Below are 70104 nucleotides of genomic sequence, written 5' to 3' on the forward strand. Positions count from 1 at the left end.
ATTCACACAAGCTTCTCTGAGCAAAATTCCATTCCTTCACTGTGAACTACCTGAGGGTGCTTTTCTTTCCTGGGGGACTGTTATGCATCCCTGAGGCTTCAGCTCTGGTTTGTGGTGGCTGAGTGTGCTGTGCAGAGCAGTGCCCTCTACCCATGGGCTCCTTAAGGGTCAGCCCTGCTTTACAGCAATGACACGTGGAGGTAGCAACACCCAGTGTGTTTGGAGGGAAGCTTCCTGGTGAGGGAAACCAGGTTCCCTCCCTCACCTGGCCGTGGTCTCCCTGTTTGTCAGCACTGGCATGGTTGCCCACCTGAAGTCCCCCTCCATCTCCTCCCCATAGCTGGACCTACTGCTCTCTTTTCTGTACTCGGTGGTGCCTCCAGCAGTGAACCCCCTCATCTACAGCATGAGGAACCAGGAGCTCAAGGATGCCTTATGGAAACCGGCCCAATGGACGCTATTTCACCAAGAATAACCTGCTTCCCCTTCTCTGCACATTTCCCAGAGTTTATCTGAGGCCATGAGTCTGCTTTTTTCTCCTGTGATAATCCTGCTTATATATTATTTTCTTGGTGTATACTTTTGTTTTGAGGCTTGGTCCTGTTGTGTCTGACTCATGCACAAGACTGTGTCACACAGCAGGTCTTCAATAAAATGGCATCTCCCAGGTGCAGTGCATGAAGGCTGGGCTCTTCTTCCAAAGTTGCTTCCAAGGAAATGTCCAAGGAATTGGTCTTTTACAGTGTCTCTTCTCATTGTTTTCTCAATATTTTGGGGTTAAGCTCATGATATGATTCGGTTCCACTGGACCACATGTTCTGGATTTAAAACTCTCTTCTTTGTGTCCTGTGGCAGGGGAGATGCTCCATGAGCCCCCCATTTTCTCCTCAGGTTGCTTCATGTATGACAGGAGTGATTGCCTATACCAGACTCTCTTGAAATGAACTTGGAGGGGTAATGAGAGGAGAGGATGGGGACTCACCATGTGCCCCGGGGTTGGAATGGAGACTCAGAAGGTGAAACACCCTCAAAGGTGATGTCCCCCAAAGCAGTAAATCAATTTACCCACTAACAAGGACTCTGCAGTGCCATGGGAGTGAGTGGGGACTCAGCAGGCAGAGGGAAGAGGAGACTGGAGAGATGCAGGAGCTGCCTGAGGAGGCCCATGGCCAGGACTGTCGTGATGTCCTGAGGAGTGGGGCTGGTGGGAGCAGAGGAGGGGGCATATTCAGTCAGGGTTGGGGATCACCAACAATATTAATTTAAGAGAGCCAGAGAGAGACTAGCCTCTGGTTCCTCATGCCCTTGAGACCAGCACCATCCCTGGGGCTGATGGGGAGGCTAAACCCCCCTCTCTGCCCCCCAGGAGCTGCTGTGCCCTTCAGAGGGGCTGGGGCTGTGGAGTGAGCCTGGGAGAGGAAAGCACATGGTGCAGAGCCAGGCATTGTGGTGAAGGAAGCAAGGCGCCAATGGTGCAATAGAGAGGGGCCTGGTCTCTGTCACGTTCCCTGGACATCCTGGGGTAGCTACCCCAGCAAAGTTGTCCCAGACCAGTCCCACACACCTGCCATTTCCATCTCTGGCCATGCACCCCAGCTCTGAGGGGGCACCTTTGCTGCATGGTTACCCCTGTTCTGCTCTGGGGCTCAGTGATAACCAACTCCACCGCCAATACTAATAAAAGTCAACCAATTTCCTACCGACACTCATTACACACCTCTGGAGGTATTTAAAAGACGAGTAGACGTGGCACTAAGGGACATGGTTAAGCGCTGGAGTTGGGAGTGTTAGGTTAATGGTTGGACTCAATGATGTTCAGGGTCTTTTCCAACCTAAATAATCCTATATTTCTATGATAGCTCTTGTACTGCTGGTCTCTCATGTAAGCCCTTTCTCAGACACCTCCAGCTACATCAGGTGCTCATGGCCTTGGCTCAACAAAGACTGAACATTTCCATTGACTGAAATCCCACCAACTGGCCTGTGTCCTTTCTCCAGTGTTTGACTCTGAGGGACTTCTCAAAAACCCAGCTCTCTCAGCCTCTCCTTGTCCATCATGTGCTCCAGGCCCAAACAATCCTTCTGGCCTCTGCAGGACTTGCTCCAGTCTGTCAGGGTCCTTCTTGTGCTGGGAAGCCCCATCCTGGATGCAGCAGTCATGATGTGGTGGTCCTGTGGTGGGTTAGCCTTGGCCAGCAGCCAGACAGCCACCCAGCTGATCATTCTCTGCTCTGACCCAACAGGACAAAGGGAGAAATAAGATGGAATAGCTCATGGGTGAAGATAAAGTAAAGGAGATCAGTGACCAATTACTGTCACAGGCAAAGACCCATTGACTTTGGGAAGATCAAATTAAATTGTTGCCAATTCTAAAAAGGTTTGGATTGTGAGAATCACAAAAATATTAAAGACCATGCTTCTCACACTTTCTCCCAGGCTCAAAGTATTCCATTGCTCCCAAGTCATCTACCCATCCCAGCCCCAAGAGGAGCAGGGGGGATGGTGAAGAGGGCGTTAACAGTCACTAAAGAACATCTCTGCTGATCCTTCCTCCTCACACTTCTCTCCTGCTCAGCATGGGTCCTCTGTATGGGATCCCACCATATTTGCACTCAAGGTGATGTCTTGTTCATTTCTTTCTGTCTTACTTTTCTCCTTTATGCTCACAGAATTACAGATATGTTGAGGTTTGAGAGACCTCTTATAATCATCTAGTGCAACCCCCCAGGCTGAAGCAGAGTCAGCTAGAGCAGCTTGCTCAGGACGTTGTCTAGGTGGGTTTGGAATATCTCCATGGCTGGAGACTCCACAACCTCTCTGGGCACCCTGTTCCAGTGTTTGACAACCCTCACAGTCAAAAAGTGTTTTCTTGATTTCAGATGGGATTTCATGTGTTTGTAGCTGTGTTCATTACTCCTTGTCTTGTCACTGGCAACTTCTAAGAGCTTGGCTCCCTGGTCTTCATGCTCTCCCACCAGGTATTTATACACATTAAACATTAAAAAGATCCCTCCAAGCTTGTTCTTCTCCAGTCTGAACAGTACCAGATCTCTCAACATTTCCTCCTATCAAAGTTGCTGCAGTCCCGTAAACCAGCGTTGTGGCCCTTGACTTGCTTTAGTAGGTCAACGACTTTGCTGTACTGGGGAGCCCAGCACTGGACGCAGCACTCCAGATGTAGCCTCACCAGTGCGGAGAGGAGGGGAAGGGTCACCTCCCTCCGTCTGCCAGCGGGGCTTTTCCTAATGCAGCCCAGGAGGCTGTTGGCCTTTGCTGCCAGGGTGCACTGCTGGCTCATGCTCAGCTGCTCGTCCTCTGGCATTCCAAGGTCCTTCTCTGCAGAGCTGCTATGTGACCAGTGGGCCCCCAGCATGATACCCACAGTGTGGCTGCATCACAGGCTGTCCTCCCCCAGGGACTTGCTCAGCAGCACCTTGTCCTTCTTGGAGATCAGCTCCACCTCTGGCACAGGCCCCAGAGTGCTGCAGGGTCACCAGGAACAGCAAACCCCTCTCCTGCCAGGGCTGCACACCCAGGCCTGTTTCTCTCTGGCCTTGGGGACTGCAGCTTTTGCTCTCTTTGTGGGAAACTCATCCACCATTCTGTTGCCACCTGACCTCCACTCCAGCATGGCTCTGCTGGGAAGCAAAGCCTTTCCACACAAGGGATCCCATCTCTGGGTACCAGGTTTCCATGTCACAAGTCTGCCCTTGGCCCTGGTGCCACATCTGAGGAGCTGTTGTGCTTTAGCCCCAGTTGGCAATTAAGCACCACACAGCCGCTCGCTCACCCGCCCCCCACCAGTGGGATGGGGGAGAGAATCGAAAGAGCAAAAGTAAGAAACCTTGTGGGTTGAGATAAGAACAGTTTAAGAATTGGAACAAAAAATAATAATAATAAAAAAATTTAATGGGAAGGAAAACAACAAGAGAGCAAGAGAGGAACAAAACTCAAGAAAAAAACTGTGATACAACCGCTCACCACCCGCCGACCAAAGCTCAGCCAATCCCCGAGCAGTGACCGCTAACCCCCGGCCAAGTCCCCCCAGTTTCTATACTGAGCATGATGTCATATGGTATGGAACAGCCCTTTGGCCTGTTTGGATCAACTATCCTGGCTGTGCCCACTCCCAGTTCCTTGTGCACCTGGCAGAGCACGGGAAGCTGAAAAGTCCTTGACCAGTGTAAACACCACTTAGCAACAGCCAAACCATCAGCGTGTTATCAATATTATTCTCATACTAAAATCCAAACCACAGCACTATACCAGCTACTAGGAAGAAAATTAACTCTGTCCCAGCCAAAACCAGGACAGGAGCTGTACTGTAAATGGGGACCAAAGCCCCCAGCCTGGGGCACAGACAGGAAGAGCTCCTTGTGCCATCACAGAGCTGTGAGTTCATTGGAGTAAGAGCTGAGGTGGGGAAGGACAGCTTCCACAGCTTTGGTGGTGGATGGGGATACGACATCTTTAGGAGAGGCTGACAGGGAAGATGGGAAGTGGGGGATTCCTTGTGTGATGTCAGGGCAGCTCAGATATATGGGGGGTCTCTATGGGACACGTAACAGGTTAGATGGCGGCTTGTGTGTGGGTCAGCTTCTAAATGGGCCACCCAGTCTTCGGCTCACCTGGATCTGGTAGTCCCAAAGGAGGAAGAGCTGGTCAGGGATGGGAAGACCAGTGTCAGCCTTGGCCTTAATGACCATGAAATTGTGGACTCCCAGATCCCCAGGGATGTGGGGAAGGAGAGTAGCAGAGAGCAGACCCTGGACACCAGGGAATGAGAATTTGGCCTATTGAGGGCACTGGCAGGTGGGGTCTCATCTGGCAGTGTGAGGGCCCTGAGAGCATCCATAGGCCTTCATGGCCCTGAGCAGCATCACCTGGGGCCTCCACCTGCATCTCTGTCCATGGGCCCAGGAGACCATTGAAGCCCAGGCCTTAGCTTAAGATCCAGCTTGATCTACGTTGTAGGTGTACGGGTCTCCAGACAGAGCCATAGACACAGCCTTGCCTGTCCATGGACCTTGTTGATTTACACTTGCAGAGTCACTCCCCAGCTTGATTTTTTATGGGGTGTATCACGGAATGACTCTGTGACCCTCCAAGTGCCACACCCCAGCTGATTCACAGAGGCCTAGGGCCTTTCTGCTGCCTTTCTTCCCATCACTTGGTCAGGTTTAGGGAGGAGAGGAAGGAAAAGCAGGTGAGGTTTTTGGGTGCCAGTGATTGCCAAGGGGGAGCAGAGCCCTCACATATGAAATGATCTAAAGGCACTTCACATATGAAATGATCTAATGATCTCATCTTGTAGGATGAGATTCCTTGTACCTTGAACTATAAAAAACTCCACCTCCTTCTTCCTCTGCCCCAGCTTTTATTGCTCAGCATGACATCATACGGTGTGGAATGTCCCTCTGGTCACTTGGGGTCAGCTTGTCGTGGCTATGTCTCCCCTACCAAAATTATGCCCACCCCAGCCTACTCACTGGGAGGGAGCAGAGTGAGAACCTGAGAAGGCCTTGACGCTGTGCAAACACTGCTCAGCAACAGCCAAACACGGGTGCGTGTTTGCAAAACATGGCACCATGGAAAAACATGGCACCATGCAAAACATGGCACCATGGGGGTTGCTATGACGGAAGTTAACCCCTTCCCAGCCAGACCCAGTACACTTGAACTGGGGGTGCAGAAATGGACACAGTCGTGTACTGGTGGTCTAAGAAGTGATGAGCAGAGGGAGACAATCACTTCCCTCACTCCTTTGGCAAGGGTCCTCTTTATACACTCCAGGACACTGCTGGCCTTCTTTGCCACCAGGTGGCACTGGATCATGTGGATCACTGCTGGAACATGTTCTGCCTTCCCCAACACCACCAGGGCCTCTTCTGCAGAGCTGCTCCCCAGTAAGGCAGTGCTCAGACCCTGCCACTGCAGAGTCTTAGTCTATCCCAGGCGCAGGATCTGGCCATTGTCCTTCTTCTATTTCATGAATGTCCTGACAGGACAGTGCTTCTGCCTGTCAGGTTTCTCCTGAAGGCAATCCCAAGGCACAGGAATCTTCCTCCCAGTTTAGTGCCATCGACAAACATGGTCAGAGTTCCATCCTCCAGGTAATGGATACAGGCGTTAAACTGCAAAGGGCCCAGGAGAGTCCTCTGTGCTGCCCCAAAATGACCCAGTATGTCCCTTTGGCCTCCAGGTAGGGTATGACCCCTTCACCACTGCTCTCTCAGCCTCATCATCCAACTGGTGTGTTGCTCAACTGCTTGTCTATCCCTCCTGAATCTAATGGCCTAAGATGGGTACAAGAATATTGAGGGAGACCATGCCAAAAGCCTTGCTGAAGCAGAGGTAAATGCCATCCACTGTTCTCCCGTCGTACACAAATGGAGTTACTTCAGCATGAAACCAATCAGGTTGGCGAGGCATGATTTACCCTTGCAAAGTCCATGCTGATGCTCTTCTCTTTCCTGTGCCCAGGAATGTCACCCACGAGGAGTCATTCAATGGATCACCAAAGCGAGGCTGTACAGCCTGTGGTTCCCTCGCTTGCACATTTGGTCGTATTCAAAGATGGGTGCAACAGTGGTTTGTCCTCACTCACAAGACACCTCGGCCAATTCCATGTCCTTTGAAAAGGCATACTCAAAGAAATATTGATCTTGCCCTGTAACTTCATGACCACTCGTCTGCTTTTTACACCGTGCATTTAATTTCTCTACTCTTTCATATACTTTCACCTGTCCTGATCCAATGACCATTTGGAATGTCATCTTTGCAGATGCAGACTGTCCATACAAAGGCCCTTTCCATTCTTCTCCATTTTTTTCCTCCCCTTAATCTTTGTTCATTCAGATACCTCTCACCTATGCGGCTGCTTTAAGCTTCAGGGAGTTAAAAGCTTGCCTGTCTTTCCCTAGTCTAATGCTCTCTTTAGCCAACACTTTAGTTACGCTCATACCTAGCTTTTTCCATCTCTCTCTCTAAGACATTTCTGATAAGATTATCCCTTGTAGAGAGGCGACCTCATTAGAGGCAGCTTGTACTTAGCATATGATTACAAGGTGTGGTTTATTGTTTATATAAACTGATCATGCTTTAATTTTCTTTCCTTATGAATAGGAAAAATTATTCTGTGCCTCTGTGCAGCCAGTTCTCGAAGGAGAGAATGTGGGAAAATGTGCAATGGAGCTGTAACATCCAGCTGCAGAGATCAGTGGAGAAGTCTGATGCAAAGAAGAATGATGTAATTCCCAGATGGCCAATGTCTGAAATGGTGAGCTTTGGGAGGTGAGGAGCAAAGTTCTCCATACAGTGTGAGACCTCAAGGGAGTGCTTTTCCTACCTGTCCAGACCTCCTGAGGAGACACCCTGCATCAATGTCATTTGGAGAATGCTTCTATCACCTCTTCTCTAAACTGAAAAGTGACAAAAAATATCCTTAAAAAATTAAAAAACCCATATATTTATTAGATGAACTTTGAAATCTTCCTTCTTAACTACTCTATGAAACCCGCCTAATTAGCTGTACAAGTCTTGGAGACTTGAAGAGAATTACAGGAAGAGACATGGCTCGTTAGGGCTTTCTGTATTTTAATGAGCCCCATGGTGCATTTGGTGCTGAGTCCATGAACCTCCGATACTGAGGGAAGATTGAACAAACGGCTCAAGAAGTCAGAAGCAAACCTCAAAGTACTTTGAAGCATTAATGGGCCCCACTGAGGGCCATTACTGACAAACCCTCCCCATGGCCTTGTTAGAGCAGAGAATTGGAGGCCATGATTGCAGGTATGCACAGGCACTGTGCAGGCAGCTGTAATGCTGAGGAAACCCTTGGTTTCTTTTAGGAAGCAGAAAGGCCAAGCCCTGACCCCCAGGCCCTGGGACGGCAGACCCTGTCCCTCACACGTGGCTCAGGGCTCTTCCTGGGAGCAGTGGGATGTGAGGGAGAGCAATGCCAAGTGTAGGAGAATTCTATGACCCCTCCCAGCGTCCCAAAGAAGGGGCAAGGACAAAACAAAGTCCAGAGCCTCAAAAGACAGTTTCTCCTGGTAGGCCTTGGTGGTAGAGGCAAGTGCCTTAGCCAAGGGGACAAAGCCCTTGGTCCTGTTGAGCCTTTCAGCTTTGACACAGCCCCTAGTCATCTCTACTGCAGGCTGTCCTACCCTGTCCCATGCCTGCACCTCTTTCCCTTCAGGCTGTAGACACCCATCTTGCTTTCCCACGTAGCTCTCACCCCAGCATTTCTATATCTTCACTGATGTCTCTCCGCCCTCACTGCCTTTTCCTTGAAACACAAAGCCATGCGCTGATCCAGACTCCCTCTGGTGACCTTTACACCACACGGATACTCTATGAGAGAGGCTTCTTTTTCCTCACATCAGCTGTGAAACTTCCAAGCTGCGCTTTGTGGAGGTTTCCTTCTCTTCCCACTACCAAGAAAAGCTCCCTTATCTTGGAAAGCACCCTTCAAGTAGTTGCAGGCTACTACTATAGAGCCCTGAGCCTCCACTTCACCAGGCTAAAGAAGCCCAGCTCTCTCAGCCTCTCCACAGAAGCCCCAAACCCCATCCTGGCAGATCTCCTCTAGAACCTCTCCAATTCCTCCTCATTCCTCCAGACTCGGGAGCCCCACACCTAGACACACTAGTCCAGATGTGGCTACACCAGTGCTGAGGCGAGGGGGATGATGATAACTCTCTTACCTGGGTGGCCACGCCCCTCCTAATGCAGCCCTATCTGCAGTTGGCCTCATTAACTTTGAGCATGGGCCACTGGCTCATATGGCATCCCTTGGAAGGCCAGGCCCTTCTCCTCAGGGTCACTGCTGAGCTGTTCAGGTCCCAGCCTGCCCTCATGTTTGGGGTTATTCTGGCCCCAAAAAAGGACTCACAGATTCTCCTTGTAAAACTTCATGAGGCTTCTATTGCCAAATCTGAGAGTTTCTCAAGGTCCCCCTGGAGAGAAGCTCTGTTTTGACAGCTTTTAATGTGTTTGTACAGATGGCCCACCAGATTTGTGGTGCCTCTGGTGCCTTCAGCTTTGTGGAAGCCTTTGCTTCTCCTAGCATTGCACCTTTGCAGAAAAGGCGGACAACGGCATCCTGGGCTGCATTAGGAAGAGCACTGCCAAAGGGTTGACAGAGGTGATCCTTCCTCTCTACTCAGACCTGCTACAATTTGTCTTGCTCACTTCCCTCAGGGTTTCCTACTACACCACCTCACTCACACTGCAGCCAGAGCTACCCTCCACATCTTCCACCACTCCTGCCTTGTCTTCTCGTGAAAAACATATCCAGGAGAGCACTATCACCATGCCGGGTCAGGGATCACCTTCCACCTTCCCTGTAACTGAGGTCTTCTAGCAGAGGTCCATGGTCTTCAAAGTCCCCGGTGATTACCAGGGCCTAAAATTGTGTCCCTTCCTCCAGCTGCCTACGGGACAACTCATCCTGTACCCAGCCTTCCTCGGGCAGTTCAGTGATCGTGAAGATCACAGACACTACCAGACACTACCAGATCACAGACAAGGAGTGCAGGTGCCTGTTTTTAACAGACGCCATTACCAAAGCAAGAGGCATCTCACCTCCTGTGCGTTTGTGGCAGGCATGGGAGGAAGCTGAGGTCCCTTCCAGCCTCAGGACTACACATCCAGGATGAGATGCCTCCATGGACTCAGCTGATTGTCTTCCCTCAGCATGGGCAAAGGAGATCCCTCCCTGCCAGTGTCCAGGTGTCCTCTCTAATGCTGGGACAAGGAAGGGCGATTCTCAGACCTAAGTGTGTCTCTGAGAGGAGAAAGGGCACTGCTGGAAAGAAACGTCTCTGCAGAGGTGCGACAGGCACCATGGGTGATTACTTGAGCGTCTTTGCAAGTAGGTTCCTGGAGAGCCCCAGGGACACCTGGAGGGAGGGCAGGGTGGGGTGGGGGGCAGAGAAAGTGACGTCTTGGGCAGGTCCTCTACTGCTGGGCTGAGACAGGCTCCTGGGATGGAGGGAGCTCCTGGTAAGCAGGCAGCACTGCAGAGAGACAGCTCTGCCAAGGAAGAACTCCTCTGCAAAGCGCAGCAGGGCTCTGGGAAAAGGAGTAGGGCAGAGAGAGACTGAAGGCAGTCTGGAGTGGGAGGAGAGAGGAGAGCTCAAAGGGAAGAAATCTTGACAGCCCTTGACACGGTAAGTCTCTTGGTGCAGGGCAATGCAGCTGCGGTTCGTGGAAGGCTCTCCTAAAGCTATCACAGCCTGCAGCCTACGAGATCTGTCAGGAGGAGTGCCAGCGCAGGGGCTCCTGTTAGACAAGTGTGAAGGGGTGAAGGCAGGGTGTGCAGTGAGAGCTGCCCGGGGCATTTCAGAGGGGAGTTTTCAAGAGGAAAATGAAAGGCACATTTTAAAGGCTTAAAGGCACAGAGCTTTCCTGAGTCTATGCTTTCCATTTCATGCTGTTGCAGGGAAACAGGAAAAGGCGCTGCTGTGATTGGAGAGGGAGACTGACAGTCCTGAGCTGCTGCACTGGGAGATCAGTAGGTCTGGTAGGAGCCAAGGAAACTGCTTTCACCCACTCCTCTACCTCCAGAGAGCACCAGCATCACCTCTGTTGTCCTCATCAGGGTTTGTCTGACCTGCTCCTTACTGCCTGCAAACGGGGAGTACCTCTTGAGAGTGCCTGAAACTGGGAGGTTTCTTCAGGTCAGAGCTGAGCAGACAGTAGTTGGTGCTGGGGTCTGTGATTCCTGATAGGGAAATATTTGAGGGCAGAGAAACATTTGAAGCAGGGATAGCTCCAGGCAGCAGGCACGTGGGCAGAGAGCTATAGGAAACTTAAATCACCAATGTCACGAGAGGGAGAATTTGGAAAGCTGCCTGTCATCCCCTCCAATGCAGACCCCTTCCTTTGAGCAAGACCCCCGGTCTCATCTCCCACCCAGCAGAGCCTCTGCCCTCAGGGCTGTGTGGTGCAGGGCAGGAGTTGCCTCCCCTGCAGCCAGAGCTCTGGCACAGCAGAGCTGCATCTCTCCTGACACGTGGCCACTTCCCTCTGCAGAGCCAAGGGCCTGAGAGCGACTGCCCTGGGATTTTGCTAGCTGGGAGGTGCTGTGCTCTGCTGGGGAAGGAGAAGGCTTTCCTGAGTGCCCGGCTGCCTCTCCTCTCCTTGCTTCCCTTAGCAGCAGAGTCACAGAGTGTTTCTTTGTTTCTCCCCCTGGCTGTGCTGCTCTTCTTCCTGCTCTTGGGGTCCGTGGCAATAAGAGTGGTGTTGTGGCGCAAGGGGTGGGGGAGTTGAGTGCCTGCTCTGACACTGCCCTGGAGGGCGCTGCCCTGGAGGTGTTTCCATGGGACCAAGGTGCCCAAGGCCTCTCTTAATTTTCCAGGCTCGAGACACTGCAGTGAGTGGCTGGGCAATGAGACACTGCTTCCCTTAGCAGACATCACTTTAAGACACCTGGTTCTGCTGGACAGGGAGTGCTGGGGGGCTGTGAGCATCACTCCAGAAGGGCATATCTCTCCTGTAGGACCTTGGTGATGTCTGAGTGCACCTGATCTGCCCATGTAGATCAGCATCCTTGTCCTGTCCTCTTCACCCTACTCGGCTTAGCTGTGCTCGAAAGCAGAAATCTGCTCCTTGAACAGAACCCCTCTACTTCGAGTCCAGTCCAGTTGCTGTTTCAGAGCAACCTCTGTGTGTAGTCCTCCTGCAACGGAGAGTGGTGCAAGCACAGAGCAGCTGGGCACCAGGCTAATGGACAGAGCAGCCCTCCTGGATGGGAGCACTGACAGAGATTTACTCTGAGAACAACGGGGCAATGGGGGAATTTGACCCTTTCCAAGAATATCTCCCAAGTGGGATGGGGGTCTCTGAATACTAACACATAGTGTAACGAGACACATGTGCTGCTCCTCATCTCCCACCTTCCCCTGTGGAAGAAAGCGTCCTTCTGAGCTTTTTACCCCCCGCTATAGTGCAGCACAGGGAACCCCTCCCCAGGACCCCTCCCTCCAAACACACTGGGTGTTGCTGCCTCCACGTGTCATTGCTGTAAAGCAGGGCTGACCCTTAAGGAGCCCATGGGTAGAGGGCACTGCTCTGCACAGCACACTCAGCCACCACAAATCAGAGCTGCATAACAGTCCCCGAAGAAAGAAAAGCACCCTCAGGTATTACACAGTGAAGGAATGGAAATTTGCTCAGAGAAGCTTGTCTGAATTTTTCTGTTTTATCTCCTTTGGCAGTTTCCATGCCCAGAACAGGCAGATGTCCAATGGCAGCTCCATCAATGAGTTCCTCCTCCTGGCGTTTGCAGACACGAGGGAGCTGCAGCTCTTGACCTTCTGGCTCTTCCTGGGCATCTACCTGGCTGCCCTCCTGGGCAACGGCCTCATCATTGCCGCCGTAGCCTGCGACCACCGCCTCCACACCCCCATGTACTTCTTCCTGCTCAACCTCTCCCTCCTCGACCTGGGCTCCATCTCCACCACTCTCCCTAAAGCCATGGCCAATTCCCTGTGGGGCAACAGGGCCATCTCCTACTTGGGATGTGCTGCACGGGTCTTTTTTTTTGTCTTCTTGATTGGAGGAGAGTATTGTCTTCTCACTGTCATGGCCTACGACCGCTACGTTGCCATCTGCAAACCCCTGCACTACGGGACCCTCGTGGGCAGCAGAGCTTGTGTCCACATGGCAGCAGCTGCCTGGGTCAGTGGGTTTCTCAATTCCCTCCTGCACACTGCCAATACATTTTCCATACCTCTCTGCCAAGGCAATGCCCTGGACCAGTTCTTCTGTGAAGTCCCCACGATCCTCAAGCTCTCCTGCTCACAGTCCTACCTCAGGGAAGTTGGGTTGATTGTGATTAATGCCTGTTTAATGTTTGGGTGTTTTGTTTTCATTGTGCTGTCCTATGTGCAGATCTTCAGGGCCGTGCTGAGGGTCCCCTCTGAGCAGGGACGGCAAAAATCCTATTCCATGTGCCTCCCTCACCTGGCCGTGGTCTCCCTGTTCATCAGCTCTGCCTTTTTTTCCTACCTGAAGCCCCCTTCCATCTCCTCCCCTTCTCTGGACCTGGTGCTCTCATTTCTGTACTCGGTGGTGCCTCCAGCAGTGAACCCCCTCATCTACAGCATGAGGAACCAGGAGCTCAAGGATGCCCTATGGAAACTGGCCCAAGTGACACTGTTTCACCGACAATAACCTGCCTTCATTTCTCTGCACATTTCCCAGAGCTTATCTTTGGCCAGAATTCTGATTTTTTCTCTTATAAAATCCTGCTTATTGGTAATTCTCTGGGTTTATACTATTTGTCTTGGGCTTGATCCACAACAGACACAACAGTCTGACTCTTGCACAATACTGTGTCAAATGTGGCCTGTCTGATACCAGCTCTTCAATAAATGTACGTGCTGTACGTGAAGGCTGGGCTCTTCCTCCAAATTTATTTCCAAGAAAAAGTCTAGGAATTGGTCTTTAAAAGAATCTGTTCTCCTTGTGTTCTCAATAGTTTCGGAGTTAAGCTCATGGTACCGTTGGGTTCCACTGGACCATATGTTCTGGATTTAAAGCTCTCTTCTTGGTGTTCAATGGCAGGGGAGATGCTCCATGAGCTTCTGTTATCTCCTCAGGTTTCTCCATGTATGACAGGATTGATAGCATATACAAGTCTCTCTCAAAAATGAATTTGTAGGGGTGAGGAGCAGATAGGCTGTGGACTCAGCACGTGCCCTGGGTTTGGAATGAAGGGAGACACAGAAGGTGAAACACCCTCACAGTTGAAGTCCACCAAAAGTAAAACACTAAATCAATTTACCCATGAACAAGGACTCTGCAGTGCCATGGGAGTGAGTGGGGACTCAGCAGGCAGAGGGAGAGGAGACTGGAGAGATGCAGGAGGTGCCTGAGGAACCCCAGTGTGAGGACTGACTGGAGCAGCAGAGGGGGCAAATTCAGTCAGGATTAAGGATCACTTACAGTATGAATTCAGGAGAGCCAGAGAGTGCCTAGCCTCCATTTCCTCATGCCTTCAGGACCAGCACCACCCCTGGGGCTGATGGGAAGACTGAACCCCTATCTCTGCCCACCAGGAGCTGCTGAGCCCTTCAGGGGGCCTGGGGCCATGGGGTGAGTGGGCCTCGGGGTGAGTGGGCCACGGGGTGACTGCCCAGAGCTCTGCAGCACCTTGCACTGGGCCCTGCCATGGCACCAGTGCATGGGCTGCTCTGCTGGGCCTGGCTGGGGTGAGGGCAGGGATGGTGGTGAGAGCTGGGGAGAGGCTGGCTGGGCTGGAAAGAGTCCAGGAGAGGAAAGCACCAGTGTAGAGCTAAGCTGTGAGAGTGTGCAGGGTGGGCGCACACAGCAGGGTGCTCACAGTAGACCATCAGGTGTCATGGTGAAGGAAGCAAGGCACCAAAGGTGCAAAAGAGGGGGGCCCAGTCTGTGCCATATTCCTGGGACAGCCTGGGAAACTTGTCCGGGGAAAAATATCCCAAAATGAGTCCCACGCACCGGCCATTTCCGTGTCTGGTCACTCACCCCAGCCCTGAGGAGGGACCTTTGCTGCATGGTCACCTCTGTGCTCCTCAAAGACTCAGTGATACCCAACTCCACTGCCATTATTAAGAAAAAGGGAACCAGTTTCCTAATGACACTTATCACACACAAGTCCCATAGCTCTTGCCGCTGCTAGTCTCTCAGCCAAGCATTTTGTCAGACAGCTCCAGCTGGATCAGCTGCTCAATGCCTTGTCTCAACAAATATTGAAAATGTCCATTGATCAAGATCCTACCAACTGGCTCCAGTGTTTTATTCATGCTCCAGTGTTTTATTCTGAAAGTTTCGCAAAAACCCAGCTCTCTCTGCCTCTCCTTGTCCATAATGTGCTCCAGGACTCAATCATCCTTCTGGCCTCTGCACTACTCGCTCCAGTCTGTGTAGCATCTTCCCCATGCTGTGGAGCCCCACAATGGATGCAGCCGTCCTGATGTGGTCCTGTGATGGATTAACCTTGGCCAGCAGCCAGGCACCCACCCAGCTGCTCATTCACTCCCCTGACTCAACAGGACAAAGGGAGAAAATAAATCAGAAAAGGTCATGATCATGATAAAGTAAAGGAGATCAGTTAACAATTACTGTCACGGGCAAAGACGTGTTGACTTGCCGAGGATGAATTTAATTTCTTGCCACTTAAAAAGATTTGGATTGTGAGAAACAATGACAAAAATATTAAAGACCATTCTCCTCACACTGTCTCCCAGGCTCAAATTAATCCATTGCTCCAATTCATCTAACGACCCCAGCCCCAAGAGAAGCGGGGGGTAGTGGTGAAGAGGGGGTTAACAGTCACTAAAGAACAGCTCTGCTGTGCTCCGTCCTCCTCACACTTCTCCCCTGCTCCAGCGTGGGTCCTCTCCATGGGATCCCACCATATTTGTGGTCAAGGCGATGTCTTGTTCATTTCTTTCTGTCTTACTTTTCTCCTTTATACTCACAGTATCATGGAAATGTTGGGATTGGAAGGGAGCTGTAGAATCCATCTCGTTCAACCCCGAGGCTGGGGCAGGGTCAGCTAGAGCAGGTTGCTCAGCACCTTGCCTAGGTCACTTTGGAATATGTGCATTGATGGAGACTCCGCAAACTCTCTAGGCAACCTTTTCCAGTGTTTGACTACCCTCAGAGTCAAAAAGTGTTTTCCTGGGTTCAGATGGGATTGTATCTACATTAATAAGACCCCTCCAAACCTTTTCTTCTCCAGACTGAACAGTTCTATATCTCTCAGCCTTTCCTCCTGTGAAAGATGCTGCAGTCCCTTAAGCCAGCTTTGTGGCCCTTTCCTGGACTTGCTCTAGGAGGTCAACAACTTTCTTGTACTAGACAGCCCAGGCCTGGACACAGCACTCCAGATGGGGCCTCACCAGTGCTAAGAAGAGGGGAAGGGTCACCTCCCTCCATCTGCCAGCAATGCTTTATTTATCGTAGCACACGATGCTGTTGGCCTTTGCTGCAAGAGTGCACTGCTGGCTCAGTCTCAGCTTGTTGTCCTCTTGCATCCAAAGGGTTTCTCTGCAGAGCTGCTGTCTAGCCAGTTGTCATGGTTTAACCCCAGCTGGCAAGTAAGCACCACACAGCCGCTCGCTCACTCCCCCCTGGTTGGATGGGGGAGAGAATCAGAAGGATAAAAGTGAAAAAACTCGTGGGTTGAGATGAAGACAGTTTAATAGGTAAAGCAAAAACTGCGCACTCAACTAAAGCAGAACAAGGCATTCATTCACTACGTCCATCAGCAGGCAGATGTTCAGCCATCTCCAGGAAAGCAGAGCTACATCACACGTAATGGTTACTTGGGAAGACAAATGCCATCACTCTGAAAGTTTCCCCCTTCCTTCTTCTTCCCCCAGCTTTTAATTGCTGAGCGTGATGTTATGTGGTCTGGAATATCCCTTTGGTCAGTTGGGGTCAGCTGTCCCAGCTGTATCCCCTCCCGATTTATTGTGAACCCCAGCCTATTCATTGGAGGGGTGGGGTGAGGACCAGAAAAGGCCTTGACTCTGTGTAAGCTCTGCTCAGCAATAATGAAAACGTCCCTGTGTTATCAACGCTGTTTCCAGCACAAATCCAAACCATAGCCCCATACTAGCTACTGTGAAGAAAATTAACTCTATCCCAGTCAAACCCAGCACACCGGTCAGCCCCCAGCATGATGTCTATAGAGTGGTAGGATCACAGGCTGTCCTCCCGCAGGGACTTTCTCAGCAGCTCCTTGTCCCTTGTGGAGATCGGCTTCACCTGTCACAGGTCCCACAGTGCTGCAGAGTCACCTGGGCCAGCAAACGCCTCTCCTGCCAGGGCTGCATAGCACAGGCCTAATTCTTGCTGCCTTTGGGGACTGCAGCTTTTGCTCTCTTTATTTTTCCTAGTCCACTTTATTTTTCCTAAGGCTCAGCCTAAAGCTCCCAAGAGGCACTTGGTGACTGTTGCCTCTGTCATATCATCAGCCACTACAGAAGAGAGCTTAGCTCTATCATCTCTCCAGGTAGGTTTAGGCTCTTACAAGTTTGCCCCATGCCTCCTTCAGCGGGCTAGAGAGGCCCAGTTCCCTCAGCCTCTCCTCACAGCTTGTGCTTTAGGCCACTCTCTGCATCTTGGCAGGCCTCCTCTGGACCCTCTCCAGTTTCTCCACATTCCTTCTGAAATGGGAGGCCCAGTGGCTCGTATGGCATCACCATGGTGATCGGGCACCTCTCCTAAGGGCTCTCCTTAGCTGGCCAGGTCTCTACCCATACTGCTGCATGGAGTTGTTGTGCAGTTTGTGGGTTGAGATAAAAAAAGATAATAGGATAAAGAAAAAATATAAAACCAAACATAAACCACAACCAACAGGCAATGCAAAGGCAATCCCTTCCCACCTCCCACCAGCAGACTGATGCCCAGCCAGTCTCCCAGCAACAGACACCTTGAACAACAAAACACTCCTCCTCCTTCTTCCACTGCCCCAGCTTTTATTGCTGAGCATGACATCATATGGTATGGAATATCCCTCTGGTCACTTGGGGTCAGCTGTCCTGGCTGTTTCCCCCCTACCAAAATCTTGCCCACCCCCAGCCTACTCACTGGGAGGGAGCAGAGTGAGAACCTGAGAAGGCCTTGGCGCTGTGCAAACACTGCTCAGCAATAGCCAAAACATGGGTGTGTTATCAACACTGTTGTAGGCACAAATGCAAAACATGGCACCATGGGGGCTGCTACGACGGAAGTTAACCCCTTCCCAGCCAGACCCAGTACACTTGAACTGGGGGTGCAGAAATAGACACAGTCGTGTACTGGTGGTCTAAGAAGTGATGAGCAGAGGGAGACAATCACTTCCCTCACTCCTTTGGCGAGGGTCCTCTTTATACACTCCAGGACACTGCTGGTGTCCTTCTTTGCCACCAGGTCACACTACTGGACCGTGTTTTGCCTTCTATTCCCCAACACCACCAGGGCCTTTTCTGCAGAGCTGCTTCCCAGCCAGGCATCCCCCACCCCTGCCACTGCAGAGTGTCAGTCTATCCCAGGCACAGGACCTTCCCTTTGGAATTCTCTTTCATGAAGTTCCTGACAGGACAGTGCTCCCACCTGTCAGGTTTCCCCTGAAAGGCATCCCTAAGGCACTGGATGGTCCTCCCAAGTTAGTATCATTGAAAAATGTGGTGAGAGTTGCCTCCTCCAGGTCATGGGTACAGGTGTTAAACTGCACAGGGCTCAGGAGAGTCCAAACCCCAATGTGTGTCCCCTGGCCTCCAGGTAGGGTATGGCCCCTTCACCACTGCTCTCTCAGCCTCATCATCCAACTGGTGTTTTGCTCATCTCTTTGTCTACCCAGACAGACTGTAATGGCCTAACTTTGGTACAAGAATATTGAGGGAGACCATGTCAAAAGCCTTGCTGAAGTGGAGCTAAACAACATCGACTGTTGTCCCCTCACGCACAAATGCAGCTACTTCATCATGAATTCAGCCTGGTTGGTGAGGCATGATGTACCCTTGGGCATTCCATGACGATGCTCCTCTCTTTCAGGTTCCTAGAAATGTCCACGAAGAGCACTCATTCAGTGGCTCACTCCTCACCAAAGGGAGCTTGTTCACAGCCTGTGGTTCCCTGGGTTGCATTTTTGGTCTTTTTCAAAGATGGGTGCAACATTGGTTTGTCCTCACTCACAAGAGACCTCTACCAATCCCATGACCTTTCACAAGGGATATTCCAAAGAAATATCTATCTTGCCCTGTAACTTCATTACCACTATTCTGCCTGTTATACAGTGCATTCAATTTCTCCAATCTTTCATATGCTTTCACCTGTCCTGATACAGGGACCTTTTCTAATGTCATCTTTGCAGATGCAGACACTCTACACAAAGGCCCATGCCATTAGTTTCTCATATTCTCCTACCCTTATTCTTTGTTCATTCAGATAACTCTAACCTACCCTGTTGCTGCTTTGAGCTTCAGGGAGTTAAAAGCTTGCCTGCCTTTCAGTAGTCTAACTGTCTCTTTAGCCAATTCTTTAATTAGGTTTATCTCTCACATTTTTGTATCTATCTACAACATTTCTCGTAAGATTATCCCTTATAGAAAGGCAACCTCATTAGACACAGCTTGTACTTAGTATATGGTTGAGGAGTGTGTTTTATTGCTTATGAAACTTTATCATGCTTTGCTTTCTTTGCTTGCAAATAGGAAAACTTCTTGTGTGGCCTGTGTGCGGCCAGTTCTCCAAGGAAAGCAGGTGGGAAATGGTGCAATGGAGCTGTAACATTGAGCTCCAGAGCTCAGTGAAGTCTGATGGAAGGGAAAGTGATGCAAGTCCCCAGGGGTCAATGACAAAAATGGTGGGGCTGGGGAGGTGAGCAGCAAGGTTCTCCATACAGTGTCAGACCTGAGAGGACTGCTTTTCCTAGCTGTCCAGACCTCCTGAGGAGACACTCTGCATCGATACCACTTGGAGAATGCTTCTATCACCTCTTCTCTAAACTGAAAACTAATAAAATATAAACTTCAAATTAAAAAATGGTTTTTATTTGGTGCACTTTGAAATCGTCCTCTTTAAGTACCCTATGAAATGACTCCAATTATGTGTACAAGCTTGGAAGACCTGAAGAAAACTACAGGAAGAGAAAAAGCCCGTTAAGGCTTTCTGTATTTTAATGAGAGCCATGGTGTATTTGGTGCTGAGTGTCTGAACCTCTGTTGATGAGAGGAGCTGTTTTGCCTGGGTGATAAATAACATCTTACTTGAAGGGATATCTGTCCTTCTTCCAACCCAGCACCGACAGTCGGGAAGCCAGGAGGAGCTGTGGTTCAGTACCAGCCGCTTCGAAGCAGCTCGAACCCCTTCATAGGCTGCCAATCTCTCTTTCTCAGTTGGGGTATAGTGGTCCTCGGATCCTCTGTATGCCAGACTCCAAAACCTTAAGGGCTGACCACAGGTCTCCCCTGGTGCTTTCTGCCAGAGGCTCCAGGTAGGCCCATTCTCCCCAGCTGCGGTGTAGAGCACATTTTTGACATCTTGCGCTGCCCGGGTCGAGAACCTGGTTGTAAAAGTACGTCACGTAGATGCTCACATACCCATGATTCTGGCCACTGAAGAACATCAAAAAAACAGCAGGTGGATCAGGCTGCTAAGATAGAAGTGGCTCAGGGGGATCTGGACTGGCAACATAAAGGTGAATTATTTATAGGTCGGTGGGCCCATGACACCTCAGGCCGTCAAGGAAGAGATGCAACATATAGATGTTGCGTTAAGAGTTACTGTCGCATACAAATAGGAGTCTGAGGAGTGCCTGGGGGGGGAAACCCTCCCGTTGAGTCAGGAGGTTCAGACAGGACCCCCTTGCTTTCTAAACTCCTTCTCAGAGAGGAGTCTAGGTGCGGCTAGGTCTAGTCCTAGTCTCAGACTTGGTCAACGGTTTATTTTCTAAGGACTGTGTGTGTAGCCACTTATTAGTTCAGGGCTTTCGTTAAGGCGACAGCATCAGTTTTACACCCCCCAGTCTGGTCGTGTTGAAGGAACTATCAAGGCCAGAGCAGTGAAGAGTGCAGTTTATTGGAGCAACAGACACACAGGTTCTTTGGATTACCGGTGATAAATTCACTGTCTGCAAAGCACATGCAAATACCAAGAATATGAGTATGAATAACACGGCCGGACACGAACAAGTATATAACAGGGCCGGACAAGAATATAAGTAACACGGCCGGACACAAACGCGTTAAAAGAATAAGAAAGTGACTCTATAGAGATTTCTAAGTTTTCTGCGGAGGGACTTGATATAACCAAGTGTTCGACTCTTACCCAAAGGCGTCCCGATAGGAGGGAAGAGAGGCTCAGCGCGTCGACTGATCCCCAACGTCAGAGTGGTACGCGATGGTGTCTTCCCCAACATTCTCTTTCTCTTAAGCTGTTTTATACTATCTTTCACCTTTTGGGTGGAGCTTGAGTGACTCTAGTCATACAGACCTTTGTTTAGGATTGGTGTAAAGTTTTCTCGCTTCGCTTTTAAAGGTATAAGCTAGGAAAATTCAGTGCGCAAGCTCAGTGAGGGGTGGTCGCACCTTGGAGGTGGGTAGCTTTTGGGATGGAGGTGTGTTTTGGTATTATAATGATGTCATAATGAGCAAAGTTCACCAAAAGGAGAGCATTTTGTCAAAAACGTGGCAGGCTGTTGGCCCAGGGTAGTAAATATTCAGCTTATCAGTTCCAGGACACCTTTAAGTTCCCCTATTATTGCAGAGCCTGGCCGTGGCATCTCCACACCGCTCCACCCTCCGGGCAGCGCCTCTTAGAGTCAGCACACCAAGTTCCCCTGGTGTTACCAACATCTAAGGTTGCAGGCCTAGGGAACTCCCAAGGAATGGATTCCTTACATGTCAGCTGCATTCCACCTGGGGAGCTTCTTCAATGCTGTGCCTTACCTAAAAGTGTGAATATAAGTTCTAATTTTTAAGCCACCTCAGCCATTATCCCCCACCCCTCTTGTCCCATGGAATGGTGAGCACTGAATTTGCTTAAGTAGCCCCTAATTTGATTCCTCTCCTCTGTTGCCTGTCCTCGTCCACACGCCTGCCCTGAGTCACAGAGGCCTGGGAGACTTTGCTGGTGAAGACTGAGGCAAAGACGACATGGAGAATCTCAGATCTATCTACACCCACTCTTACTCAATTCAGCAGTGGCCACACAGGATCTTTGTTTCTTCTTTAACTGGCCCTGAAGTAGAAACACCTTGTTATGGTGCTCTTGAATTCCCTTTCAGGTTTCAACTGAGTTTTGATATAGACCATCACCAACTGTGGAGGATGCTGTTCTGGAAGACCAGCTGTACTGAGTTCTGCTGCCCTTCAGGGCTGCTGATCATTGGATCTCCACTACAACTCCTCAGCATAGGCCAAAGTCTACTCTTCTGGGGTCTGGCATCTGGAGTCTTTAATTCTCCTTCCGCACTCTCCTCAGGAGCTGGGAGCCCACTATTTCAGGGTCACAACAGCCAGTCTTCATATCCCTGACCAGCTCTTCCTTGCTGGCAAGTATCAGATGCAGGTTTGCATTACCCTTGTTGGCCTATCTGGCGGCTGTGCTAAGAAGTTCTCCCAAAACACTCCAGAAACTTCCTGGACTGTTTGCATCCTGCTGTGTTCCTCTTCCATAAAAAGCCAGGGTCATTGCAGTCCCCAGTGAGAGCCCGGCTTCTACATCCAGGGACTTCATTTGGATGCTTAGAAAAGACTATGCCAACTTCCCCACTCTGACTGCGGGTTCCTCACCTCCCACCACGATGTCACCTTTCCTGGCCCCTCCTCTGACCCTCACTCACAAGGGCTCACCCAACTTGTCACTTGCCCCATAGAGGAGCTCCAGACATCCAAGCAACTTCTTCACTCTGAGGGAACCCCACTCCTGATCCTTCCAGCCTGTCTCTCCTGAAAAGTCTGTATCCATCCATTGCAGCACCCCGAGCTGTGTGACTTGTCCTACCATGCCTTGGCAGTTACTCCATGGATGCCAAAAAGCCTAGGCTGCAGCTTTTCCTGGCTCTGCCCCTGGCTGAGGGCATCGGTGCACATTTGGGCTGTAGCACCTCAGCTGTGGCTCCAGGCAAAACTCCGACTTGTCTTAGGGAAAGCTGGTACCCAGCGTCCAAGAAGCCCTGTTTGCAAAGGCTTTGCTTCAGAGCAGAGGCATGCCAGAGTGGACAGCAGATGGAAACATAAAGCTGAAATTGGATGCCGAGAGAGTGAGCAAACCCTGCTGTCGCCAAGGACAGAGAGAGACGGGGCTGGGAAGTGCAGCCCTGGAAAGAAACAGGTTTACTTCAGTGGTGTCTCTGCTGCCCCTTAGGGCCTTTGGTGGATGTGAAGGTGATCTCCATGAATGACAAGCTGCTGCTGTCAGGCCCAATGTGAAAATGGTTGGTCTGTTCCTTGATTGTATCATCAAGGGGGTGAGTAAAGGTTGGGGGAGAGAAAAAACAGCAGCTTGAGAATGTAGGCACACAAGTGGAGACCCCAGCGTGATGTGCCTTGTGTTGCTGGACTGCCCTACATCTACGGGATACAGAAGGGACGGACCTTGCCACACTGCAGTGGTGGCAATCAGTTTCTTGCACAAAGGCACCCAACCTGTCTGCAGTGCTGTCTGGGGTGTCTGACACACACTCGCTCTGAACGGGGGTGGCTTTCCTGTGCTGTGCCTGCCAGCCACAGGTAGTTACGTGTGAGCCCCTTGGCCTCTCACATAACACTACAGACCGCTATTTGGACATTAGAGTAACTGCCTGGAATTTGATTCGGCAATGTGGGGATGAAAACTGTCATTCTAGTCAATGGAGATCTAGTCAACCCAGCTGACAGAAAAGACAGAGAGAAACTTACTTCTCCCTATGATACAGGACATAATTTGGTCAGATGGCAGCATATGCTGCCAAGAAAATAGTTAATAGGGACAAATGCAGTTGTCTTGCACATGCCTTGGACAACTTGTGGCACCTCAGATGTCACCAGGTACTTCCCCTGAACAGCCAACTCCTGACCTACATCTTCATTATTTACAACAGGAACTGAGACAAGGAGCTCACATGCGCGTGCCTCTTTAATGCACACTTGAACAATGTGCATTAAAAATGCAAGAGGAATTCCATCTCCTGGGGGTTTGTGGCAGGCATGGGAGGGAGCTGACTCCCCTTTCCAGCACTAGCAATAGAAAGGCAGGATGAGATGCCTCAATTGACTCAGCTGAATCCTATCCCTCAGCAGGAGTACAGAAGATCCCTGCCTGTAATTGTCTGGGTGTCCTGGCTAATAATAAGACAAAAAAGGTGATTTTTAGACCTAACTCTATCTCTGACAGGAGAAATGACACTGCTGGAAGTAAGTGTCTCTCCCCAGCTGAGGGAGGGAACATCGGTGATTGCTTCAGCCTGTTTCACAGCAGGTTCTACTGGACCCCAGGGACACCTGGAGAGAGCCCAGAGGGAGCAGAGAAAGAGATGCCTTGGGCTGGTCCTCTGCTGCTCAGTTGGGCCAGGCTCCTGGGACACAGGGAGCTCATGGGAAGCGGGCAGCGCTGTAGTGAGACAGCTCTGCCCAGGAGCAGCTCCTCCGCAAAGTGCAGCAGGGCTGAGGGCACTGCCTGCAGATGACAAGGGGAGAAGAGTAAGGCAGAGAGAGGTTAAAGGCAGTCTGGGGTGGAAGGAGAGAGCTGAGCTTGTTCACAGATAAATCTTCACAGCCTTTGACACAGTAAGTCTCTGGCAGCAGGGAAATGGCAGCAAGGAAACGCTGCTGTGTGGGTCAGGGCTGCCTACAGCTCCAGATTAATCCCAGGGAATTTCCAAGGGGACTTTTTAAGAGGAAGGTCAGGATGAGGATTACCTAAAAGGGAAGGAGTCTGTGCTTTGAGGTTTCTTCTCTTGCTTAGCTGGGTGGGCAGTGGGAGACTGGAATTTATTTCTCTGCTCTGGAGAAGGCACTGAGACCCCAGTTCTCATCAGGACTTGTCAGAGCTTCTCCTGAGCCCCTGCACATACAGAGATGCCCCTGGGCAGTGCCCTGCTTCCAGGAGGTGTCTGCAGGGCACAGGTGAGCACACAGCGGGTGGGATGGGGTCTGAGAGCACTGTCAGGGAGGAGACTTGAGGACAGAGAAAGCTCCTGGCAGGGACCGCTCCAGGCAGCAGAGACATGGGCAGGGAGGGACAGGGAGCTGCTCCCAGAAATGCCATGGGAGTGGGGATTGGGGCACCTCTCTGCCATCCCCTGCAGGGCAGACACCTTCAAGGAGCACCCTCCTGGACTCCTGCCCCACCCTCCACTGCCTTTGTCCCCAGGGTCGTGGGGTTTCAGCCTGAATCTTCTTCTTGGTAGCCTGACCCACAGTAAAGAGAAAACCCTGAGTGCCTGTCTGCCTGTGCCTGTCCTTCCTCCCTTGGCAGGAGCACTGGGCCATTTCTCTGTGTTTCCCCTCCTGTCCTTGCTGCCTGTGTCCCCACCTTACCTGGGGGCTCTGGGCACTGCAGTGTGTGGGGCTGTCAGCCCTCACCTAAGGACACCTCATCTTTAGGACATTGGACTCTTTCCCCGGGGGTCCTACTGGCATGCAGGCTGCCCTCCAGAAGGGCACAGCTCTCCCATGGACTCTCTGTGTCCCACGGAGAAGACAACTCAGCGCTAAGGCCATGGCAATGTGGCTCATCGTCTGTGTGTGGGCAGCTGCAATGAGCCCTCTGTGTCGCTGCCCCGGGAGGGGGGAGCTGAGATGCTCCTCAGGTACAATGAGATGGTGGGGAGGTGTTTGGAGATGTGCACTTGGAAACTGGATTCCTCTGCTCTCAGGAGTTTCCCGTTTCTTCTCAGGTGAACATCTGGGTGTGATCATCCTCCAGCTCAAAGAGCTGCAAGGAAAGGGCAGCTGAGACCAGGGCTGATGGACAGACGAACTTTCACACCCTGAACTAAGGGACAATCCCTTTGCCTGTCTGCACCCACAACATGTCACTTGGAGTGCAGCAGGAATGCCAAGGATTTCTGCTTTAAAAGCACTCCTCAGTTGTGGGGGGGCAACTAGAACAAAATACACAAACCAAAATCCCCTCAGCTCTGCCCTGCAGTCGGGTGAAATGGGAGCAACAATGCCGAAAAGCTCCTTGCTATCAAGAGCGGATTTAATCTGAGATCACCCCATGCTGCTATCGCTGTAGCGCAGGACTGACTCCCCCAGAGTCCCCAGCAGAGACACCTGCTCCCCATGGCACCCTCAGCCAGCACCAACCAGAGCTCATGCAAGAGACCTGCCTGTCTCCCTGAAAGGGGCGAGGCAGTCTGGGGTGTTTCCCTGAGAACTGGAATAGATTTTGCTCAGTGAAATCTGCCCTAACTTCTCACTGCATTTACCTCCCTGGGCAGGTCCCTATGCACAGAGGCAGCAAATGTCCAATGGCAGCTCCATCACCGAGTTCCTCCTCCTGGCATTTGCAGACACACGGGAGCTGCAGCTCTTGACCTTCTGTCTCTTCCTGGGCATCTACCTGGCTACCCTCCTGGGCAACGGCCTCATCATCACCGCCGTAGCCTGTGACCACCGCCTCCACACCCCCATGTACTTCTTCCTCCTCAACCTCTCCCTCCTCGACCTGGGCTCCATCTCCACCACTCTCCCCAAAGCCATGGCCAATTCCCTGTGGGGCAACAGGGCCATCTCCTATTTGGGATGTGCTGCACAGGTCTTTCTGTTTGTCTTTTTCATTTCAGCAGAGTATTTTCTTCTCACCGTCATGGCCTACGACCGCTACATTGCCATCTGCAAACCCCTGCACTACGGGAGCCTCCTGGACAGCAGAGCTTGTATCAAGATGGCAGCAGCTGCCTGGGGCAGTGGTTTCTTCTATGCTTTTCTGCACACTGCCAATACGTTTTCACTACCACTCTGCCAAGGAAATGCTGTGGACCAGTTATTCTGTGAACTTCCCCAGATCCTCAAGCTCTCCTGCTCAGATGCCTACCTCAGGGAGTTTAGACTTCTTGTGTTTAGTGCTTTTGCCTTTTTGGGGTGTTTTGTTTTCATTGTGCTGTCCTATGTGCAGATCTTCAGGGCTGTGCTGAGGATCCCCTCTGAGCAGGGGAAGCACAAAGCCTTTTCCACGTGCCTCCCTCACCTGGCTGTGGTCTCTCTGTTTTTGAGCACCGCCACGTTTGCCTACCTGAAGCCCCCCTCCATCTCCTCCCCATCCCTGAATCTAATGGTTGCTGGTCTGTACTCGGTGGTGCCTCCAGCAGTCAACCCCCTCATCTACAGCATGAGGAACCAGGAGCTCAAGGAAGCAGTGTGGAAACTGATGACTGAATGTTTTCCAGAAGCTGTAGAGTGTCCATCTTCTTCAACATATGACTCATAGTGTAACTCATTACAGGCCCAGCCTTTCTGTATTCATTTTTGTTGTTATCATTGTTGTTGGATGAGATTTTTTTTTCTTTTCTTGTGTTTTTAACTTGTGATAATGTTGTCCACAAAGCAATGTGGACACCCCACTTCTACTTCATTGTCTTCCTCACTAGTGTGACCCAGAGACTGTGTAAAGAAGGAGCTATACTCCTTCTCTAATTAAACGAAATAAATGTACTGGCATTGCTTCTTCTGTCTGAGACTCCAGCAACTAAGAATGAACCAAATATTCTTCCTCACAGGTGGAGAAAGGGCAATAGGGCAATCATGGAGTCCTCCATACCTACGGAATGGGGAATGTTCCCAGCCCTTAGGCAAATCTGTTCCTTCTCTCTCTCTCATGACCTACATAGCGTTTGTGCTTGGGAAAACCCTCATCATCGGGCAGGTGGTGGCAAACCAGCATCTGCGCACCCCCATGGGCTTCTTCTTGGGCCATTTCTCTTCCCTGGAGATCTTCTACAGATCCACCACCCTGCCCTAGCTCATGGCCAGCTTCATGACTGGGACAGCACCATCTCTGCCCATCACGCTGTTAGTATTGTTTCCTGCACCTTTTGCATGTACAGAGTGTGTACTACTGGTGACCACATCCTACCATCACTACTGGGCTGTGTGCCAGCCCCTGCTCTCTACAAGACTCATGAACTCAGGTCTGTCTCCAGAGGGCAGCTGCACCTTTGCTAGGGGCATTTCTGTATCAACACTAATCATTTCAGTCATGTCCCAAATATAGTTCTGTGGCCCCAGTGGAGTGGACCACTTCTGTGATTTCACCCCATTGCTGGAGCTCTCACACAGGGACACTGTGACACTCATGCTCTTTCCTTTAATAACCTGCTTTTTAGATCCCATCCTCCTCTGCCTGTTCACACAGTTCACCGGTGTGTGCATCAGAGCTGGCCCTGGATGGGCAGCTCTCCTACCCAGCATGGGCAGACAGAAGGCCTTCTCCACCTGCTCCTGTCACCTCACTCGTGCCACTGTTTTCTACAGTACCCTCATCCCTGTCTGTGTGATGCTCAGAACAACCCTCCTGAGATAGTTTGGCAAAGCCCTTTTCCTACACCATTCTCACGGCCCTGCACAATTCCCTCATCTACAGCCTGTGGACCAGAAAGGTTGGGGTGAGTGGAACACTGAGAAAAATGCTCAGAAAAGCTGTGAGCTGCACAGAGAGCCCATTGGGCCTCTCATGGGCCTGCAGGGAGAAGTCATTACTGCTTCTCTTCCAAACAGGACCTGAGGACCTGGAGAGGTGTGTGCTGTGTGCCAGGCACTCCCCTGCAAGGGTGGGATATGGAGAAGGCTTTGGGTGTGGGAAGGGGCAGAGAGGTGCTCGTGGAGCTGGCTGGCATCATCGTGAGACCTCTCTCAAATATCTTGGAAAATCCAGAGAGATCAGGGAGGTTCCAAGGTCCTCAGAAAAGGCAAATTTCAAACCCATCTTCAAGAAGGGCAAGAAGGAGGATTGGGAGAAGTACAGGCTGGTCAGCTTCACCTCAGTCCCTGCAAAGTTGATGGGGAAATGCTCTTGCAGCCATGTCCAGACACTTGGAGGACAAGAAGGGGATTGCTGAACCCATGTGGGAGGGGAAAGCAGGGCATGTTGTGTACCTGGACGTTTGCAAGAACTTGGATGTGGTCTCCCATGGTCTCCTTAGAGCAGATTGCTGACATCTGGACGGAAGAAGTGGATGATGTGGTGGCTGGGATGTTGGCTGTACCATCAGGAACAAACGCCATCAGTGGTGCAAAGCCTTTCAGGGAGCCAGATACTAGCAGCATTCCTCAGTGATCGGCAAAATTTCATTTAAAATCATTAAAATCGTAGCAATGCTGGAAATTAAGAATTTTTCAGCGATTAGATAGAATTCTTTTTCTGCATAGGTTTCAATGTTTTCTACAATTTACATTCTGGGCTCGACTCAGATGTTTGCACAGAGGTGGTCGCTGCCTCCAAGATACCCTGTGGTAACTGAGGCACCCATGGGGGAAAGGTCACCCAGAAACCATTCTGGTACGTGAGCGGGTTTGCAGGCAGGGTACCTCTGGGATGGTGCAGGGCATCACCTTCCTCCAGTGCTGCTGGGTAGGCTGGGAAGAGGCCTCTCAAGCAGAGCAGACAGTATGTCCCCTTGGATGCTGGCTGTGAGGTCACTTCTGAGTGGTCAGCAGTGGGGAGAGAGATACTCTGAGGTCGTGAAGGTCATCAGAAGGCTGCCCCCAACAAGATGACACCTCTGGGGAGGACAGGAGGAGCCTGGGCAAGAGAGATGGGAGCTTTGGGGGAAGGAAGAGAGGCTTGGCCAGCAGACACTAAAGAGGAAGTAAAATGGCTTCTGGTGATGTTACTGTGAAAGCATTCCTATTTGGCCTTACACTATGTCTAACCAGTACTCGTAAGCCCTAACCCTACCCCTAAATGCCACTCCTCCCCCTGACAGTAATCCACTGTTACTAACCTGACTGAGCTCACGCTATCCCTAACCTCAAACCTTACCTCTAAGACAAATCCCAAACCCATAACTCTTTACCCTAACTCTTATCCTGTTGCTTCCCCTATCCTCTATCCTTAGCTTGACAATGCTAGCCTCACCCCTAGCCCTCACCCCAGCCCTGAACAAAACCCTAACCCACAAAGCTAGCCCACAGCCTTAACACTAACCAGGCACCCTCAGAACACCACCAAACCCTCTCCCTAAGCCTTTGCCCAATCCGCAACACTGAAAGGTGAGATCTCATCTCTTATGCCCTAAGCTGAACACCTAACCCCCAAAGTCTTCATTCTTGTGCTCTAACCCCCTCATCTTTGTCCCCTCTCCTAACCCTAACTTACTCTGTTTGGCCCCTTGAAGGCAGGGCAGGGACCGTGAGGTCTCAGAGCAGTCACAAGGCATTGGAAGAGGAATGTGAGGTGACCTGTATCTAATCAGCTCATAGACCACAAGGAGGAGATGGTGGGAATGCTCTGGTGAGGTCAGCTGTGCTTCAGGATCTCATGGGCCAGCAGGAGGCACACGGCTGTGAAGGTGGCAGTGAGGTCACATCTTTCTCTGGAGTTGATAGGCCAGCAGCAGGAAAATGGCTGGGAAAGGGACCGTGAGGTCACTTCTTTCTGCACTAGCTGATAGGTCAGCCCTTGACTCATGGCTGGGATATTTGCTTTGAGGCTCACATCTGCCAGCGTCCCTAGTAGGCCAGCAGAAGGCATGTGCTTGGCAATTGAATTGTGTAAATCCCTTTCCCTGAGTACCTGGTAGACACACCAAGGCAGAGGGCTTGGATATGGGTTGTCACATTCCTTCCACTGGAGGACCTGATGGGACAGCAGCAGGGACATGGCTTGGTTGTGTCTACTGGAGAAGCTGAAAGGCCAGCAGCAGGCACGTGGCTTGGAAGATCGTGGTGAGGTTACTTTTGTCTGGTCAGTAGATAGGCCACAAGAAGGGTGATGGGTTGGGCTATCCTTATGAATCAATTACGTCTGAGAAGCTCATAGGCCAGTAGCAGGCACATGTGTGAAGGTGAGTGTGAGGCCACTGTGGTCTCCAATCTCCTTGAGTGGTTGGCCATCAGCAGACACAGGGCTGGGGTGTTGACTATGACATCACTTCTGCCTGAGAATCTGATAGCTAGCAGCAGGCACATGACTTGGTTGTTGTTTTGTACCTGGAGGTTCTCTTTTGTTACATCCCCAGGAAGAAAGGCACGCAGACTCTGTGAAGTACCATTGAAAATGCCATTTGATAGAGCAAACAGTAGAAAGAGTGAAAAAGGCCAACTACACACAGCGCTGTATTAGGAGGAGCGTGGCCACCCAGACAACAGAGTTATCATCATCCCCCTTGCCTCAGCACTGGTGTGGTGATAGCTGGACTAGTGTGTTTGGGTGTGGGGTTCCTTGGTCTGGAGGAGTGGGGAAGAACTGGAGCGGCCGCAGAGGACATCTGCCAGGATGGGGGTTGGGAGACGCTGAGAGGCTGAAGATTCTTTAGCCTGGTGAAGTGGAGGTTCAGGGCACTATAGCAGTAGCATGCAACTGCTTGAAGGGTGCTCTCAGAGATGATGGAGTTTTCCTGGTAGTGGGAAGAGAAGGAAACCTCCACAAAGTGCAGCTTGGAAGGTTCAGACTAGATGTGTTGAAAAAGAAATGTCACTCAAAGAGTATCCTTGTGGTGCAAGAGGTCACCAGAGGGAGTCTGGATCAGCCCATGGCTTTGTGTTTCAAGGTAAAGCCAGCAAGGGTGGAGAGACATCAGTGAAGGTATAGAAATGCTGGGGTGAGAGCTAGGTGGGAAAGCAAGATGGGTGTCTACAGCCTGAAGGGAAAGAGGTGCAGGCATGGGACAGTGGAGGACAGCCTGCAGTAGAGATGGCCAAGTGCTCTGGCAAGGCTGAAAGACCCATCAAAACCAAAGTCCCCTTGGTTATGACAGTTGCCTCTGCCACTGAGGCCTACCAGGAGAAACTTGTTTTGAGGCTCTGGACTTCATTTCTTCCTCACCCCTGCTTGGGGAGGCCAGGAGGAGTTGTACAGTTTTCCCTACACTTGGCGTTGCTCACCCTCACAACCCACCGCCCCCAACAAAAGCCCTGAGCCATGTGTGAGGGACAGGGTCTGCCTTCCCAGGGCCTGGGCGTCAGGGCTTGGCCTTTCTGCTTCCTAAAAGAAACCAAGGGTTTCCCCAGCATTACAGCTGCCTGCACAGTGCCTTTGCCTACCTGCAATCATGGCCTCCAATTCTCTGCTCTAACAAGTCCATGGGGAGGCTTTGTCAGTAATGGCCCTCAGTGGGGCCCATTAATGCTTCAAGGTACTTTGAGGTTTGCTTCTGACTTCTTGAGCAATTTGTTCAATCTTCCCTCAGTAGCGGAGGTTCATGGACTCAGCACCAAATGCACCATGGGGCTGATTAAAATACAGAAAGCCCTAACAAGCCACGTCTCTTCCTGTAATTTTCTTCAACTCTCCAAGACTTTTACACCTAATTAGAGAGGTTTCATAGTGTAGTTAAGGTGGAAGATTTCAAAGTGCATCTAATACATATGTGGGGTTTTTTTGTTTTTAAAGGATATTTTAAATCAATTTCAGTTTAGAGAAGAGGTGATAGAAGCATTCTCCAAGCGTTAATGACCCAGAGTGTCTCCTCAGGAGGTCTGGACAGGCAGGAAAACACTCTATGGAGAACTTTGCTCCTGACCTCCCTAACATCCACCATGTCTGTCACTGGCCACCTGGGACGTACATCCGTGCCCCTTGCATCAGACTTCTCCACTGATCTCTGCAGCTGGATGTTACAGCTCCATTGCATCATCTCCCAGTTGCTCTCCTTCGAGAACTGGCTGCACACAGGCACAAAAGAAATATGCCTATTTGTAAGGAAAGAAAATTAAAGCATGATCACTTTTCATAAACAATAAACCACACCTTGTAATCATATGCTAAGTACAAGCTGCCTCTAATGAGGTCTCCTCTCTACAAGGGATGATCTTATCAGAAAGGTTTTAGATCGATAGATAGAAAAAGACAGATATGAACCTAATTCAAGACTTGGCTAAAGAAACCCTTAGACTACTGAAAGACAGGCAAGCTTTTAACTCCCTGAAGCTCAAAGCAGCTGCAAAGGTGAGAGGTATCTGAATTAAGAAAGAATAAGGGGAGGAGAAAAATGGAGAAACATAGAAAGGGCTTTTGCCTAAACAGTCTGCATCTGCAAAGATGATTCAGAAATGGTCATTGTATAATGACAGTTGACATTATATGAAAGACTAGAGAAACTAAATACAGTGTATAACAGGCAGAATAATGGTAATGAAGTTACAGGAGAAGATCAATATTTCTTTGGAATATCCCTTTTGAAAGATCATGGAATTGGTGAAGGTCTTGCATGAGTGACGACAAGCAAGTGTTGCACCCATCGTTGAAAAAGGCCAGAAGTGCAAGCCAGGGAACCAGAGGCTGTACAAGCTGACGGTGATGAGGAACGAGCCATTGAATGACTCCTCATGGGTGACATTTCTGGACAGCTAAAAGAGAAGAACATGTAGAAAAACATTCAGCATGGCCTTCCCATGGGGAAATCATGCCTTGCCAACCTGATTGCCTTCATGATGAAGTAACTGCCTTGGAGCATGAGGGATGCGCAACAGTAGAGGGAAGAGTGGATGTCGTTTACCTCAGCTTCAGCAGGACATTTGGCATGGTCTCCCTCAATATTCTTCCACTCAAGTTAGGCCATTACAGTCTGGATGGATGGACAAACAGATGGGCAAAACGCGAGTTGGATGATGAGGCTGAGAGAGCAGTGGTGAAGGGGTCATACCCTACCTGGAGGCCAGTGGGACATACTGGGGCATTGTAGGACAGCACAGGGGACTCTCCTGGGCCCTTTGCAGTTTAACACCTGTGCCCATGACCCACAGGAGGCAACTCTCACCACGTTTGTCGATGGCACTAAACTGGGAGGACCATTCCTGTGCCTTGGGATTGCCTTCAGGAGAAACCTAAACAGGCAAAAGCACTGTCCTGTCAGGACCGTCATGCAATAGAAGAAGGACAAAGGCCAGGTCCTGTGCCTGGGATAGACTAACACCCTGCAGAGGCAGGGGAAGGGGACTGCCTAGCCAGAGAGCAGCTCTGCGGAAAAGGCCCTGGTGGTGCTGGGGGACAGAAGGCAAAATATGATCCAGCAGTGATCCACGTGTTCCCATGTGACCTGGTAGTAAAGAAGGCCAGGAGTGTCCTGGAGTGTGTAAAGAGGACCCTTGCCAAAAGAGTGAGGGAAATTACTGTCTCCCCTGCTCATCATTTGTCAAACCACCTATACACTACAGAGTGCATTTCTGCATCCCCAGTTCAAGTGTACTGGGTCTGGCTGGGAAGGGTTTAACTTCCGTCATAGCAGCCCCCATGGTTTTGCATTTGTGCCTACAACAGTGTTGATAGCACACCCGTGTTTTGGCTGTTGGTGAGCAGTGTTTGCACAGCGTCAAGGCCTTCTCAGGTTCTCACTCTGCTCCCTCCTAGTGAGTAGGCTCAGAGTGGGCAAGATTTTGGTAGGGGGAAACAGCCAGGACAGCTGACCCCAAATGACCAAAGGGATATTCCATCCGATATGACATCATGCTCAGCAATAAAAGCTGGGGCAGAGGAAGAAGGAGGTGGAGTTCTTTGTTGTTCAAGGTGTCTGTTGCTGGGAGACTGGCTGGGCATCAGTCTGCTGGTGGGAGGTGGTAAGGGATTACCTATGCGTTGCCTGTTGGTTTTGGTTTATGTTTGTATTTATCTTTTTTCCCCCCTATTATCTATTTTGATCTCAACCTACAAACTGCACAACAACTCCATGCAGCAGCATGGATAGAGACATGGCTGTCTGAGTAGTGCCCAGAGGAGAAGGGCCTGGGCACCAGAACGATGCCATATGAGCCCCTGGGCATCCCATTTCAAAAGGAAAGTGGAGAAACGAGAGGGCCCAGAGGAGGTCTGCCAAGGTGGAGCTAGGGACCTAAAGCATGAGTTGTGAGGAGAGTCTGAGGGAACTGGGCCTCTCTAGCCTGCTGAAGGACGCATGGGGCAATCTAGTTAAGAGCCTACACCTACCTGGTGACATGATGGAGCCAAGCTCTGTTCTCAGGTGGCCGATGATATTACAGTGGCAACAGCCACAAAGTGCTTCTTGGGAGCTTTAGGCTGAGCCTTAGGAAAAATAAAATGGACTAGCAGGAGCATTGCTGTGATCTCCACCTTTGGAGCTCTTCTTTGCTCTGCAAAATCAGAGCCAGCCTGGAGGCTGACTAGAGACCCGCAGCAGTCTCTTTCCCAGCATGCCTTCCAGGAGCCTGTGCCTTGCCATGCACCATACAAGAAGAGCTAAGCCTGGAGGTGAGGGTCTCTACATCAAATGATCAGGTGATCTCTAGTCTGATGCCCAGCTCCAAGCAGGGATGCTCTGAGGTCAGACCAAGTTGCTCAGTAAATGTCAGCATCCCCAGAAAGAGTTTACACATGAACCAGGCATCTAGGCCACCAGCACAGAAATGGAGATGAGGCATTTGACCAGCTCCCTGAACACAGCTATCAGTACACCATGCCTCCTGAGATTCCTGGGAACATCCACCTTCTTGTCCAGAGGAGTGGGATTCTTCATGCAATTTCCCTGGCCTATCTCCAGACCATGGGGTGCTTTAGGCTGGAAACAGAATTGAAAGAAAGCCTCTGACTGTCATATGATCCACTTAATTGATAAAAGACAGGTAGATGGAGGGATCTCAGCATTTCTGGGTTCCTGCCAAAGATTTAAGGCCTCCAAGAAAGGAGCTGAAGACAGCAGTTTTGAAGTAGCATAGCCTTTAGATCATTTCACATGTGAGGGCTCTGCTCCCTCATTGCAATCACTGGCACCCAGAAACCTCACCTGCTTTTCCTTCCTCTCCTCCCAAAACCTGACAAAGTGAGGGGAAGAAAGGCAGGAGAAAGGCCCTAGGCCTCTGTGAATCAGCTGGGGTCTGGCACTTGGAGGGTCACCAAGTCATTCCATTGTACACGCCACAAAGAATCAAGCTGGGGAGTGACTCTGCAAGTGCGAATCAACAAGGTCCATGGTCAGGCAAGGCTGTGTCTATGGCTCTGTCTCGGGAGAGCAGTGCCCATACAGCTGGGTCTGAATCAAGCTGGCTCATGCCTGGGTTTCAATGGTCTCCTGTGCCCATGGACAGAGATGCAGGTGGAGGCCCCAGGTGATGCTGCTCAGGGCCATGAAGGCCTATGGATGCTCTCAGGGCCCTGACACTGCCAGATGAGACCCCACCTGCCAGTGCCCTCAATAGGCCAAATTCTCATTCCCTGACGTCCAGGGTCTGCTCTCTGCTACTTTCCTTCCCCATGTCCCTGGGGATCTGGGAGACCACAATTTCATGGTCACTACGGCCAAGGCTGACACTGGTCTTACCATCCCTGACCAGCTCTTCCTCCTTTGGGAGTACCAGATCCAGGTGAGCAGAAGACTGGGTGGCCCATTTAGAAGGTGACCCACACACAAGCCGCCATCTAACCTGTTACGCGTCCCATAGAGACCCCCATTATATCTGAGCTGCCCTGACATCACACAAGGCATCCCCCACTTCCCATCTTCCCTGTCGGCCTCTCCTAAAGATGTCGTATCCCCATCCACCACCAAAGCTGTGGAAGCTGTCCTTCCCCACCTCAGCTCTTACTCCAATGAACTCACAGCTCTGTGATGGCACAAGGAGCTCTTCCTGTCTGTGCCCCAGGCTGGGGGCTTTGGTCCCCATTTACAGTACAGCTCCTGTCCTGGTTTTGGGTGGGACATAGTTAATTTTCTTCCTAGTAGCTGGTATAGTGTTGTGGTTTGGATTTTAGTATGAGAATAATATAGATAACACGCTGATGGTTTGGCTGTTGCTAAGTGGTGTTTACACTGGTCAAGGACTTTTCAGCTTCCCGTGCTCTGCCAGGTGCACAAGGAACTGGGAGTGGGCACAGCCTGGATAGTTGATCCAAACTGGACAAAGGGCTATTCCATACCATATGACATCATGCTCAGTATAGAAACTGGGGGGACTTGGCCGGGGGGTAGCGGTTACTGCTTGGGGACTGGCTGGGTGTCGGTCAGCGGGTAGTGAGTAGTTGTATCACTGTTTTTTTTCTCTTGGGTTTTGTTCCTCTCTTGCTGTCTTTTTGTTTTCCTTCTCATTAAAAATTTTTATTATTATTAATTTTTGTTCCAATTCTTAAACTGTTCTTATCTCAACCCACAAGGTTTCTTACTTTTGCTCTTTCGATTCTCTCCCCCATCCCACTGGTGGTGGGCGGGTGAGTGAGCGGCTGTGTGGTGCTTAATTGCCGACTGGGGCTAAAGCACAACAGCACCTTAGATGTGCACCAGGGCCAAGCGTAGATTTTTTTCACATGGAAACCTGGTACCCAGAGATGGGATCCCTTGTGTGGAAAGGCTTTGCTTCCCAGCAGAGCCATGCTGGAGTGGAGGTCAGGTGGCAACAGAATAGTGGATGAGTTTCCCACAAAGAGAGCAAAAGCTGCAGTCCCCAAGGGCAGAGAGAAACAGGCCTGGGTGTGCAGCCCTGGCAGGAGAGGGGTTTGCTGTTCCTGGTGACTCCGCAGCACTCTGGGGCCTGTGCCAGAGGTGGAGCTGATCTCCAAGAAGGACAAGGTGCTGCTGAGCAAGTCCCTGGGGGAGGACAGCCTGTGATGCAGCCACACTGTGGGTATCATGCTGGGGGCCCACTGGCCACATAGCAGCTCTGCAGAGAAGGACCTTGGAATGCCAGAGGACGAGCAGCTGAGCATGAGCCAGCAGTGCACCCTGGCAGCAAAGGCCAACAGCCTCCTGGGCTGCATTAGGAAAAGCCCCGCTGGCAGACGGAGGGAGGTGACCCTTCCCCTCCTGTCCGCACTGGTGAGGCCACATCTGGAGTGCTGTGTCCAGTGCTGGGCTCCCTAGTACAGCAAAGTCGTTGACCTCCTAAAGCAAGTCCAGGGCCACAAAGCTGGTTTACGGGACTACAGCAACTTTGATAGGAGGAAAGGCTGAGAGATCTGGTACTGTTCAGACTGGAGAAGAACAAGCTTGGAGGGATCTTTTTAATGTTTAATGTGTAGAAATACCTGGTGGGAGAGCATGAAGACCAGGGAGCCAAGCTCTTAGAAGTTGCCAGTGACAAGACAAGGAGTAATGAACACAGCTACAAACACATGAAATCCCATCTGAAACCAAGAAAACACTTTTTGACTGTGAGGGTTATCAAACACTGGAACAGGGTGCCCAGAGAGGTTGTGGAGTCTCCAGCCATGGAGATATTCCAAACCCACCTAGACAACGTCCTGAGCAAGGTGCTCTAGCTGACTCTGCTTCAGCCTGGGGGCTTGAAATAGATGATTATAAGAGGTCTCTCAAACCTCAACATATCTGTAATTCTGTGAGCATAAAGGAGAAAAGTAAGACAGAAAGAAATGAACAAGACATCACCTTGAGTGCAAATATGGTGGGATCCCATACAGAGGACCCATGCTGAGCAGGAGAGAAGTGTGAGGAGGAAGGATCAGCAGAGATGTTCTTTAGTGACTGTTAACGCCCTCTTCACCATCCCCCCTGCTCCTCTTGGGGCTGGGATGGGTAGATGACTTGGGAGCAATGGAATACTTTGAGCCTGGGAGAAAGTGTGAGAAGCATGGTCTTTAATATTTTTGTGATTCTCACAATCCAAACCTTTTTAGAATTGGCAACAATTTAATTTGATCTCCCCAAAGTCAATGGGTCTTTGCCTGTGACAGTAATTGGTCACTGATCTCCTTTACTTTATCTTCACCCATGAGCTATTCCATCTTATTTCTCCCTTTGTCCTGTTGAGTCAGAGCAGAGAATGATCAGCTGGGTGGCTGTCTGGCTGCTGGCCAAGGCTAACCCACCACAGGACCACCACATCATGACTGCTGCATCCAGGATGGGGCTTCCCAGCACAAGAAGGACCCTGACAGACTGGAGCAAGTCCTGCAGAGGCCAGAAGGATTGTTTGGGCCTGGAGCACATTATGGACAAGGAGAGGCTGAGAGCTGGGTTTTTTAGAAGTCCCTCAGAGTCAAACACGGGAGCAATGACCCAGGCCAGTTGGTGGGATTTCAGTCAATGGAAATGTTCAGTCTTTGTTGAGCCAAGGCCATGAGCACCTGATGTAGCTGGAGCTGTCTGAGAAAGGGCTTACATGAGAGACCAGCAGTACAAGAGCTATCATAGAAATATAGGATTATTTAGGTTGGAAAAGACCCTGAACATCATTGAGTCCAACCATTAACCTAACACTCCCAACTCCACCACTTAACCATGTCCCTTAGTGCCACGTCTACTCGTCTTTTAAATACCTCCAGAGGTGTGTAATGAGTGTCGGTAGGAAATTGGTTGACTTTTATTAATACTGGCAGTGGAGTTGGTTGTCACTGAGCCCCAGAGCAGAACAGGGGTAACCATGCAGCAAAGGTTCCCCCTCAGAGCTGGGGTGCATGGCCAGAGATGGAAATGGCAGGTGTGTGGGACTGGTCTGGGACAATTTTGCTGGGGCAGCTTCCCCAGGATGTCCAGGGAACGTGAGAGAGACCAGGCCCCTCTCTATTGCACCATTGGCGCCTTGCTTCCTTCACCACAATGCCTGGCTCTGCACCATGTGCTTTCCTCTCCCAGGCTCACTCCACAGCCCCAGCCCCTCTGAAGGGCACAGCAGCTCCTGATTGGCAGAGAGCGGGGTTTAGCCTCCCCATCAGCCCCAGGGATGGTGCTGGTCTCAAGGGCATGAGGAACCAGAGGCTAGTCTCTCTCTGGCTCTCTTAAATTAATATTGTTGGTGATCCCCAACCCTGACTGAATATGCCCCCTCCTCTGCTCCCACCAGCCCCGCTCCTCAGGACATCACGACAGTCCTGGCCATGGGCCTCCTCAGGCAGCTCCTGCATCTCTCCAGTCTCCTCTTCCCTCTGCCTGCTGAGTCCCCACTCACTCCCATGGCACTGCAGAGTCCTTGTTCGTGGGTAAATTGATTTACTGCTTTGGGGGACATCACCTTTGAGGGTGTTTCACCTTCTGAGTCTCCATTCCAACCCCAAGGCACATGGTGAGTCCCCATCCTCTCCTCTCATTACCCCTCCAAGTTCATTTCAAGAGAGTCTGGTATAGGCAATCACTCCTGTCATACATGAAGCAACCTGAGGAGAAAATGGGGGGCTCATGGAGCATCTCCCCTGCCACAGGACACAAAGAAGAGAGTTTTAAATCCAGAACATGTGGTCCAGTGGAACCGAATCATATCATGAGCTTAACCCCAAAATATTGAGAAAACAATGAGAAGAGACACTGTAAAAGACCAATTCCTTGGACATTTCCTTGGAAGCAACTTTGGAAGAAGAGCCCAGCCTTCATGCACTGCACCTGGGAGATGCCATTTTATTGAAGACCTGCTGTGTGACACAGTCTTGTGCATGAGTCAGACACAACAGGACCAAGCCTCAAAACAAAAGTATACACCAAGAAAATCATATATAAGCAGGATTATCACAGGAGAAAAAAGCAGACTCATGGCCTCAGATAAACTCTGGGAAATGTGCAGAGAAGGGGAAGCAGGTTATTCTTGGTGAAATAGCGTCCATTGGGCCAGTTTCCATAAGGCATCCTTGAGCTCCTGGTTCCTCATGCTGTAGATGAGGGGGTTCACTGCTGGAGGCACCACCGAGTACAGAAAAGAGAGCAGTAGGTCCAGCTATGGGGAGGAGATGGAAGGGGACTTCAGGTGGGCAACCATGCCAGTGCTGACAAACAGGGAGACCACGGCCAGGTGAGGGACGCACATGGAAAAGGCTTTGTGCCGCCCCTGCTTAGAGGGGATCCTCAGCACGGCCCTAAAGATCTGCACATAGGACACCACAATGAAAACAAAACACCCAAACATTAAACAGGCACTAATCACAATAAACCCAACTTCCCTGATGTAGTCATCTGAGCAGGAGAGCTGGAGGATCTGGGGGATTTCACAGAAGAGCTGGTCCAGGGCATTGCCTTGGCAGAGTGGAAGTAAAAATGTATTGGCAGTGTGCAGGACAGAACTGAAAAACCCACTGCCCCAGGCAGCTGCTGCCATGTTGGCACAAGCTCTGCTGCCCAGGAGGGTCCTGTAGTGCAGGGGTTTGCAGATGGCAACATAGCGGTCGTAGGCCATGACAGTGAGGCACTACAGGCCTGTATTTGGCCATTCAATGAGCAGCTGCCCTGAGGTAGGTGAGGCTACGTGGGGATGTGTGAGACAACTCTCGGTACAGACAATGGACAGCCAGTAAATGCATCTAGAGGAGGGGAGAAAGAGAAAGACTTCAATCTCCCTCTGGCCCATAACTCCATTTGGTCAGCTGAACACCTCTAGAGGCAGCCCTGAACAGCGTGGGTAGGGTCAGGTGGTGATGTCCTAAAGGTGGGCATCTGCCGTCATTTCAGCTGGCATCCTCACCAGGCTGCAGGATGATGCCCCCAGATGTTTCCCAGTTTCTCAGTACTGCTCCATCATCGTGGACTACATCTGGCACCTCAGGTGTCACCAGGTGTTTGTGTGTGAACTCCTGGTCTCCATCTCCATCACTGACACTGGGATCATAGACAAGGAGTGCAGGTGCATGTTTTTAAGAGACGCCATTACCAAAGCAAGAGGCATCTCACCTCCTGTGCATTTGTGGCAGGCATGGGAGGGAGCTGAGGTGCCTTCCAGCCCCAGAACTGCAAATCCAGGATGAGATGCCTCCATGGACTCAGCTGATTGTCTTCCCTCAGCATGGGCAAAGGACATCCCTCCTGCCAGTGTCCAGGTGTCCTCTCTAATGCTGGGTACAAGGAAGGGCGATTCTCAGACCTAAGTGTGTTTCTGAGAGGAGAAAGGGCACTGCTGGAAAGAAACGTCTCTGCAGAGGTGCGACAGGCACCATGGGTGATTACTTGAGTCTCTTTGCAAGTAGGTTCCTGGAGAGCCCCAGGGACACCTGGAGGGAGGGCAGGGTGGGGTGGGGGGCAGAGAAAGTGACGTCTTGGGCAGGTCCTCTACTGCTGGGCTGAGACAGGCTCCTGGGATGGAGGGAGCTCCTGGTAAGCAGGCAGCACTGCGGAGAGACAGCTCTGCCAAGGAAGAACTCCTCTGCAAAGCGCAGCAGGGCTCTGGGAAAAGGAGTAGGGCAGAGAGAGACTGAAGGCAGTCTGGAGTGGGAGGAGAGAGGAGAGCTCAAAGGGAAGAAATCTTGACAGCCCTTGACACGGTAAGTCTCTTGGTGCAGGGCAATGCAGCTGCGGTTCCTGGAAGGCTCTCCTAAAGCTATCACAGCCTGCAGCCTACGAGATCTGTCAGGAGGAGTGCCAGCGCAGGGGCTCCTGTTAGACAAGTGTGAAGGGGTGAAGGCAGGGTGTGCAGTGAGAGCTGCCCAGGGCATTTCAGAGGGGAATTTTCCAGAGGAAGATCAAGGCAGGGGATATCTCTAAGGTAAACAGCTTTCCTGAGTCTATGCATTCCATTTCCTGTGTTTCAGGAAAAGGACAAGGTGTTGCTCCGTTTAGAGAGGGAGACTGAGAGCACTGAGCTGCTGCACTGGGAGATCAGTAGGTCTGGTAGGAGCCAAGGAAACTGCTTTCACCCACTCCTCTACCTCCAGAGAGCACCAGCATCACCTTTGTTGTCCTCATCAGGGTTTGTCTGACCTGCTCCTTACTGCCTGCAAACGGGGAGTAACTGTCGAGAGTGCCTGAAACTGGGAGGTTTCTTCAGGTCAGGGCCGAGCAGACAGTAGTTGGTGCTGGGGTCTGTGATCCCTGACAGGGAAAAAATTGAGGGCAGAGAAACATTTGCAGCAGGGATAGCTCCAGGCAGCAGGCACATGGGTAGAGAGCTATAGGAAACTCAAATCAGCAATGTTACAGGAGGGAGAATTTGGAAAGCTCCGTGTCATTGCCTCCAATGCAGACCCCTTCCTCTGAGCAAGACCCCCGGTCTCATCTCCCACTCAGCAGAGCCTCTGCACTCAGGGCTGCGTGTTGCAGGGCAGGAGTTGCCTCCTGTGCAGCCAGAGCTCTGGCACAGCAGAGCTGCATCTCTCCTGACACGTGGCCACTTCCCTCTGCAGAGCCAAAGGGCTGGGAGCGACTGCCCTGGGATTTTGCTAGCTGGGAGGTGCTGTGCTCTGCTGGGGAAGGAGAAGGCTTTCCTGAGTGCCTGGCTGCCTCTCCTCTCCTTGCTTCCCTTAGCAGCAGAGTCACAGAGTGTTTCTTTGTTTCTCCCCCTGCTTGTGCTGCTCTTCTTCCTGCCCTTGGGGTCCCTGGCAATAAGAGTGGTGGTGTGGCGCAAGGGGTGGGGGAGATGAGTGCCTGCTCTGACGCTGCCCTGGAGGGCACTGTCCTGGAGGTGTTTCCATGGGACCAAGGTGCCCAAGGCCTCTCTTCATTTTCCAGGCTCGAGACACTGCAGTGAGTGGCTGGGCAATGAGACACTGCTTCCCTTAGCAGACATCGCCATAGGACACCTGGTTCTGCTGGACAGGGAGTGCTGGGGGGCTGTGAGCATCACTCCAGAAGGGCATAGCTCTCCTGTAGGACCTTGGTGATGTCTGAGTGCACCTGATCTGCCCCTGTGGATCAGCTTCCTTGTCCTGTCCTCTTCATCCTACTCTGCAAAGCTATGCTGGAAAGGAGAGGTGTTTTGAAATCTGCACCTTGAACTGGTCCCCTCTGCTCCCAGTCCAGTCCAGTTGCTTTTTCAGAGTAACCTCTGTGTGTAGTCCTCCTCCAGCGAAGAGCAGTGCAAGCACAGAGCAGCTGGGCACCAGGCTGATGGACAGAGCAGCCCTCCTGGATGGGAGCACTGACAGAGCTTTACTCTGAGAACAATGGGGCAACGGAGGAATTTGACCCTTTCTAAGAACATTTCCCAACTGGGATGGGGGTGTCTGAATACTAACAGACAGTCTAACGAGACACATTTGCTGCACCTCATCTCCCACCTTCCTCTGGGGAAGAAAGCGTCCTTCTGAGCTTTTTACCCTCTGCTATAGTGCAGCACAGGGAACCCCTCCCCAGGAACCCTCCCTCCACACACACTGGGTGTTGCTGCCTCCACGTGTCATTGCTGTAAAGCAGGGCTGACCCTTAAGGAGCCCATGGGTAGAGGGCACTGCTCTGCACAGCACACTCAGCCACCACAAACCAGAGCTGAAGCCTCAGGGATGCATAACAGTCCCCCAGGAAAGAAAAGCACCCTCAGGTAGTTCACAGTGAAGGAATGGAATTTTGCTCAGAGAAGCTTGTCTGAATTTCTCTGTTTTATCTCCTTTGGCAGTTTCCATGCCCAGAACAGGCAGATGTCCAATGGCAGCTCCATGAATTATTTCCTCCTCCTGGCATTCCCAGACACGCGGGAGCTGCAGCTCTCGATGTTCTGGCACTTCCTGGGCATCTACCTGGCTGCCCTCCTGGGCAACGGCCTCATCATCTCTGTTGTAGCCTGTGACCACCGCCTCCACACCCCCATGTACTTCTTCCTGCTCAACCTCTCCCTCCTCGACCTGGGCTCCATCTCCACCACTCTCCCTAAAGCCATGGCCAATTCCCTGTGGGGCAACAGGGCCATCTCCTACTTGGGATGTGCTGCACAGGTCTTTTTTTTTGTTTTCTTGATTGGAGGAGAGTACTGTCTTCTCACAGTCATGGCCTACGACCGCTACGTTGCCATCTGCAAACCCCTGCACTACGGGACCCTCGTGGGCAGCAGAGCTTGTGTCCACATGGCAGCAGCTGCCTGGGGCAGTGGGTTTCTCAATTCCCTCCTGCACACTGCCAATACATTTTCCATACCTCTCTGCCAAGGCAATGCCCTGGACCAGTTCTTCTGTGAAGTCCCCACGATCCTCAAGCTCTCCTGCTCACAGTCCTACCTCAGGGAAGTTGGGTTTATTCTGATTACTGCCTGTTTAATGTTTGGGTGTTTTGTTTTCATTGTGCTGTCCTATGTGCAGATTTTCAGGGCCGTGCTGAGGATCCCCTCTGAGCAGGGACGGCACAAAGCCTTTTCCATGTGCCTCCCTCACCTGGCCGTGGTCTCCCTTTTTCTCAGCACCTCATTTTTTGCCTACTTGAAGCTCCCCTCCATCTCCTCCCCTTCTCTGGACCTGGTGCTCTCATTTCTGTACTCGGTGGTGCCTCCAGCAGTGAACCCCCTCATCTACAGCATGAGGAACCAGGAGCTCAAGGATGCCCTATGGAAACTGTCCCAAGTGACACTGTTTCACAGACAATAACCTGCCTTCATTTCTCTGCACATTTCCCAGAGCTTATCTTAGGCCACAATTGTGGTTTTTTCTCTTATGATAATCCTGCTTATAGGTAAATTTCTGTGTTTATACTATTTGTCTTGAGGCTTGATCCACAACAGACACAACAGTCTGACTCTTGCACAATCCTATGTCAAATGTGGCCTGTCAGATACCAGCTCTTCAATAAATGTACGTGCTGTACGTGAAGGCTGGGCTCTTCCTCCAAATTTATTTCCAAGAAAAAGTCTGAGGAATTGCTCTTTAAAAGAGTCTGTTCTCCTTGTGTTCTCAATAGTTTCGGAGTTAAGGTCATGGTACCATTGGGTTCCACTGGACCATATGTTCTGGATTTAAAGCTCTCTTCTTGGTGTTCAATGGCAGGGGAGATGCTCCATGAGCTTCTGTTATCTCCTCAGGTTTCTCCATGTATGACAGGATTGATAGCATATACAAGTCTCTCTCAAAAATTAATTTGTAGTGGTGAGGAGCATATAGGCTGTGGACTCAGCACGAGCCCTGGGTTTGGAATGAAGGGAGACACAGAAGGTGAAACACCCTCACAGTTGAAGTCCACCAAAAGTAAAACACTAAATCAATTTACCCATGAACAAGGACTCTGCAGTGCCATGGGAGTGAGTGGGGACTCAGCAGGCAGAGGGAGAGGAGACTGGAGAGATGCAGGAGCTGCCTGAGGAACCCCAGCGCGAGGACTGACTGGAGCAGCAGAGGGGGCAAATTCAGTCAGGATTAAGGATCACTTACAGTATGAATTCAGGAGAGCCAGAGAGTGCCTAGCCTCCATTTCCTCATGCCTTCAGGACCAGCACCACCCCTGGGGCTGATGGGAAGACTGAACCCCTATCTCTGCCCACCAGGAGCTGCTGAGCCCTTCAGGGGGCCTGGGGCCATGGGGTGAGTGGGCCTCGGGGTGAGTGGGCCACGGGGTGACTGCCCAGAGCTCTGCAGCACCTTGCACAGGGTCCTGCCATGGCACCAGCCCATGGTTGCTCTGCTGGGCCTGGCTGGGGTGAGGGCAGGGATGGTGGTGAGAGCTGGGGAGAGGCTGGCTGGGCTGGAAAGAGTCCAGGAGAGGAAAGCACCAGTGTAGAGCTAAGCTGTGAGTGTGTGCAGGGTGGGCGCACACAGCAGGGTGCTCACAGAGCAGAGTCAGGTGTCATGGTGAAGGAAGCAAGGCACCAAAGGTGCAAAAGAGGGGGGCCCAGTCTGTGCCATATTCCTGGGACAGCCTGGGAAACTTGTCCTGGGAAAAATATCCCACATGAGTCCCACACACCGGCCATTTCCGTGTCTGGTCACTCACCCCAGCCCTGAGGAGGGACCTTTGCTGCATGGTCACCTCTGTGCTCCTCAAAGACTCAGTGATACCCAACTCCACTGCCAGTATTAATAAAAAGGGAACCAGTTTCCTAATGACACTTATCACACACAAGTCCCATAGCTCTTGCCACTGCTGGTCTCTCAGCCAAGCATTTTCTCAGACAGCTCCAGCTAGATCAGCTGCTCAATGCCTTGTCTCAACAAATATTGAAAATGTCCATTGATCAAGATGCTACCAACTGGCTCCACCATTTTATTCTGAAAGTTTCGCAAAACCCCAGCTCTCTCAGCCTCTCCTTGTCCATAAAGTGCTCCAGGACTCAACCATCCTTCTGGCCTCTGCACTACTCGCTCCAGTCTGTGTAGCATCTTCCCCATGCTGTGGAGCCCCACAATGGATGCAGCCGTCCTGATGTGGTCCTTTGGTGGATTAACCTTGGCCAGCAGCCAGGCACCCACCCAGCTGCTCACTCACTCCCCTGACTCAACAGGACAAAGGGAGAAAATAAATCAGAAAAGGTCATGATCATGATAAAGTAAAGGAGATCGGTTACCAATTACTGTCACGGGCAAAGACGTGTTGACTTGCCGAGGATCAATTTAATTTCTTGCCACTTAAAAAAGATTTGGATTGTGAGAAACAATGACAAAAATATTAAAGACCATTCTCCTCACACTGTCTCCCAGGCTCAAATTACTCCATTGCTCCAATTCTTCTAGCGACCCCAGCCCCAAGAGAAGCGGGGGGTAGTGGTGAAGAGGGGGTTAACAGTCACTAAAGAACAGCTCGCTGCGCTCCGTCCTCCTCACACTTCTCCCCTGCTCCAGTGTTGGTCCCCTCCATGGGATCCCACCATATTTGTGGTCAAGGCGATGTCTTGTTCATTTCTTTCTGTCTTACTTTTCTCCTTTATACTCACAGTATCACGGAAATGTTGGGATTGGAAGGGAGCTGTAGAATCCATCTCGTTCAACCCCGAGGCTGGGGCAGGGTCAGCTAGAGCAGGTTGCTCAGCACCTTGCCTAGGTCACTTTGGAATATGTGCATTGATGGAGACTCCGCAAACTCTCTAGGCAACCTTTTCCAGTGTTTGACTACCCTCAGAGTCAAAAAGTGTTTTCCTGGGTTCAGATGGGATTGTATCTACATTAATAAGACCCCTCCAAACCTTTTCTTCTCCAGACTGAACAGTTCTATATCTCTCAGCCTTTCCTCCTGTGAAAGATGCTGCAGTCCCTTAAGCCAGCTTTGTGGCCCTTTCCTGCACTTGCTTTAGGAGGTCAACAACTTTCTTGTACTAGACAGCCCAGGCCTGGACACAGCACTCCAGATGGAGCCTCACCAGTGCTAAGAAGAGGGGAAGGGTCACCTCCCTCCATCTGCCAGCAATGCTTTATTTATCGTAGCACACGATGCTGTTGGCCTTTGCTGCAAGAGTGCACTGCTGGCTCAGTCTCAGCTTGTTGTCCTCTTGCATCCACAGGGTTTCTCTGCAGAGCTGCTGTCTAGCCAGTAGTCATGGTTTAACCCCAGCTGGCAAGTAAGCACCACACAGCCGCTCGCTCACTCCCCCCTGGTTGGATGGGGGAGAGAATCAGAAGGATAAAAGTGAAAAAACTCGTGGGTTGAGATGAAGACAGTTTAATAGGTAAAGCAAAAACTGCGCACTCAACTAAAGCAGAATAAGGCATTCATTCACTACGTCCCTTCATCAGGCAGGTGTTCAGCCACCTCCAGGAAAGAAGGGCTACATCACACGTAATGGTTACTTGGGAAGACAAATGCCATCACTCTGAAAGTTCCCCCCTTCTTCTTCCCCCAGCTTTTAATTGCTGAGCGTGATGTTATGTGGTCTGGAATATCCCTTTGGTCAGTTGGGGTCAGCTGTCCCGGCTGTATCCCCTCCCGATTTCTTGTGCACCCCCAGCCTATTCATTGGAGGGGTGGGGTGAGGACCAGAAAAGGCCTTGACTCTGTGTAAGCACTGCTCAGCAATAATGAAAACATCCCTGTGTTATCAACACTGTTTCCAGCACAAATCCAAACCATAGCCCCATACTAGCTACTGTGAAGAAAATTAACTCTATCCCAGCCAAATCCAGCACACCGGTCAGCCCCCAGCATGATGTCTATAGAGTGGTAGGATCACAGGCTGTCCTCCCGCAGGGACTTTCTCAGCAGCTCCTTGTCCCTTGTGGAGATCGGCTTCACCTGTCACAGGTCCCACAGTGCTGCAGAGTCACCTGGGCCAGCAAACCCCTCTCCTGCCAGGGCTGCAAAGCACAGGCCTAATTCTTTCTGCCTTTGGGGACTGCAGCTTTTGCTCTCTTTATTTTTCCTAGTCCACTTTCTTTTTCCTAAGGCTCAGCCTCAAGCTCCCAAGAGGCACTTGGTGACTGTTGCCTCTGTCATATCATCAGCCACTACGGAAGAGAGCTTAGCTCTATCATCTCTCCAGGTAGGTTTAGGCTCTTACAAGATTGCCCCATGCCTCCTTCAGCGGGCTAGAGAGGCCCAGTTCCCTCAGCCTCTCCTCACAGCTCGTGCTTTAGGCCACTCTCTGCATCTTGGCAGGCCTCCTCTGGACCCTCTCCAGTTTCTCCACATTCCTTCTGAAATGGGAGGCCCAGTGGCTCGTATGGCATCATCATGGTGATCGGGCCCCTCTCCTCAGGGCTCTCCTTAGCTGGCCAGGTCTCTACCCATACTGCTGCATGGAGCTGTTGTGCAGTTTGTGGGTTGAGATAAAAAAAGATAATAGGATAAAGAAAATATATAAAACCAAACATAAACCACAACCAACAGGCAATGCAAAGGCAATCACTTCCCACCTCCCACCAGCAGACTGATGCCCAGCCGGTCTCACAGCAACAGACACCTTGAACAACAAAACACTCGTCCTCCTTCTTCCACTGCCCCAGCTTTTATTGCTGAGCATGACATCATGTGATATGGAATATCCCTCTGGTCACTTGGGGTCAGCTTGTCCTGGCTGTTTCCCCCCTACCAAAATCTTGCCCACCCCAGCCTACTCACTGGGAGGGAGCAGAGTGAGAACCTGAGAAGGCCTTGACGCTGTGCAAACACTGCTCAGCAACAGCCAAAACACGGGTGTGTTATCAACACTGTTGTAGGCACAAATGCAAAACATGGCACCATGGGAGCTGCTATGACGGAAGTTAACCCCTTCCCAGCCAGACCCAGTACACTTGAACTGGGGGTGCAGAAATGGACACAGTCGTGTACTGGTGGTCTAAGTGATGAGCAGAGGGATACAATCATTTCCCTCACTCCTTTGGCGAGGGTCCTCTTTATACACTCCAGGACACTGCTGGTGTCCTTCTTTGCCACCAGGTCACACTACTGGACCGTGTTTTGCCTTCTATTCCCCAACACCACCACGGCCTTTTCTGCAGAGCTGCTTCCCAGCCAGGCATCCCCCACCCCTGCCACTGCAAAGTGTCAGTCTATCCCAGGCACAGGACCTTCCCTTTGGAATTCTCTTTCATGAAGTTCCTGACAGGACAGTGCTCCCACCTGTCAGGTTTCCCCTGAAAGGCATCCCTAAGGCACTGGATGGTCCTCCCAAGTTAGTATCATTGAAAAATGTGGTGAGAGTTGCCTCCTCCAGGTCATGGGTACAGGTGTTAAACTGCACAGGGCTCAGGAGAGTCCAAACCCCAATGTGTGTCCCCTGGCCTCCAGGTAGGGTATGGCCCCTTCACCACTGCTCTCTCAGCCTCATCATCCAACTGGTGTTTTGCTCATTTCTTTGTCTACCCAGGCAGACCATGATGGCCTAACTTTGGTACAAGAATATTGAGGGAGACCATGTCAAGAGCCTTGCTGAAGTGGAGGTAAACAACATCGACTGTTGTCCCCTCACGCACAAATGCAGCTACTTCATCATGAATTCAACCTGGTTGGTGAGGCATGATGTACCCTTGGGCATTCCATGACGATGCTCCTCTCTTTCAGGTTCCCAGAAATGTCCACGAAGAGCACTCATTCAGTGGCTCACTCCTCACCAAAGGGAGCTTGTTCACAGCCTGTGGTTCCCTGGGTTGCATTTTTGGTCTTTTTCAAAGATGGGTGCAACATTGGTTTGTCCTCACTCACAAGAGACCTCTACCAATCCCATGACCTTTCACAAGGGATATTCCAAAGAAATATCTATCTTGCCCTGTAACTTCATTACCACTATTCTGCCTGTTATACAGTGCATTCAATTTCTCCAATCTTTCATATGCGTTCACCTGTCCTGATACAGGGACCTTTTCTAATGTCATCTTTGCAGATGCAGACACTCTACACAAAGGCCCATGCCATTAGTTTCTCATTTTCTCCTACCCTTATTCTTTGATCATTCAGATAACTCTCACATACCCTGTTGCTGCTTTGAGCTTCAGGGAGTTAAAAGCTTGCCTGCCTTTCAGTAGTGTGTCTCTTTAGCCAATTCTTTAATTAGGTTTATCTCTCACATTTTTGTATCTATCTACAACATTTCTCGTAAGATTATCCCTTATAGAAAGGCAACCTCATTAGACACAGCTTGTACTTAGCATATGGTTACAGAGTGTGTTTTATTGCTTATGAAACTTTATCATGCTTTGCTTTCTTTGCTTGCAAATAGGAAAACTTCTTGTGTGGCCTGTGTGCGGCCAGTTCTCCAAGGAAAGCAGGTGGGAAATGGTGCAATGGAGCTGTAACATTGAGCTCCAGAGCTCAGTGAAGTCTGATGGAAGGGAAAGTGATGCAAGTCCCCAGGGGTCAATGACAAAAATGGTGGGGCTGGGGAGGTGAGCAGCAAGGTTCTCCATACAGTGTCAGACCTGAGAGGACTGCTTTTCCTAGCTGTCCAGGCCTCCTGAGGAGACACTCTGCATCGATACCACTTGGAGAATGCTTCTATCACCTCTCCTCTAAACTGAAAACTAATAAAATATAAACTTCAAATTAAAAAATGGTTTTTATTTGGTGCACTTTGAAATCGTCCTCTTTAAGTACCCTATGAAATGACTCCAATTATGTGTACAAGCTTGGAAGACCTGAAGAAAACTACAGGAAGAGAAACAGCTCGTTAAGGCTTTCTGTATTTTAATGAGAGCCATGGTGTATTTGGTGCTGAGTGTTTGAACCTCTGTTGATGAGAGGAGCTGTTTTGCCTGGGTGATAAATAACATCTTACTTGAAGGGATATCTGTCCTTCTTCCAACCCAGCACCGACAGTCGGGAAGCCAGGAGGAGCTGTGGTTCAGTACCAGCCGCTTCGAAGCAGCTCGAACCCCTTCATAGGCTGCCAATATCTCTTTCTCTGTTGGGGTATAGTGGTCCTCGGATCCTCTGTATGCCAGACTCCAAAACCTTAAGGGCTGACCACAAGTCTCCCCTGGTGCTTTCTGCCACAGGCTCCAGGTAGGCCCTTTCTCCCCAGCTGCGGTGTAGAGCACATTTTTGACATCTTGCTCTGCCCAGGTCGAGAACCTGGTTGTAAAAGTACGTCACGTAGATGCTCACATACCCATGATTCTGGCCACTGAAGAACATCAAAAAAACAGCAGGTGGATCAGGCTGCTAAGATTGAAGTGGCTCAGGTGGATCTGGACTGGCAACATAAGGGTGAATTATTTATAGCTCGGTGGGCCCATGACACCTCAGGCCATCAAGGAAGAGATGCAACATATAGATGGGCTCGTGATCGAGGGGTGGACTTGACCATGGACACTATTGCACAGGTTATCCATAAATGTGAAACATGCGCTGCAATCAAACAAGCCAAGCGGTTAAAGCCTCTGGCATGGAGGGCGATGGCTGAAATATAAATCTGGGGAGGCCTGGCAGATCGATTATATCACACTCCCACACACCCACGAAGGCAAACGTAAGTGCTTACAATGGTGGAAGCAACCACCGGATGGCTGGAAACATATCCTGTGCCCCATGCCACCGCCCGGAACACTATCCTGGGCCTTGGAAGTCAAGTCCTATGGTGACATGGCACCCCAGAAAGAATTGAGTCAGACAACGGGACTCATTTCTGAAACAACCTCATAGACACCCAGGCCAAAGAGCATGGCATTGAGTGGGTATATCACATCCCCTCTCATGCACCAGCCGCCGGGAATATTGAACGATACAATGGCCTGTTGAAGACTACACTGCGAGCAAAGGGTGGTGGGACATTCAAACATTGGGATACACATTTAGCAAAGGCCACCTGGTTAGTCAACACTAGAGGATGTGTCAATCGAGCTGGCCCTGCCCAATCAAAACTTTTACGTACTGTGGAATGGGATAAAGTCCCTGTAGTGCGTGAAAAACACATGCTGGGGAAGACAGTCTGGGTTACTCCTGCCTCGGGTAATGAAAACCCATTCTGGGTTACTCCTGCCTCGGGTAAAGGAAAACCATCAGGAAGAGCTGATGGCGTTTGTGCTCACTCGGGTTCATCTCACTCACGCACATGATGTGCATGCTTACATCTCATCTGTACAATGTAAACATGGACTTCTGACCTAGTCACTCAGTGTCCCTCTGTGGAGGGTCAAAGAAGCTCTCTGAGCTGGGGTGAGAGGCCAGTGCTCAGAATGGTGGTTGTGAGGGGCTCGTCCATGACGATTGCCCTGGGGCAGCTCGCCCAGGGTGTCCAGTTAACACGGGCACAGAGCAGACCCTGCTCTGCTGGTCCTTCAGGTCTCTCCCAGGAGGCCTCGCTGTGCGAGGACACTGCTGCATGCCCCAGCCTTGCACGCTCACACTGTTTAGCTATACACTGGTGTCTTCATCTGCGGGCCACGTTCTTGAATATGTTCTTGAGATCAACTTTGGAATAAGACCTAAGCCTTCAGGTACTGCCTTGAGGAGATCACCTTTTACATCAGGTCAGCAGGGACAGGCAGGGGATCATTTCCACCTGTGTGGGGCACGGATTCAGCTGAGTCAGTGCAGACATCTTGGCTTTCATCAGTAACCCTGGAGCTGGAGGGAGATTCAGCTTCTCCCATGCACCCCACAGACCCACAGGAGGTGGGATTCCTCTTGCCTCAGCTCAGCATGGACAAAGGAGGTGGGATTCCTCTCACCTCAGCTCAGCATGGACAAAATAGGTGTGAGCTCTTTGTTTCAGCTGCCATGTTAGTTAATGGAGATGGAGGCCAGGAGTGGGTCGCTCAGGTGGAAACACCTGGTGCCATTTGAGGTGCCGCAGATGGTCCAAGGCACGTGCAGGTGACTGCAAGCTGTAATGGAAGAATTGTGAGGGACAGGGTAGCATGTAGGGGCATCATCTTGGAGGCCATTAGAATGGTTGGCCATTCTGGCCGACAGCAATGACAGCAGATGCTGACATTTAGTACAAAGAATCCTGTCCATGATCAGTATGTTCAGGGCAGCCTACAGGGATATTCATCTGACTAAAGTTAGGCATGTGCCATAGGGAGGGCTAAATCTCTCTCTTTCTCTTCTCCATCAGCTGTATTTCCTAGATCTGCGCTGACTATAATGTCTCATGGTCTCCTGTCAGGGCTGCCCAGCCCTGCTTAGCTCTGGCATTGGCGAGAGCAGGCTTTGCTCACTCTGTGGGCACCTCATGTCATCTACCTCATCATCTACGGCTACGTCTCGTATCATCATTTACATTGCCATCTTCCGTATACTCCAAGCACGTCTTTGCTATGAAGAAAAGCCTTCGCATATATGGGCTCCTGGGACCTCAGAGGGCAGACTTGGGCCTGTTCTGGGGACCTTCAGGAAGGATCTCATGAGCAGGAGTATGGAAAGGCAGCAGAGCTCCGCACAGCTGGTCTTCAAGGACAACCTCCTGCAAGTACAGCAGTGGTCCATACGGATATTCAGTTGGCTCTCATAAGGGAACTGAATGGCAGCAAGATGAGCTGTTACTACTGAAGTTACAGTTAAAGAAGAAAGAAAGGCTATGTGGGGCCACTGCAGAATTTAGCAAGAGCAGGTGTAAAGAGGTGTGAGATGCAATATGCTGCCTTTGGCTCAGTCTTCATCAGCAAGGTCTCCCGGGCCCTTGTGCCTTGAGGCAGAATTCAGAGAGAACAACCAGCAGTGGGTGGAGACCAAGTCAGGGGTCACTTGAGCAAACTCAACTCTTTACCAGTGCATGGGACCGGAAGGACTCCATCCAAGGGCGCTGAGAGAGCAGGCAGAAAGTCACAGTGACACTGCTCTGTGTCACTTTGGACAGGTCATCGGGGAACTCCCTGAGGACTTGCGGAAAGCAAACATTGCATGCATCTTTCAGAAAGGCCCCAAGGATGAGCTGGGAACTAAAGGCTGTTCACCTTCCTTTTGGTTGAGGAGCGTGTCCCAGAGAGTGTCCTCTCGGATCCCCTTTCTGAAAGAGGCGGTGACTGGATTTACTCAGGTAGGTCATGCCTGACCATCCACGCTGCTTTCTGAGATGAAAGGATTGTATTTCTGGGTGAGGGAGGAGCAGTGGCTATCACCTACCTGGACTTAAGCAAGGTTTTTAACACTATGCCCCACTATATGCTTTTATCCATGTTATGATGTTATGGTCTGTCTGGGTGGATAAGCAGATGGATTAAAAACTGATTGCACGTTCGGGCTCAGAGGGACGTGGTAAACAGGTGATGCTTTGCCTGAAGACCTCTCACTGCAGAGTCCATCCTGCAACCTGCCCCCTTTCACATGGTTTTACTGATCTGGAGGAGACAAAAGAACGCTTTCTCATACAGTTTGCAGATGAAACCCAACCGAGGGGAGCAGCCGATACACTGGAGGGCAGGGTTGCCGTCCCAAAGGATATAGGCAGGCTGGAGTGATGGGCCAACAGGAACCTCATGATATCCAGCGAGTACAAATCCAAAGGCCTGCCCTAGAGTGGACTAAGGCGCTGCAGTGACATAGGCTAGGGACTGCTTGGCTGGGGTGCAGCTCTGTGTTAAATGCTCTGGTGGTCCTTGGGTTACATTAGGCCGAAGAAGAGCTATCTGCAAGGAAGGCCAAGAGCCTCCTGGGCTGTATGAGCAGGAGCACAGGCAGAGGAAGTGATTCTCCACCTCTGCTCAGCACTTGTTAGTGCTACACGCAGAATTCTTTCCCAGGTTTTGACCCCCCACAATGCAAGAGAGGCATTGCCTACAGTGATACAGTGATGTTTCCAAGAAGACAGTCAGGCTTGTCACTGGGGTGCAAGACAGGAGGACAAGAGGCAATGGGCTGAGACAAGAGAGAGTCAGGTTAGCTATAGGGAGAAACTTTTCCAACATGAGGACAGTCACACACTGGGACTTGTTTCCCAGGGTGTGCTCTGGCTCCATCCCTGCAAGTTTTCAACACCCAAATGGATGAAACCCCTCAGTAACCTGGTGTGACCCTGCTTGGAGCAGGACATTAGTCTAGATACCACCCAAATTCCCTCCCAGCCTGAACAACGTTGCTTTTCCCTCTCCTTCATGTTGTCAATGTTAAGGAATGCGCTCAGGGTCTCCCTGACTGTGGAAGTCATTCCCATCCAGTACAAGGCTGCTTCACAGGTACCCCCCGACAGCCCTGATCCCATCCTTTTTTTCACCTTTCATGTCCTCGTTCCTTCTTACTCTCCTCTCAAGTCCATCTTTTTTACCATCCTCATACTCTCCAAAAGAACAGCCTCCCTGTTAACCCTTTCCCCATTGATTACCCTCTTCTGTAGCGAGGATAGCATATCCCCATCTAGCTCAAGGCCCTGCAGGGAGCGTGGGGAGTGGGCCAGGAAACATCCAGCCGCATCAGAGGAGAGGTGGGGAAAGTTAAGGTGGCAGGTGATGTGGGCTGGAAATTGCCAGGGGGAGGAAAATTCTGGCATTCGGCTCATCAGCAGTAGTGTCCAGACGGTGGTTACCCTGAAGCATGCTCATGGTGTAGAGCCAGAAGACCTTTCTATCCTGGTGCTCCGCGAGGTCTGGGAAGTGGATGAAGAAGGACTGGTGTCCCTCGCTCCCCATCCTTTAGTGTCATCGTCCCTCCTGAAGCATGGCATTGAAAGGGAGGCTGGGAACCTTTGTCAGGGCTTGCACTGAAGGAAGCATGACCGTGTGAGTTTGCTGTTACCCCTCAGTCCCTGTGCCCAGCACGTGCTCTTGAGACAGTCTCCCCCACCCCATATGCTGGCCCCAAAGTAACCCCCAATCCTGAGCCTTTGTACCTTCCATTTCCAGCCCTGGCCATTCACCATGGTCCCCGTGTGGGCTGATCATTTAAATGTGACCGGCTCTGCCTACACTGGGGGAACACCCAGCCCTTCCCTGGCTCACACATGCCCAAACCCTGACAGACCCCGTAGCAGGGCTGTCTATGAGCCCCTGCATGGGATACAGCTAAGTCTGGCCAGGGACCAGTGCTGGGGAGGGCTGTCAAAGCAGGAGGGCGGCAGAGGGAGGTGGCACGGAGCTCTGTGGGGCAGAGCATACCAGGGGGACGTTTTCCCACCCCTGACTGCACCTTGCCCCGTTGATGCCTGCACAGCTGGGCTGTGGGACAGCAGAGGGCAGCTGTGGGACTGGTTGGGGTTGGAAAGGATCTCTGGAGATCAGCTAGTCCAACACCCTTGCTCCAAGCAGGGTCAGCTAGAGCAAGTTGCCAAAAGTCATTGGGTCCAGCTGGGTTGTGAATATTTCCAAGGATGGAGGCTCTCTGGGAAGCTTGATCCAGTGTTTGACCTCCCTCACATTTAACAAGTGTTGTCTTGTGTTCAGATGGAATGTCATGGGTTGTAATCTCTTTTTCTGTCACTGGCTACCACAGAGAAGAGTCTATATCTTTCTTCTTCACTCCTTCCCATCAGGTTTTTTTACACTTCAATGAGATCCCCCCCGAGCCTTCTCTTTGCTAGGCTGAACAGTCCCAGCTCTCTCAGCCTCTCTTCACGTGAAAGATGCTCTGGTCCTCAGTCATCTTCATGGCCCTGAGCCGGACTCGTTTCTGCAAGTTCTCAATTTTGTTGCCCAGAACTGGACCCAGCACTCCAGGTATTGCCTCACCAGTGCTGAGTAGAAGGGGAAGGATCACCTGCCTCTACCTGCTGCTCTTCCCAATGCAGCCAAGGATGCTGGTGGCCTTCTATACCATGAGGGCACATTGCTGGCTGATGTCCCACTTGTTGTCCACCAGGACCTGCAGGTCCTTTTCCGTAAAGGACCTTGCATTTCCCTTTGTGGAACTTTGTGAGGATCTCCTCTGAACCAGTTCTCCATCCTGCTGAGGTCCCTCAGAATCACAGTGCAACCCTGTGGTTTATCAGCCACTCCTCCCAGTATCCTGTCATCGGTTAACTCTCTGAGGGTGCACTCGGTCTCATCCTCCAGACCAGGAAGAGATTAAACAGTATTGGCCCTAATATTGAACCCTGGGGAAAACTATTAGTGACTTGCCTCCAGCTGGAGTTTGTGGTGCTGGTCACAAAAGCTGTGAGCCCAGCAATTCATCCCATTTGCAATCCACCTCACTTTCCACTTCTCTACTCCATTCTTGGAGACTGGCTGACCAGCTCCACAGCTCCTCCTGCTCGTCCTTCTTGAAGACAGGAGTGACATACGCTTTCTTCCAGTCCTCAGAAATCTCACCCAATAGCCATGACCTTTCAAAGGTGATCAAGAGTGGCCTCATAACGACATTGGCCAGGTACCTCAGCACTCACGAGTACGTCTGTCAGCTCCCATGGGCTTGTTTATGTCCAATTGGTCTAAAGGTTCCCTAACCTGATCCTCCTCCACCAGACATTCCCTCTGCTCTCAGGGGCCTGGGATTCCTGAAGGCTGGTCTCACCAAGAGAGACTGAGGCAAAGAAGGCACTGAGGACGCCAGCCCTTTCTGCGCCTTCTGTCACTAGGGCCCCAGACCCATGTAGCAGCAGGCCTGCGTTTTTCCCAGCCTTCCTTTGGCTGCTGATGTCACTGTAAGAGCTGCCCTTGTTCTTCAAATCCTTCAACAGATGCGACTTCAGATGAGCTTTGGCTTTCTGAGCCCATTCTCTGCATTCTTGGGAAGTTATCGTTGATGGTCTCCAGAAACCGCCTGGATTGCATGTGTCCTGCCATGTCAGCCTTCCAGCAAATATCAAGGTGTCCTGCTTTTGGCTGGGATACAGTTAGTTTTCTTCCTAGTAGCTGCTATAGTGCTGTGGTTTGGATTTCGTATGAGAATAATACTGATAACACGGTGATGGTTTGGCTGTTGCTAAGCGGTGTTTACACTGGTCAAGAACTTTTGAGCTTCCCATGCCCTGCCAGGCGCACAAGAAACTGGGAGGGGGCACAGCCAGGAGAGTTGATCCAAACTGGCCAAAGGGCTATTCCATACCATATGACATCATGGTGGTATATAAACTGGGGGGAGTTGGCTGGGGGTGTAGCGATTGTTGCTCGGGGACTTGCTGGGCATCGGTCGGCGGGTGGTGACTGGTTGCATCACTTGTTTTTTTCTTGGGTTTTCTTCCTCTCTCTCTCTCGTTGTTTTCCTTTTCATTACAAATTATTATTATTATTATTATTATTATCATTATTATTATCATCATTATCATTATCATTGTTATCATTATTATCTTTATTATTTCCCAATTATTAACTCTTCTTATCTCAACCCACAAGTTTTCTTATTTTTACTCTTCCAATTCTCTCCCTCATCCCACCATGGAGGGAGCGTGAGTGAGTGGCTGTGTGGTGCTTAGTTGCCAACTGAAGGTAAACCATGACACAGGGTGGTTCAGGTCATCGCGAGGACCAGGGCCTGTGAATGCGAGGTTCCTGCCTGTTGCCTGAAGAAGGCCTCATCTGGCGCATCCTGGTCAGGTGCTCTGTATCAGGCACCCTATGAAACATCAGCGATGCTGGTCTGCCTGCTAATCCTGACCCATAAGCGCCTAGCTAGCTCATTACCCATCCCAAGGCAGAGCTCCTTGCATTCCTGCTGACCTCCCAGATAAAGGGCACCTCCCCCTCCTTCCTTCCCAAAAAGCTTTGATCCTGCCTGCACGTGCTTGAGGTCTTTGTCCCTTTGGCCACGGCAGCTGTCTGTGCTACTGAGGTTTATGAGGAGACAGGTTGTTCTCATGGCACTGGGGCCTTGTTGTCTCCTTGCAGCCCCCGGGAAGGCCGGGCACTGCCACACTGTTGTCCTTCACTAAGCATTGCATATCCCACATCACGCTGCCCAGGAAGAGCCCTGAGCTCTGTGAGGGACAGGATCTCCCTTCCCAGAGGCTGGGGCTCAGGGCTCAGCCTTTCTGCTTCATAAAGCAATCCAAGGCTTGGCGCGGCATCAGAGCCACCCGCACCATTTGCCTACTCACAATCACAGCACCCGATTATCTGCTCTGACAAGTCCATGGGGAGGCTTTGTCAGTAATGGCCCTCAGTGGGGCCCATTAACACTTCAAGACACCTTGGGTTTTTCTTCTGACTTTCACTTCGACTTTGACTTCTTGAGAGATTACTTCTATCTCTTCTCCGTATCGGAAGTTCATGGACTCAGGGTACCAAATACACCATGGGGCTCATTAAAATGAAGAAAGCCCTAACGAGTCATGTCTCTTCTGTCATCTTCATCAAGTCTTCAAGACCTGTCCAGGTAATTAGAGAGGTTTCAGGAGTGGAGTTAAAGAGAAAGATTCCTATGACAACTTTGAAGACATGATAGCAGCATTCTCCAGTTGCTATTGATCCAGGGTCTCCTAAGGAGGCCTGGACCAGGAGGAAAAGCAGTGCCTTGAGGTCCAACACTGTGTGGACAACTGTGCTCCTCGTCTCCCCAACACCACCATTTCTCTCATCCGCCGCCTGGGACTTACGTCACTTTTCCTTAGATCAGACTTCTGCAGAAGAGAACGGGCTGCAAACAGGCACAGAAAGGTTTTTCCTAAGCGTTAAAAACCCCAAACAACCAAAAGTAAAACATGATAAACAATAAAACACACCTTCACCGTATGGTAAGTCCGAGCTGCCTCCAAGCAGGTTCACTTTTCACAAGGGATAACCACACAAGAGATGGTTTAGAGAGACAGACAGGAAATGAGAAATAGAATTACAATTAAAGAGCTAGCTATAGAGAGAAATAGGCAGACTACTGAAAGAAAAGTTCAAAGTAGCAACTGGATGGGCGAGAGACATCTGAATGGTCACAGAGGAAGAGGAAGGGAAATCTGGAGAACACTGGAAAGTGCATAAGTCCAGTTAGTCTGCTGGAAAGGTGACTTCAAACGTGATCAGTTTAGTCAGGACACGTGGAAATACCTGAAAGATTAGTGCGATGAAATGCACAGTATAATACAGAGAGTACGAGCAAGGCAAGTACAGGGGAAAATCTATGTATCTTCTCCTACAACCAATATACATCCTGAAAACTCACATTTTGGCATGGCAGATGTTTTATTGACTGACATTTTATTGACATTTTGACATTTATTGACATATTGACTGACATTTGATTGACTTACACTGACATTTGATTGACAGTATTGAACCATTTCAGCTGATTAAAAGGCACTCATTTTTTTTAATATTAAAAAATTTTCTTAGGTTTTCAGGCTGAGTTCTTCTGTCTGACCATAAGCACCCAGTGCCACCTCTAGAGGCCCCGGTGTATCTGAGGCACTTGCCTGGGACTGGCAGTTATCAGAGACCAGAGACCCTCGGGAGCTGCAGGTGGAGCCTAGGCAGAGGACCCCAGGGCATCTACCCTGGCAGCAGGCATCTGTGTCCCTGTAACTGCATCCCACCCCAGCACACGAAATCACCAAAGATGAGTATATTAATACAAACCAAAAGAAAACCAGGAGCATAAGACCACAAAGAATCTTAGAAGCTTAGCATTTTCTTAATTCTAGATCATTTTCTTATTTTCTTTGTTGGTTTTATTTGGGGGGGTGTTGTTTGCTTGTTGGTTTTTAATTTTTTTTTTTTAAATTTTCTGATGCTAGTCAGGCCTACAGCATTAAAAGAGATCATTTTCTATCTTGCCGAAAGCCCAGTGTTCCCCTCAAAACAATCCCTGCCCAGGACTCTGCATATCCCTCCTCACTCTTTGCACACAGCAAGTCACGTTCAGGTGTCGAGCTTTCTCACCCGCTACAGGGCAACAGAGTGACCAGTATCAATGAAACACCTTGGGTTTGGATGACCACGTTCGCACTCATCTCACAGATCTGTTACGGTGGCTTCCTAAAGGAGTCCCTAGACCATCAAACCACGTTTCCTTTTCAAGGAGTTCCTCAGTGAACTGGTTGCACACAGGAAGAGAAGGTTTAATTTCATTGCTAACAAAAAATTAAACATGATGTAATTCAGGAAACCATAAACTACTCTCCTCAACCATATGCTAAGTCCCACCTGTATCTAAGGCAGCCCAGCTTTTGCAACGACCATCTGTACAAGAACCCTTTGAGACCGAGAGATAAAAAAGGATAGATATAAACACAATTAAAGAGTTGGCTAAAGAGACATTGAGACATACTGCTGGAAGACAGGAGAGTTTTAAACTCCCTGAAGCTGGAAGCAGCAGCTACAGAGTTTCTTCAGCTTCTTCAGTGCGTCTTTGAGCTCCTGGTTCCTCATGCTGTAGATGAGGGGGTTCACTGCTGGAGGCACCACCGAGTACAGAAATGAGAGCACAAGGTCCAGGGATGGGGAGGAGATGGAGGGGAGCTTCAAGTAGGCAAAAAATGAGGTGCTGAGAAAAAGGGAGACCACGGCCAGGTGAGGGAAGCACGTGGAAAAGGCTTTGTGCCATGCTTGCTCAGAGGGGATCCTTAGCACGGCCCTGAAGATCTGCACATAGGACACCACAATGAAAACAAAACACCCAAAACCAAAAGAGGCGGTAATCACAAGAAGCCCAACTTCCCTGATATAGGAGGCAGAGCAGGAGAGCTTGAGGATCTGGGGGATTTCACAGAAGAACTGGTCCAGGGCATTGCCTTGGCAGAGTGGTAGGGAAAATGTATTGGCAGTGTGCAGGAGGGAATTGAGAAACCCACTGCCCCAGGCAGCTGCTGCCATGTGGACACAAGCTCTGCTGCCCACGAGGGTCGCGTATTCCAGGGGTTTGCAGATGGCAACGTAGCGGTCGTAGGCCATAACTGTGAGAAGATAAAACCCTGCTGTAGCAGAGAAAAAGAAAAAAAAGACCTGTGCAGCACACCCTTGGTAGGAGATGGCCCTGGTGTCCCACACAGAACTGGCCATGGCTTTGGGGACAGTGGTGGAGATGGAGCCCAGGTCGAGGAGGGAGAGGTTCAGGAGGAAGAAGTACATGGGGGTGTGGAGGCGGTGGTAGCAGGCTACGGCGGCAATGATGAGGCCATTGCCCAGGAGGGCAGCCAGGTAGATGCCCAGGAAGAGCCAGAAGGTCAGGAGCTGCAGCTCCCGCGTGTCTGCAAATGCCAGGAGGAGGAACTCGGTGATGGAGCTGCCGTTGGACATTTGCTGCCTCTGGTCACGAGTGACTGTCCAAGGAGGAAAAGGCAGTGAGATGTTAGGGGAGACTTCTCTAAGCAAAATAAAAGCCATTTCTCCTAGATGCTACATTTTCTACAACCACCCTCTTTTTACTTTTGTAAGAGAACTTCCTTCAGCTCCGTTGCTGAAGCTCTGGTTGGTGCTGGCTGAATATGCCGTGAAGAGCAGGGGCTCTGCCTGCTGGCTGCCGAGGAGTCAGTCCTGCTCTGCGGCAGTGGGCTCATGGGAACGGTGAGGGCAGGGGCATGCCTGGTGTTTGACTTTGTCAGATGAAACCACTCCTAACGCAGAAGGGCCTGTCAGCTTCTGCACTCCCCGCGCCAAGGAATGGGGATGGCAGAAGGCAGTCTGAGAGGTTATTCTTAAATTTTCCTTCCATCTCACCCGGGGAGTGTTCTTCGATGTTGGAAACTTCAGAATTTCTGCTGCACTCCGTCAGTCCTGCAAGGCAGGAGAAGTGCCTGTGGCTAAGAGCAGAGTGAAGGCAGCTGGTCTGTCCCTCTTTCTTGTTCCCAGCTGCCTTGGGCTTGCAGCTTTCTCACATGGAGGGTGATCACACTCCCATGTTACCCTGAAGACCTCCAGACGCTGCTGAGAGCAGAGGGATTCTCTGTAGAGCACTAAATGTCTCACCCTTTCTCAAGGTCTCATCACCCCACTTCTATCCGAGGACACACATGCCTCATTTCGCCAACCGAACAGCATTTCCTCAGCCATAACGCACTTCCTCTGCATTTCTCCGTGGGGCTTTCAGATAACACAAAGGTGCTATGGGACACGTTTGCATGCTGGCAGGCAGCTCACAGTTTGGAAGAGCACCCCAAGGAGATAGCCAAGTGTCCTAATGTTGGCATCTCAGGAAGAGAAAACTGACTCATTCCCCAGCCCCACAGACTATATTGACCAGATCTCCACAGGCGAGAGGAAAGCTGGGACCCTTCTTCCCATGGCCACACCTGCATGGCATGACACACAAGATCAGCGTGTGACTCTGCAGCTGAAACTCCCATCCCAGAGAGCCTGACAGCATGAACAAAGTAACAATGACAATAACACAGACCAGTGGAGAAACAAGGAAAAATACAGTGAGGGTCTGGCTGAGAGAGGCAAGGGCAGAGGGTGCCGGGCACTCAGGACAGCGTTACCCTTACCCAGCTGTGCACGCCACCTCCCAGACACCAACATTGCCGGGCAGTTGGTCTCAAGCCCCTGTACCCTTGCAGAGGGAAATGGGCGCGTGGCCGGAGAGCTGCAGCACGGCTCTGCCGGAGCTCTGGCTGCAGAGGAGGTGGTTCACGCCTTGGACCCCACAGCCCTGAGGGCAGAGGCTTTGCTGGGTGGGAGAGGAGGCGAGGGGGCTTGCTCAGAGGAAGGGGTCTGCGTTGGAGGGGGATGATAAGGAGATTTCTGAATTCTCCCTCCCACAATATTTAGGTTTCTAATTTCCTCTCATTCCCTGATCATATCCCTGCTGCCGGGAGATTTTCCTACTGGGAGGTGTTTTCCTGTCCCACAACATTTCCCTGCTCACAGACCCCACCCCAACCTCTGTGCACTCACCGACAGAAACCTGCATGTTTGCAGGGCGCTGGCTGTGCGCGTGTTCCTGTTGGGAGGTTCAAAAGGGGAGAACAACCTGATGGCTCCAGCAAAGGGGGTGCTGGTGCTGTCCGTAGGCAGAGGAGTGGCTGAAGGCAGTTTAGGAGGCTATGGCCAGATCTACTGACCACGCAGAGATACAGCTCAGGAGTCTCAATGACTTGTTCAAACTTGAAAGGTCCTTTCCTATTTCTCTTTCCCACCCTCCCCACCCCGCCGTCCCTTGCCCTCAGAGTAGGAAACTGAAAACACAGACTGGGGAAATCTCCTTATCTTTGTAGTAGACCCTGCCTTGGCCTTCCTCCAAAGAATTCCTGGGAATTCAGAGCCCCTGCCCCGGCACACAGCCCCCTGGGGCACAGGGACCCTGCTCTGAAGGACAGCCCTGGGCACCCCTGGCTGCACACACGGCTGCACAGCCCTGCAGCCACCCCTGGGAGAAGGCAGCCATCGTGCCCTGTCCCTCTGATGGTGCAGCTGCAAATCCCTGCTCAGGAGCATGTCCTCCTCCGCTACACTATGGAAACTGTGACAGTCCTGACAGATCCTACAGGCTGTGGGAGGAACCAGCTCTAGGAGATCCCTCCAGGAACCATAGGTTCATTGTCCTGCAGCCTGAGACTTACCGTGTCAAGGGCTGTGAAGAATTCACTGCCAGTGAGCTCTCAGCATCCTCCCACTCCCGACTGCCTTTAACCTCTCTCTGCCTTGCTCCTCTCCCCTCGGCGCCTGCAGGCAGTGCCCTCAGCCCTGCTGGGCTTTGCAGAGGACCTGCTCCTGGGCAGAGCGCTCTCTCTGCAGCGCTGCCTGCTTGCCATGAGCTCCCTCCATCCCAGGAGCCCAGCCCAGCCCAGCCCAGCAGCAGAGGACCAGCCCAAGGCATCTCTTTCTCTGCTCCTTCTGGGCTCCCTCCAGGTGTCCCTGGGGCTCCAGGGGAACCTGCTGGGAAACAGGCTGAAGGAACCACTGATGTTCCTTCCCTCAGCTGGGGAGACTTCTTTCCAGCAGTCATTTCATGTATCAAAAAGAATTAGGCTTAAGAATAGTCTTCTCTTGTCCCATCATGAGGCAGTACACCTACATAGGGACAGGGAGGGACCTCCTTTACCCCTTCTGCTGAGGGAAGGGATTCAGCTGAGTCAATTGAGACATCTCATTCTGGGTCTGTAGTCCTAGGGCTAGAAGGGACCTCAGCTCCCTCCCATGCCTGCCACAAACCCACTGCAGGTGGGATTCCTCTTGCCTCAGTTCAGGTGGGCACAAAATGGGCATCTGCATTTCAGCTCCGTGTCTCAGCTTACTCGTTAATTACTGGAGATGGAGCCCAGGAGTGAGGTGTTTGGATGCAAACACCTGGTGACATTTGAGGTTGCAGAGCTGGTCCAAGAGACGTGGAGGTAACTACACATTCTAATGTATCAGCTCTGAGAGACAGGGTGGGGCTTCATTTCTGAGCATGGGGGTGATTTCCTTTGGACAACTGAGATGGCAGCAGATGCACACATTTAGGACAACAAAATATTTCTCTATTTGCTATTTTCTGGGCAGCCTACACAGGGATTCAGCTGATCAAATGGTCTCATGTACCAGAGGGAGAGCGAAGTCTCTCTTTTTGTTCTCCATCAGCTGTACTTCCCAGATCTCTCCGGACTGTGAGAGTTGTCCCGTTTCATCCCCACATTGCCTAACAGATTTCAGGACAGTTACTCCGTTTTATGGCCAAAGCAAGGCCTGGAGTGTTATGTGAGGTGCCAAGGCTCTCACACACAGCTACCTGCAGCTGGCAGGGACAGCACTTATCCTCTGCAGGAAAGCCACCCCCCTTCAAAGCGTGTGTGTGGCAGAGACCCCAGGCAGTCTCGCCAACAGAGTTGGTGCCTCTTTGCAGGCCACTGATTGCCACCACTGCCCTGCAGCAACGCCTATCCCTTCTCTATCCAGAAGATGTAGGACAGTGCAGGAATAGGAAGCACATCACACCGGGGGCTGCACTCGTGTGCCTACACTCTCAAGCTGCTGGGTTTTTCTCTCCACCAACCTTGACTCACGCCCTTGCTGATACAGTCAAGGAACAGAGCAGCAATGTTCACAGTGTTGCCTGTCAGCAGCACCTTGTTCTTCCTGGAGATCAGCTTCATCTCTACCAGACGCCCTCAGGGACAGCATAGACGCCACTGAAAGCAGTCAGTGGTCCTCAGAAGGTCTCACGGTCATTGAAACTAAACGCCTGTTGCTGATACCAGCTGCGCAACCAGTTGTTGACCCACAGGATCTGTCCTGTACTCAAGTCCCTCCTCGTCACCAGCAGGATTGAGGAGAACACCACCCGCGCCACCGTGCCCTTGAACATCACCCCCAGAGCCATGTAGTCACACTCAATACTTTGCAGATTTGGCTGTATCATTGGTGCCTACCTGGAAGAGCAGCATGGGGTAATAGTCCAAAGTTTGGAAAAACTTCAGCAGCCTCTCAGCACTGCACCTTTTGATCAAGGACAGTGTTCATTACAAGATGCTTGAGGTTGGTAGCAGCTTGTTGGAGTCGAGGAATCCTGTAGCTCTCCTTACCTGGCAGCAAAAGGCACCCTCAGCTTCCTCAGAGGGTTTCCAGGAGTCCACCAAAGATCTCAGTCATTTTCAGGACGCTCTTGGACAAAAGCCCTTAGGGAGTTAATGGGAATTCATTATTCATCCCGATGTGAGCAGGAGGTTGGTCTAAAGATTTCCCAAGGTCTCTTCCAGCCTGAATGGTTTGGTGATTCTGTTGTCTGCAATGATAGTACCGCGATTCTTGCAGTCATGAATTCCTTCTCTGCATGTGGGCTAGCACCAAGCATGGCGTCCCCAGCCCCAGCCTTTCCTAGTGGTGTGATATTGCCTCTTAGGCCTGAAACATTCCAGGCTCAAAGTTCCGTTGTGAATGACACCATGTTCAGATTGGGCCCTCCTCAGAGCCTGCAACACCTGTGCACGACATCGCGATAACACATGCAGAAAGCCAAGCGGAGGTGGCTATGAAAGCCCTTGATGTATTTTATTGAGGAGGATGGCCAAGCCCTGATGCCAGTACCCTAGGAATTGGGATCTTTTCCTTCATGGGTGTCTCAGGGCTCTTGCTGGGGGCAGAGAAATGTGAGGGTTTGTGACGATGAGCGCAGGTCAGTGGTAGGACACCTCCCAGGCTCCATCGGGGTGAGGAGGTGAGAAAGCACTGGGGCTGTAAGGAACTGGTGTTCCCACGTGGGCCCCAGCCCAAGAGACAGCAGCCATAACCAAGAGGACAAGGACCTCAGTTCTGGGTCCCAGCCCTACCAAAGCCCTTGGCTTTCCCCACCACAGGCTGCCCTACACTGTCCTATGTCTGTGCCTATTTCTCTGCAGATTTCAATCACCAGCCCTACTTCCCTAAGTTACTCTTACACCGTGATATCCCAAAGTTTACTGATTACTCTCTGCCCTCATGACTATTTCTTCAAACACAAAGCTGCAGTTTTCTGAGGGTTTGCCAATGTCTCTGAGTTCCCCACAACCCATCCATCTTCTTTCAAAGCCCTGTTAATGACCTAGCCCCTGATTTTCTTGAGTCCTCACACACACCGCGCTCCCGCTGCACTACCACGTGTCTCACAAACCCTTCCCTCTTCCCGTGCAGTGAAGGGATCTCACCCCAGGAGGTCTGTGCATCCTCCACACCCATGAATGTTTCCTGAGCTCCATCCAAGCGTGGGGAATGAAGGAGGAAAAGAGAGCAAGGTCAGCTCATGGGGCATGACTGGGCATGGCCACCCTCAGCAGCTGGCATTCCCCATCTCCTAGGCACACAACATGGAAAAATCTCTTTCATCCATGATTTGCAGAAGAGGGGTCTTCCTCCCCTGATGTCTTCCCAGGACAAACTTCCTCCTCTTCCCCATCCACAGACATCAACTGCTTTCCATTTCTGGGCTCAGATATGGCTTAAGGATTTGTTAAAACCATCAGCCATCTCCTTGTTTCTCACTGACATCCCTTGACTCCCTCTCCGAGACCTACACATGGCCAATCAGTGCTGCTGACAGCCACTCGCTCTCCAGAAGTGGCCTTAAGCTTCGTGCATATTCCTGGTGCTTATGACCTATCTTCCTGGCTCCCTCCAGAGCTCATGGCAAACTTTTTGTCTGTAACAGGGCCTTTATGACCATCTTTTATGAAATCATTTTCTTCTTAAAGATCTTCTCTTCAGAAAGAGTGGCCACAGAAAAGTACCAGATACACCAAAAGAGATGCCGAATGGAGTGCCAGGAAGAACCAGGTGAGCAACACCCAAGGCTGTGGCTTCCTGGCAAGGAGTCTCCCCTGTTTGTCACCCTTTCTCATGAAAGAAACAGAAAAACCGTCCATGCCATGAAGCTCTGCAGAAGGAAATGGAGCTGTACATAGCATGAGGTGATACAAGTGGGATCAGCAGGTAGAGAAGACTTTTGTAGGGACGGCTTTACAAGGGAGTACCCTGACTTCACCCTGATAAAAAAACAGAGAGGAGGCAGTGTGCTGAACTGATGGGGAGAAGTGTCCTGGGATAAAACAGTGCGGATGAGAGAAGGTTGGAGAGATTTGATTTGCAGAGATTTGAGGTAGTACTTTCCAGGTCTCAGCAGTCTAAGCTTTGGAGATGAGCAAAAACTAATAGTTTTTAGGGTTAGTTAGCTATTTTTAGTTATTTTTAGGGTTAGTTATTTAGTTCTTTTAAGGGTTATTACTTATTAGGGTTAGGGTTAGGGGTTAGGGTTAGGGTTAGGGTTAGGGTTAGGGGTTAGGGTTAGGGTTAGGGTTAGGATTAGGGGTTAGGATTAGTGGTTAGGGTTAGGGTTAGTGGTAGGGTTAGGGGTTAGGGTTAGGCTTAGGCTTAGGGTTATTAGGGTTATTAGGGTTATTAATCCTAACCCTGATAAATAACAGCAGTACCAAGACACTCCTGCAAGGGAACTCCTTCGTATTCTCGATGGTGAACTAAAGCTCTTTGATTTCCTTTTTACTTGTCAAAATAGCTATAAATTCTCAGTGATTAGCCTCCGGCATGCAATTCTTAGAACAGTGCTTTTTCTCTGACTGCTAACTCTTTGTTATCATTTAAAGATGACAGCTTTTAGGCAGAATTGCCCTTAAGTCACTTCTGGTCCTTCAATTTCTCACAGTTTTCATTAGGATGGGGAGGTGGAACAGGGGAACTGTTTTGTTTTTAGCCAAAGAAGGCCAAGGGACAGATCCCAGGTTAGTGAAAAGGCACAAAGGATGGCAAAATTGGAGGTTGTAGAGAGGTGGGGTCGGTCTCTTCTCCCAGGTAACAGGTGATAGGACGAGAGGAAATGGCCTCAAGTTGCACCAGGAGGTCTAGACTGGATATTAGGAAATTTTACTTCACCGAAAGGGTTATCAAGCATTGGAACAGGCTGCCCCGGGAAGTGATTGAGTCGCCATCCCTGGAGGTATTTAAAAGACGTTTGGATGAGGTGCTTAGGGACATGGTATAGTGGTGGGCTTGGCAGTGTTAGGTTTACGGTTGGACTCGATGATCTTAAAGGTCTTTTGCAACTTATACGATTCTGTGATTCTGTGAAAATTTTCACGTGGAGTACACTGACACGGCACCGTTACCTGCATTCCCAGTCTCTGAAGTCCTAACTGTGCAGCAGGGAGCCTGGAAGCTCTGAGCTCCCTTCATCTGCTCTGCATTTTAGCATGTAAAATGAAGCTAACCTAGTCATAAAGTTGTCTTTGATTCTCTTCGCAGCCTAAAGCACTGCATGGGTCAGGAGACTGGCCAGGACACTTAAAGAGGAATCGCTCTTCTCTGGACAAAAGGTTGGGTGTTCCCTGGAATCTCAGGTGGCATGGTATACAG

The 70104-nt window shown here is 50.8% G+C and overlaps 4 protein-coding genes and 1 pseudogene across 4 annotated transcripts; 3 read left to right on the plus strand and 2 right to left on the minus strand.

Annotated features, from left to right (window-relative positions):
- The first annotated feature begins 12246 nt into the window (after positions 1 to 12246).
- LOC140645909 (olfactory receptor 14J1-like) lies at positions 12247 to 13182 on the plus strand. The gene has a single exon (XM_072849370.1). The coding sequence runs from the start codon at positions 12247 to 12249 to the stop codon at positions 13180 to 13182; it is 936 nt and encodes a 311-aa protein (XP_072705471.1).
- Positions 13183 to 25935: 12753 nt separating this feature from the next.
- LOC140645916 (olfactory receptor 14C36-like) lies at positions 25936 to 26901 on the plus strand. Its single transcript, XM_072849376.1, has one exon. The coding sequence runs from the start codon at positions 25936 to 25938 to the stop codon at positions 26899 to 26901; it is 966 nt and encodes a 321-aa protein (XP_072705477.1).
- Positions 26902 to 40097: 13196 nt separating this feature from the next.
- LOC140645910 (olfactory receptor 14A16-like) lies at positions 40098 to 40688 on the minus strand (annotated as a pseudogene).
- A 3166-nt stretch (positions 40689 to 43854) lies between these two features.
- LOC140645911 (olfactory receptor 14J1-like) lies at positions 43855 to 44790 on the plus strand. Its single transcript, XM_072849371.1, has one exon. The coding sequence runs from the start codon at positions 43855 to 43857 to the stop codon at positions 44788 to 44790; it is 936 nt and encodes a 311-aa protein (XP_072705472.1).
- A 16851-nt stretch (positions 44791 to 61641) lies between these two features.
- On the minus strand, positions 61642 to 66589 carry LOC140645912 (olfactory receptor 14J1-like). Its single transcript, XM_072849372.1, has 4 exons — positions 66433 to 66589; positions 66263 to 66364; positions 63010 to 63066; positions 61642 to 62267 (listed from the first exon to the last, which is right to left on the minus strand). Exons 1-4 carry the CDS (start codon positions 66587 to 66589, stop codon positions 61642 to 61644), a joined length of 942 nt encoding a protein of 313 aa, XP_072705473.1.
- Between the last annotated feature and the right edge of the window lie 3515 nt (positions 66590 to 70104).

The sequence above is a fragment of the Ciconia boyciana genome, unplaced genomic scaffold (assembly GCF_034638445.1).
Source record: "Ciconia boyciana unplaced genomic scaffold, ASM3463844v1 HiC_scaffold_41, whole genome shotgun sequence".
Lineage (NCBI taxonomy): Eukaryota > Metazoa > Chordata > Aves > Ciconiiformes > Ciconiidae > Ciconia > Ciconia boyciana.

Bases quoted from the DNA above. Each gene is read 5' to 3' on its own strand.
- LOC140645909 (XM_072849370.1), top strand. From the start codon at position 12,247: ATGTCCAATGGCAGCTCCATCAATGAGTTCCTCCTCCTGGCGTTTGCA.
- LOC140645916 (XM_072849376.1), top strand. From the start codon at position 25,936: ATGTCCAATGGCAGCTCCATCACCGAGTTCCTCCTCCTGGCATTTGCA.
- LOC140645911 (XM_072849371.1), top strand. From the start codon at position 43,855: ATGTCCAATGGCAGCTCCATGAATTATTTCCTCCTCCTGGCATTCCCA.
- LOC140645912 (XM_072849372.1), bottom strand. From the start codon at position 66,589: ATGGCTCTGGGGGTGATGTTCAAGGGCACGGTGGCGCGGGTGGTGTTC. The intron at 66,365-66,432 runs GTGAGACCTTCT...GGCGTCTGGTAG, and splicing joins GGCGTTTAGTTTCAATGACC to AGATGAAGCTGATCTCCAGG. The intron at 63,067-66,262 runs GTTGGTGGAGAG...CCTGCCTTGCAG, and splicing joins CAGCAAGGGCGTGAGTCAAG to GACTGACGGAGTGCAGCAGA.